The sequence below is a fragment of the Haliotis cracherodii genome, unplaced genomic scaffold (genome assembly GCF_022045235.1).
Source record: "Haliotis cracherodii isolate W230 unplaced genomic scaffold, xgHalCrac1.p SCAF_6, whole genome shotgun sequence".
Taxonomy (NCBI): Eukaryota; Metazoa; Mollusca; class Gastropoda; order Lepetellida; family Haliotidae; genus Haliotis; species Haliotis cracherodii.
In genome coordinates, this window is record NW_027266319.1 from 65,286,870 (window position 1) to 65,358,958 (window position 72,089).

At 41.6% G+C, this 72,089-nt stretch overlaps 1 protein-coding gene and 1 pseudogene across 1 annotated transcript; one reads left to right on the plus strand and one right to left on the minus strand.

Moving 5' to 3' along the window:
• The first annotated feature begins 1,372 nt into the window (after positions 1–1,372).
• On the plus strand, positions 1,373–3,127 carry LOC139446040 (potassium voltage-gated channel subfamily A member 1-like; annotated as a pseudogene).
• A 19,569-nt stretch (positions 3,128–22,696) lies between these two features.
• Positions 22,697–57,870, minus strand: LOC139445934 (uncharacterized). Its single transcript, XM_071227183.1, has 3 exons — positions 57,118–57,870; positions 26,240–26,366; positions 22,697–24,568 (listed from the first exon to the last, which is right to left on the minus strand). Exons 1-3 carry the CDS (start codon positions 57,166–57,168, stop codon positions 24,351–24,353), a joined length of 396 nt encoding a protein of 131 aa, XP_071083284.1. The 5' UTR covers positions 57,169–57,870; the 3' UTR covers positions 22,697–24,350.
• Between the last annotated feature and the right edge of the window lie 14,219 nt (positions 57,871–72,089).

Below are 72,089 nucleotides of genomic sequence, written 5' to 3' on the forward strand. Positions count from 1 at the left end.
GTTGTGGTCAAGTGTTTAAATAATTTTTGACTTATTAAAGTCTCGTCAATAAATGAGTGTGAACGCCTTGTAATTAATAGTACATAATTAAAATGCGTGATTTTATTTGAGTACGTATTATTGAGCATATCAAAAGGGTATCTGTTTTAAGTCTTTAAAAATGTCTTGGTGGTAACCAAGGATTTAACGGGGTAATTATATAATTTTCAGAAATTAACCCTATAAAATCATCCCCAACAGCAGATAAAACGCCCTCGTCATAAATGTTTTGGACTTGTCTAAAAGATCCGTCAAAAGATAGTTCACACTCTTTGATATATGTAGTCACATCGACGCCCAGTGAATCTTGTCATGACGTCTCCCTGTGTACAAACCTCTGTATCGTATATCTGGGTTCAACTAAGACACGCCGTTGTGAAAGAAAACCCAGGTGAAACCAGCGACAATTTTCTTTACGGCGTGGTCGCTACACACTTGAGTAACGCCGCTGATTGTTAATTCTCCCATTTTACACGAAGCAATAAGTGCCATACATTCTATGTCTATTTCTACAGTGTTTGTCCCATATGGATATCTGCCAAAAAGATTGAATGAATCCTATACCCATATTGTACCAGCGCTAGGCCGGGCAGTCTCAGTGTTGGGGGCTCGTGAGGGTGTCTGCGTGAACCACACAGCGAGTTGTGGGAAATAGGGTAGGCAGGATAGGTCTCCCTGTCGCACGGTGACTAGGTGCGGGCTGAATCAACGTAAAACATGCTGGGCCTTCATGGAGAAGTGTAATTATTCATTCTGGTGGATTTAGCAGATACAACATAATACTACGGCACTAGAATTTGGATAGGCGTATTGTATTATTGTGGCGGAGAGTCTTATTTTACTGCTTAACTGCCACAACCCCAGCATGAACACGCTGTGCCGTCGGTCAACATGGATAGCCCGGAACACTCATGCAGGAGAGCAAGGACCGATTGAACTATTTGCATGTCATGCATTTTTGGTCATGGTTGCTGCTCATCTCACTCGCTCACTCTTCAACATTAGGGACGACGGATTCAGATCTCTTCTATTGAGATATATGATATGTGTAGTATTCAGGTCCAATGGTCCTGTTAATGCAGCGTTATCGAGACATTTGAACGCTTGAGATAATTTGCAGCCTGGAATTGTATCTCCAGCTGAGTTAATGGACTTCTGGCTTGCAGCATGACATTGTGATTAAGGCGTCTTACGTTAATTACGGCAGTGTACTAATTGATATGAATGCGTAATGTTAGTAACCTTCTGATGATCTGCGCTACACGTTGGATACATTGCGGAAGGAAAATTATCGAGCAAAGGTCAAGGGAATTGGGATTTCCCAGATTGTGACATAGGTATTGATATAATTGATATCCAAGGATGATATTTATTTTATTTGTGAGCGTGGGGGTTGTGAATCAGACGCTGTGATATTCAATTATGCATTTTGTTCCCCACACTGCACCGGACAGGAACTATCCCCACAACCAGAACTATCATCTGAAACCTGGGAGACGGGTACTTGGAGTCACTGTCTCTTCCCAGTCGTCATGGCTCAATTTGCAGCAACGTCTTCCATCCCGTCAACCATGACGATATCAATATGGACGACTTCGGGTCATCTAATGAAGCCTTCAGTCGGTTGATGCCTCATGGACCCGAAGGCCGCGCTGAAAGTTACTGTTTCGCTCACACTGAGGAACTACCCGAGGACCACGACTGCAGGAGAGAGCTATGCACAAGGGTCACTATCAATGTCAGCGGGATGAAATTTGAAACCCCAGCTAAGGACTTTAAACCGTCTTCCTCACACCCTTTTGGGTGATCCAGAAAAAAGAGCCAAATTTTGGATAAGAAACGTCAGGAGTATTTCTTTGACCGCCATCGATTGTCATTCCCGGCCATTTTGTACTACTACCAGAGCGGTGGAAGGTTAAAACGACCCCTCGACGTGCCGTGGGATATATTCCGTAATGAGCTACATTTCTACGAGCTTGGTAACACAGCTATTGCCAACTTTGAACGAACGGAAGGAGTGAAAACAAAAAGAGGAGGTGGTCAAGAAACCTGCGAATAAAGTCCAGCTATGGATTTGGGAAGTGATGGAAGTTCCTCAGAGTTCCTATTACGCCAAGGTTGTCGCTGTCTTGTCTGTTGTGTTTATTCTCGTATCTGTTGTGACCTTTTGCATAGAAACGCTGCCTCAGTTCAAAGGAAGGGACTGTGTAAACCAGACCTTTCACATTGGAAATAATAGGACGGAGATCAGGAAAGTACCTAACTACTGGGACCCCTTGTTTATGATTGAGAGCTGCTGTATAACGTGGTTTGTCGCGGAGACCATTGTACGCTTCAGTGTGAGTTACTCGAAAACTGCCTTCCTCAAAAGTTTAAGCAACTGGATTGATATCATAGCGATATGTCCTTACTTTGTGTTCTTATTTATCACCTTGGCAACAAACGCTTGTATCGAAGGCGATCAAGCAAGCGGGTTGTCAGTTCTTCGTGTGTTGCGAGTGGTTCGAATACTAAAACTCAGTAAACATTCGCAAGGTTTACAAATATTAGGTATGACTCTGAAATGCAGCATGAAGGAATTAAGTATGTTCCTGTTGTTCTTAGGAATTGCGACCGTGATATTCGCTGGAGCGGTGTACTATGCGGAAATGGCAGGAAGAAAAACGGCCAGTTTACAAGTATTCCGGATGCGTTTTGGTGGGCAATTGTTTCGATGACTACCGTAGGGTACGGAGACTATGTCCCACAAGGTGTTATAGGCAAATGTCTCGGAGTGTTGTGTTTAGTGTCGGGTGTTCTAGCTATTGCTCTTCCCGCTCCCAGTGATTGTTGCCAACTTCAATCATTTCTATACCCAATATACTGGTCGTGGTTACGGATCTGTCTAGGGATTTCATCAATGTAAGAGAATCCATATTGGTTTATTAAAAATAGCATTGGCACATGGCAACGAAACGAAAAATATATATGAACTTTTTTTAGTGATTTAAATGTTTTAGTAAATTAAAAATGAAATCATTATTGCATGGAAACAAAAATAGAAATGAGTATTATTCCAACTGACGATTATGATCCACGTATATATTTATTTGGCGCTCAATTGTTAACCTACGTGCACTTCATGTCGACAATCATGTCATTTAAATTATCTTCCGTGGTTGAATTACGGTCACATGTACGATCGGTTATCAGTGATCATTTTGCTGACTGTGCCAGAAAAGTACATTTGTCAGACCTCTTTCAAATTGTATCGGTTGGTAGTCTCTCCGTTGATTTGGGTCAGTGATCAATCACGTCAACCCTTATATCAAAGCTATTCTAAACATGTCGATCGTATGTAACCCATCTCCATTGTTTCTTCAAACGCTACAACACAGCAAGGGGTCTTGACGTCTTTAGACGATAGCGATAATGCTTTTAACAGCTCTTAAATAAAAATAATCAGAGCACATCGTACATGATTACATAACTTGGTTGTTTATCAAACTGAATACTTACAATCTTATTATAATTTTATTTATTTTTTTTTTAGGGGGGGGGGGGGGGGGGGGGCGGGGGCAGTTGTTTTATACGCCGCAATTCGCTATGCAGAGGGATCCACCAAAGATGGAACATCTAAGACCTGCATCACTTTGGGCTTTCCTCCTGCATTTAAACTGGTACACCATGATATAAATGGAATACTGGTTGAAAGCAGTGTTAACTCAACTCGCTCACTTATGATATGGGATCACTGCCCTATCAATGTATGTTTGACTCAATGAATGTTTTCAATTTTGACTGTGGACTTTGTTTTACAAAATGAGTACGAAAATGTGGCTAATGATAACGGCTTCTACTTTGTGCAAGTGCCAATGCTATTATCAAGATGCTATACAAGTGTCTCAAACAGGGCCCTCCTCTATAACACCTATCTACTTTCAACATAACGTTGATTGGTATTATGTGGCAAAGCTGTTATAAACAAGCCAATGGAGATTTTCGTGAGAGAGGCGCCTTCATGTGATACGTCTTCCGACCATTCCCGGTGTTCCTAGCAGGATCACTTCCCCTCAAACAATTGTCCTCTGACGTGCAATACACACGAAGTACGCGCTTCCTCGCAGTCCAAGATGTTGATGACCTCAAGCAGGACTGCGCCAAACATATGCATTACAAGAATGCGCCTCTGAGCAATATATGTTTATTGACGAACACAGGTCGTATTGCGCCTCTGAGCAATAAATGTGTATTCGACGGACCACAGGCCACACTGCTCCTATATGCATAAATATGTATTCGACTGCTGATCGAATTGCGCCTCTGAGTAATAAGTGTGTATTGCATCAGCGCTCAGGGAAAACCAACAATGACTCAATCGGTAATAACCTGTCTGTGATATGTTTTCATTAGTAATTGTGTAATTGTGACCAGATAAATAGGATGTTGATACAATTAACGGGTAAAGTATGGCTGATGTAAATATGTGATCTTTGCAACTTACGCTTCCTGTGTTCAATCTTATGGTGGAGCGTTATTATCATGTATGGATCAGCGTGTAATATAGTAAATATGTCCTTCTTTCAAAGCACTGCATGCTTTAGCAACACGTTTAAAGCTCGTAATTCGTAGTGAGTCCAATGATTCGTCTGGCAGTGTTACATTCAAATATTTTCAATACACAATCGCTGCAGGATTACTGAATTATAGCAACTGGACTGTGATCAATTTAGGCAAATGGGTCCTACGCTACTATAGGATTGGTAGAATATCAGTTATTGATGAAACGTTGTCGATGATGTATTTTTGTATCGATTCCTCAACAAACCCTGTAATGTAATCTATACTCCAATTAATGTCTTGCAGTTAATTCAGTATTCAATGTATTACCCTCATTTTGTTAGAATGGAACTTACCATCAGGGCTGTTAAAGTCTACGGAGACATGTATGTTTTTATCTGTGTGATATCAAGGAGAATATGTAGAGACTGGTGCGAATGCCCAGTTAACCGTTCATTCTGTTTGCAAATAGTCCCGCGTGCCAAAGCAAAATGTAGGTGGTATTTCTACCGGCGTTGTACCTAGACGTGATGTTGATGAAATGAGCTCATCAATTTAATTGGGACTTAACATTGGACGTATTCATGCAATAATTTGTTCGTGTCCATTTCATTTTCTGTTCTTTTGTGCAACGAAGTTTACACTATAAGTATTTGGTTCAATGAAATGCTAGAATAACTATAATTTGTGTTGGGATGTTTAACAAGACTGATCTGGTTCCAAGTCATTTAGGGTAGACATGGATGTTAGTGATTGTCATAGCGATTAGTTTACACACATTGTGACTTAGATACTTAAATGCAAATATTGCCTTATTTTAGGAAAATTTAATTTCTTACAGTTAAAGGATTTATTTTAAATGTTTAGGCGGATCGGCTTCAAACATGATATAAACAGCTGCTACGGAGAAGACGAGCAACACCCATACATTGTATGACGTAGGTTATGTGGTTTATATTTATGTAGGTTTATGTAACTCCAATAAATCGGTACAGGATACAGTTTCATATGATGATGCACATAGTGAATATCAACAAAACAAATTTCATATCACTAAGACAAAATTGTTATGGATGAGCAACTTCTATATTACAATTGGGCGACGTTTCGGGGTAGATTCGTACACCGTTATTTAGCAAATGATGTACAAACTAGGTATGAGCATGATATATATACATAACAATAGACATATGTTTATAAAACAGATAAGGTTGATGTACACTGATTGATAGTAGTTATGATAAACAAGTTTATACAAGAGATATGGTTGATGTACAGTGATTGACGGGTATGGGATTAACACAAGGATTACTAAGAAGGAATGTATGGGAAGCCAGTGGGGAGATAATAGTTCAGTGTTGTTGTTCTGATGAGATCATGGTAAGCTGGAGGGATGTAGTATCCTTGATCTCTGTTTATGCCTTGCTGAATTCTTTTGATGTAAATGGCTTCTCTAAATTTCTTCTCGAAACGTCGCCAAATTGTAATAAAGAAGTTGCTCATCCATAACAATTTTGTCTTAGTTACCATTCCAACTTGTAAATGCCACTCAAAGAAATTTCATATGCTCTTCCGTTTTGTTTGAATTGTTGACAAGGTAATGCTTACAGTGTATAATTGTGTTCACCAAACTATCATTTGGTACAAAAGCACATACTGAATCTAGTTCCACTCTTCCCTTACAATCTGTCGTGATGTCTTGTTTGACAATGGTATAAGTAACTATACTGAAACGTCGCTTTTAAAGTATAATAAAGAAGTTGTTATCCATAATTTTTTGTCTACTCCGCCGTGCAATGATAGACACAATTGTGATACACTTCCCATGTCTTTTGTCCATGGACACAAAGAAACAAACTTGGTGTGGGGGTGTGTGCAAAAATTTGTATTACCGTGTCTAGTGTCGAGTATAATAATGTTCATTTCATAATGATGATTTCTTATACTTTCCAGTCACCTCAATGAAGCCATTCCAATGATAAAACTGTACGAATGTAATCTGGTCTTTGTGTTCTTTGTTGTGGGGAGGATGCACTGGTTGCCTGGACATGGTCAGTAGTGAGTGCGTTTTTTTGTTTTTTTACGCCGCACTCAGCAATATTCCAGCTATATGACAGCGGTCTCTAAATAATCGAGTCTGGACCAGAAAATCCAGTGATTGATATCATGAGCATCGACCCACGCAATTGGGGTCGATGACATGCTTCAACCATGTCAGCGAGCCTGACCACCCGATCCCGTTAGTCACCTCTTATGACAAGCAAAGTCGCCTTTTACGGCAAGAAAGGGTTGCTGAAGACCTATTCTATCCCGGAATCTTCACCGGTCAGTAGTGAGTGGTTGTTAATGGAATACAAGACATGTGGATGCTATCCCCATTCGTGGGTCCTGTCAGCCTTATCCAATTCATTCTGAATCTTAACCACGTGTTCAGAAGGGCATTTATTTCATTTTGTCTCACCAACAAAGCGTTAATAGTTTGAATGTGTCATGAACCTATCAATCATATAATGAACACATATTTTATAATGTTGAAGAGATTGAAAATCTCATTATTGTAGGACTGCTTTCATGATAAATTGGATCGGAGGAGGAAGGTCTATGGTTCGATCTCCAGCTGCGTCATACCAAAAGATGGTACTTGTTGTTACCCTGCCTGGCGATAAAACAAGGTCAGGTCGGATCGAAGTCAGTATACTGTAAACGTGGCATTAGTCCTTAATAGCGCCAACACACACACACACACACACACATACACACACACACACACCCACACACACACGCGCACACACACACACACACACACACACACACACACACACACACACACCAACACCACACACACACGCACGCACGCACGCACGCACGCACGCACACACGCACGCACGCACACACACACACACACACACACACACACACACACACACACACACACACACACACACGCACACACACACACGCACACACACCATGTAATACGCGCCCAGTAATAGAGTCACAACTATGGTTAGTTTTTATGAATATAACAAAATAGGCAAAATTAGGCTATAATCACTTGACGTTAACGTGCGTCACTGTAGTAGATTAGAGGACATGTGTTAGCGTAATTAGGAATGTTATTAATTAAGTCCATGGAATAATTTACTAGCGTGCTCTACTAACGAATGTTCCGAGTGTTTCTTTAATGTGGCGTTGTACCAGCGGTTTTGTAATCAGCATTATGTAATTCTCTTTATGTTTGTTTGTTTGATATGCACTTTCAGCGTACACTTCTCCAGTCATGGGTGATGATTGGTGTTTGTAATTACGTAAATGCGCCCACGTTTTCATTCAGATATGCTGGCATATATGGTCACAATGTCAAGGAATTAAATGCGTTAATCAGTGATGGAAATCACTATGAATAATTCATGTGTAAGTATCATTGCATAAGCGATAAATGATCTTTTGAATCGCAATAACATGATGTGATTTCATGTAATTAACTTTGATACTGTTTAATAACACAGTCGTTGAACACTTCCCAAAGAGGTTTGCGGTTACACATATGTTATACTGACGTGTCGAACAGTTCAATATGATCATTTGGAAAGAAAATAATGTCCAAGCGCACATGAAAATGGTGTGTGTATGTAGGATTGGTAAGGAGGGGGTAGGGAGGGTGCGTGTGTATGTGTGTGTGTGTGGTGTGTGTGTGTGGTATTTGTGTGTTTGTGTGTGTGGTGTTTGTGTGTGGTGTGTCTGCGTGTCTGTGTGTATGCGCGTGTGTGCGTGTATGTTTGTGTGGTGTGTGTGTGATGTGTGTATGTGTGGTGTGTGTGCGTGTCTGTGAGTATGCGCGCGCGCGCGCGTGTGTGTGTGTGTGTGTGAGAGAGAGAGATAGGGTGTGTATGTAGAAAGGGGTGTGCGTGTAAGGAGGGTGTGTGTCGGAAGGTTTTGTGTGTAGGGGGTGGGGTGGGGGATTGGGGGTGGGGAGTTGGAAGGTTGTGAGTTAGGGGGGGGGGGCAGGAGAAGGGAGCAGGAAGGTTGTGTGTGTGGGGGGGGGTAGGGGTAGGAGTAGGAAGGTTGTGTGTGGGGGGGTAGGGAGTCGGAAGGTTGTGTGTGTGGGGGGGGTGTAGGAAGGTTGTGTGTGTGTGTGTGGGTGGGGGGGGGGGTAGGGAGTCGGAAGGTTGTGTGTGTGTGGGGTGTAGGAAGGTTGTGTGTGTGTGTGTGGGGGGGGGGTAGGGAGTCGGAAGGTTGTGTGTGGGAGGGGTGTAGGAAGGTTGTGTGTGTGGGGGGGGGGGGGGGGTAGGGGAGTAGGAAGGTTGTGTGTGGGGGGGGGGGTAGGGAGTCGGAAGGTTGTGTGTGTGGGGGGGTGTAGGAAGGTTGTGTGTGTGTGTGGGGGGGGGGGGGGGAGTCGGAAGGTTGTGTGTGGGAGGGGGTAGGAAGGTTGTGTGTGTGTGTGGGGGGGGGGGGGGGGTAGGGGAGTCGGAAGGTTGTGGGGGGGAGGGTGTAGGAAGGTTGTGTGTGTGGGGGGGGGGGGGGGGAGTAGGAAGGTGTTGTATTCATAGGGAGGGTACATGCCTAGACAGAGTGTGAGGATAGAGTAGTTTGGGGGGAAAAGCGATGGGGTGGTGGTGATGGCGGTTCCGAGTTTCCCTCAATTTCAAATATATACATTTGCCTTTCACTTGATGTGCAATTATCAGCAAGAAAGATGGACCTTCAACACGACTTCTTTCAGGCTACATATCCCTATCCAGTCAATTGTTGAACCCATTACCTCTCATGAAGTTGCCTCATTTGAAACGTTACAAACACGTTTCAAACTTAATCCATGGTGGAAAAATATAACTTAGAGACTGGCATTGATCCAATTTAATTTCAATTATTTTAATTGATTATTACGCGAGCTGGTACGCGAGAAGTAGGCAGCAATTACCCGACCAAGAACCGTGACCAATGTCCACGGAGCTGTCTGACGTTCCCTCGCCTCCTGGGTCAGATCCCGAAGTGGACACTTGATCTGTGTAAGCATGCACTACTTAGCTCCTTATACAACCATACATTACATACGCCAATTACACGAATACAATCAGCTCCGTGGCGCTCATCCATGGCTAACTCAAATTATAGATATCGCGGAACCTTTGAGGCATGGTATCTGCGTTGCCAGCTGGTTACCTGTCCTTGATGCCTAGCACAGCGATTAATGGTATTTGTATGAAAGCTTGATGCTGTTACAACAGATTAATGGTATTTTATGAAAGATCGGGCCTAGATATCATATACCGTATATTAGAGTTTGCATATTTGTGTAATCGCCCAGATGACGTTAGGTATTGTTTTTTTGCAGAGCTGTCATTAGACAAGGTTACATTTCGGCATTGATAACGATACGCATGTCAATCTTCACTTCGTCGATGGAACCGTGTTACACGAATACATATGTTCTGTAGTAAATGACTAATTGGGAGTTTATTCGATGTGAAGAGATGTTGGTGCGATGTTTATTTTGATAAAAAAAACGAACTGAATTAAACATATTTGCCTTATTTTCACTCAAACGAATTTCAATTGCTGGTTTATGTATGGTCTCAGCGGTAATAATGGAATTGCGTTCTAACATTTTATGATGGAGAGTTCACCATCAAAATATAATCTTCGTCACGGGACATGTTTTACACCAGAGCTTGTTTTCAGCCACGTGCAGTTTTCATGGATATTAAGATGAATCCCATGTCACCTTGACGAGTGATTCGGCCAAGCGGGTTTATACTTACAATATCACCAAGTAACAGTGTACAATATCACTATCACCAAGTAACAATATCACCAAGTAACTGTGTACAGTATCCTGTTACTTGGTGATAGTGATATTGTACACTGTTACTTGGTGATATTGTCAACACTTGGTGATAGTGATATTGTACACTGTTACTTGGTGATATTGGCCAGTGTTACAGTTGTATACTATTACTCTGTGATACTGTTGTACATTATTACTCAGTGATACTGTTGTATACTATTACTCTGTGATACTGTTGTACATTATTACTCAGTGATACTGTTGTATACTATTACTCTGTGATACTGTTGTGCACCATGACTCAGAGATATTGTTGTGCACTATGACTCAGTGATACTATTAACTTAATAATACTATTAGACACTATTACTTAGTGATAGTTCTGTGCACTTGCTTGGTGATCCTTTCGTATACTATATATTATTATCTATTATTTGTTTCTATGTAGTACTGGTACAACTACATCTTTTTAAAGGCGGTGGTTAAAACAACGTTACCTTGTCAGTGAATACTTGCACAGCGTCATCAAAAACCACAACACAGAGTAGTTAATACTCCACACATACATGTACATTAACGCGTCATGTTTGACCTGCTGAGAGAAATAACTGTATACTACAGCCCGGCACCTCGAGAAAACGGTGGCACTTTTTAGGGCCGCCAAACACATGCGTGGTATGCATATTTCCATTGCCTTGTGGCATTGTTGTTTTTGGAGTGGATATGAAAAGCTCATCTTTTTGCGGACGAAAGAGAACTACAGTCAGCTGCCGCTAATTTAGGCGATATATATCAGGTTACATATAGCCCTGAGTATAGTACTGAGTGATCCACACACGCTGATATGTGCAGGAGGTGTGTGCTTCTGTTCACAATTAGGATATTACGGATGAACACCAAAACATCAGAGTTTACAGGATTGTTCTCGCGTGATGGGGTTCGTGTTAAAAGAAAGTAAGCCTAATGGGTCTGATAATATTCTGTTTTCTTAAGATTGAGTGATACACTTATGGCTTAATTTTAAATTGGTTTGGACGATGTGAGCACTTCTGTTGGGGTCATATATTACACTGTATCTTCTGTGGAATGGTAATGTATGTTGTATGGCGTATGTTGAACTTAATTTTAATCATTTAAAACTAATTTTCAAATGCTTAAATCCACGACAATAATGTTTTGATGAATTGTCGGTGGATGGCCACAAGGTTACACGAAGACTGGAGAAGTCTCTATTTTACTATGATAACATTTATTTAGAAAATGATGTTTCAAATAAACAAACAAACTTTAAAAAACAACAAAAACACAACAACAACATTGTTCCAAATAAGTTAAGAAAACAGATTATCAACGAACTGAAATACTATAATCTTAAATTTACATTGGAAACAGGAACTGCAGTCCAGAAAACGGACGGAGCCCAGAATTAAGTCCTTCTTGTTAAGCGTTGACAGTTAAGCTGACGGAGCGCGCTGTCCTGTCAACCCGCTAAAAACAATTCTTTTTTTACATGTTTGTTGTTCTGCTGATGCGGCTTAAAGCAATATTCACTCACTCATTCACTCTTAAAATGTATTTTACGGACTTACAGACTTGTAAAATTTCATACAAGTGTTAATTTTGAGATAAACGTACTTTGAAGGTTACCTGTTGATGCCACTGTGCTCAATTAATTAATATTGGAACCGAACGCGCTGTGTGAGGTATTAAATGTTCATTTATCGCAATTAACTTTCTACATTGAATACATTTTTCAAGGTTAAAAAATGTCGCGTTATCGTATTGTCGCCCTATCTAAAATATGAGGCAATAAAATGCACGTCAATGCGACATATTTTGACCTTGAAAAATGTCGTGTTTCAGCATTGTCGCCCTTCGGTAAATTCCCCCCCCAAAATTATTCAAAGCGCAACAATGTCGTGTTGTTGGATTGTCACTTTTTGGTTAATTTTAACACTTTTTACTAGTTTTTGTAAGGGCGACAATGCGATAATGTCCCTTTTAAGATTCCATAATTTATCTCATTTCTCTGTTGTTGCCAGCAAAGATATTGTAGGGGGGAGCGGCATTGGCTGAGTTAGTATATTGGGTTTTCGATTTGACTGAAGGAAACACAGACACTATCCCATAAACACAATACCCTTATACTGTATGCATTGATAGTGTGTGGCAGAGCTACTTCGTAAGCAGTCTGCCTCCGTGGTCTGTCTAGTGGTAGAGCGTCCGCCCGTAGAGCGGAAGGTCCGGGGTTCGATCCTCGGCCGCGTCATACCAAAAGATGGTACTTGTTCTTACCCTGTCTGGCGCTCGGCATTAAGGGGCTAAAACAAGGACTGGTCGGTTCGGAGTCAGTATACTGTGTCTGAGTGGGGTATTCATGTTAAACTGCGGCATGGTATCTCAGTGAGCTAGCACTATAAATCCGGACGAGTACAAGCAGCTACACACACACACACGTGCTTGCACGTCGCTATATAAATGCAATAATCTTGGACGCAACTTTAAACCCAATTTCACCTCACCTCACTTCGTAAGCTAACTCATACATGACATGACAGTCGGATATACAAAAGTCGCAAGAATCCAGGGTCAGGGTTGTCCCGAAACGTCAACTGAACTCTCTCGGTCGATTTATAGTGTGTTCTGTTCCAACATGATCAGTTGCAACAAATGCTTTAAATCTTGTCGAAACAGAAACTCTGCAATTTGTAACCTATAATTGTACAAATCAATATTTCAGAATTCGAACCTATAATGTTTGAAATGTGGTGATGCGATCGTCAAATTAACTGTTTCAATCAGAGGTGGTTATTGTGATTTGAAAGCTCTGACCATTCAGAATCGAGTATTTTCAAACTTCTTGGAAGTAATGTTATTTAATAATTGTAGACTTCATGAAATAACAACAGTGACCCACTTCCAGCTACAATGAGATCCAGAAGAAATTTCACACAAAATAGTTTGCTCAGCCAAATTCAGGTAAAAAAGAAACGAAAAGATATTATTTCTAAAAATAAATGGACATGAGATATACTAGTAAATATCATATAAGACAGGGGGTTAATAAAAGAGGTGAGGTGAAATGGGGTTTAACGTCGCGTCCATGATTATCCCATGATTATTGCACTTATATAGCGACGTCCATGCACGTGTATGTGTTTGTGTGGCTGCTTGTACTGGTCCGGACTGACGCCGATTTATAGTGCTAGCCCACTGAGATACCATGTTTAACATGAATACCCCACTCAGACACAGTATACTGACTCCGAGCCGACCAGTCCTTGTTTTAGCCCCCTTAATGCCGAGCGCCAGACAGGGTAACAACAAGTACTATCTTTTAACGTCTTTTGGTATGACGCGGCTGGGGATCAAACCCCGGACCTTCCGCTCCCCGGGCGGACGCTCTACCATTAGACCACGGAGGCGGTTATTAATATTAGGCATATTAATATAAGTCATCGTTCTGTGTACTCTTTGTCTCCGCTGGGAATGACGTAAAGCATGTCAATTCTTGCTGGAGAATCCAAGAGAAAATTATGTTCTCCTATACTTTCTAACCTTGACCCCAAGGTCAAAGCAATGACGTCATAAGTGACCTATTTTTACAAAAATGCATGCACGTTCAGAACACGTGTCAATTGATCTGATATAAAATCAAAGGGCGTATATGTTTCCTGGCAAAGTCATAACTCTGTGGATCCAAATCTTGGTGTATCCCTCCCAGTTATGTAATTAGGCCACAGGCCGGAATTCACATATGTCACACTACTTGTCGAAGACTATTTCTGCACAGACAGCGGTATATATAGATGCGTACTTCAATGCTAAGTGGGAATGTAAACATGTCTGTCGTTGTGCAATTTTAACGTTTTTTTCTTGGGAAAATATCAAGTTATGTTGATATCAAAGGTATTTTCCAAGAACAGAGCTAGGAGTAGGCAAATATAGTGAATCCCCGAGGATAAACATTCATAAATATACAGGTATTTATTAAATAATGCTATGCACATGTTGCAATCTGAGGCCACATACATGTATGACAAATATACGCAGGAACAATTTATTTATTTATTTATTTATTTATTTATTTATTCGAGCTGTACATGTAGGATCTTATCAACGTGAGGGATGGTATGTTCTGACCAAGGTTCGTCTAATAGCTAGCTGCGATTATTATGAAAATGCATCGGGGACTGCATGGGTTGTCTGGATGCACACTGCGCATGCACTTAAATTAGTCCAGGTTGCTGCATAACTTGCACACCTGCATGACAATGAGTGCCAGACTTTGGTGCACGTGGAGAGAAAGGCTTCATTAAGAACTGGGACACGAGGGTGGTATCTAGCCCACTGAGATACCATGCCGCAGTTTAACATGAATATCCCACTCAGACACAGTATACTGACTCCGAGCCGACCAGTCCTTGTTTTAAACCCTTAATGCCGAGCGCCAGACAGGGTAACAACAAGTACCATCTTTTAACGTCTTTTGGTTTGACGCGGCCGGGGATCGAACCCCGGACCTTCCGCTCTCCGAGCGGACGCTCTACCACTAGACCACGGAGGCGTTCTTATCGAAAAAGGGTTTAGCATTAAGTAATAATTGTTATTGCCACCGTATGGTATATAAAGACGATCCCCGCCTTGCTTCGAACTCCGGTGAACAAGGGAAATAATTCGACTCATCAAACAAACAAACAAACACACAAACATACGTGTACAGCTAAATTACGGCTAGTATGTTGTTCCAAAAAGTTTGTCAGCACCATACCAATGCTCGTGGGTTTCACCAAAGTGATAACTGTTTAAAGAAGAATTAACAGTCAGTCATTCTCTCACACGGGTGTTTGTTTGTTTGTTGTTTAACACCGCACTCAGCAATATTCCAGCTATATGACGGCGGTCTGTAAATAATCGAGTCTGGACCCCACAATCCAGTGATTGACATCATGAACATCGATCAACGCAATTGGGGACGATGACATGCATCAACCAAGTCAGCGAGCCTGACCACCCGATCTCGTTAGTCGCCTCTTACGACAAGCATTGTCGCCTTTTACGGCAAGCATTGGTTGCCGAAGACATATTCTACCCCGGATCTTCACGCGTGACACTCAGGTGTATTATCCTAAGAGTTGTTTGTGTTGAAATCGTTTAATCTATCACAGTTCACTGATACCCAGAATAACAAAACGCAACATGTCTCAGGTTTGGCCTATCCATGTCGACATCTATCGTTTTCTTCTCGCCAAGAGTACTCACTTACACTGTTTTGGGCGCGAAAGACGTCATTAAAACACGTGATACACACAAGACATATACAAGTTAATTATTTGTTTATTTACACAGGTGTGCATAAGCCTTGGAATCTTATAATTACCAGTTATTGCATAAGCTTGATGCAACAAGAACCTGTCCTGCCAGAACCGTCAGTGTAGCAGAGTCACTGCTGATAAACAGTTGGTTTAACGGAATGAAACTGAGCATCACTGCATGCACACTGACAGCGTGGAGTATCTTCCACACTACCGGCTGTGACCGTTGACTCTTGTACTTACTAATTTTGAATAATCCACTGAATAAATACCTGGCGGTGTGTGCGTGCGTGCGTGCGCGCGGCTGTTTGTACTCGTCCGAACTAATGCCGATTGGTAGTGCCAGCCATCTGATATACGATGCCGCAGTTTAACATGAATACCCCACTCAGACCTAGTATACTGGCTCCGAGCCAGTCCTTGTTTCGGCTCCTTAAAGCGAGCGCCAGGCAGAGTAGCAACAAGTACCATCTTTCTACGTGTATTGGTTGGACGCTGACGGTGACCGAACCAGCAACCTGCCCCTCTCCGGCTACGGAGGCGTTTTTTTTCATAATCTCAACAATCGCAGCCAAAACACATTTCTTATGAAGTCTCCGAGCATCGAGTTTAATAACGCCTACGATATCTTTATAAAGCAATGCAGTAAACTACGGTTATAACGAACACGCTTATAACGAACTGACGGATGTAACGAACTTACTTTTTTGGTCCCGACTATTTGCTGTAGTTTTGCTATATATATGCTTATAACGAACTACGGTTATAAGGAACTAAAATTATCAGTCCCTTTGAGTTCGTTATAACCGTAGTTTACTGTACCATTAAATAAGCATTTCATTGTTCTTCCACGTTTAGGGGTCACGGGTGGCCCAGTCGTCTATGGCGCCGCGTTTCTCTGTGCAGAGTTGCGTCCCTTGGACACGCCAGAAACCTATGATTGTGGGTTCGAATCCCGGTTCGCCCCGATTATGTTTCTAGGTTTGTCAGCACCATAGCCGTGTTCGTGTGTTTCACCAAAGAGGTAAACGTCAGAGACCAGCATCATTTCGGGCTTTCATCCCACATTAAGCTGACACGCCGTGATATAACTGTAATACTGTTAAAAGCGGCGTTAAACCCAACTCACTCACTCACTCTTCCACGTTTAGCCACCATGAAACAAACATGGCTGTATGGTTCCTTTTGCCCGGTAGTGTAAAAACTTGCACACTGCATATCACAACCCTTGTATGACTCAGACACTCAAGTCCTGTGACAGCGTCTGAAAAGAACATAAGATTGACAGTGTGTTCATACCTCCGACCTATCTATTTTTTAGAAGCTCGAACGCTCCCACCAGACCATGCTTGCTTTGAACATTAACTCGCCGAAGCATTCGTAAAATATCTCAATCAACGGCGCATGGCGAGGAAGTAATGAGAATTTTCCGGGTGTTTCGATTTGCCGACGACAAACTGCTTCTCGGTTAGGGAAACTATGAAACTATTCATTTGGGCGTTCGTCTCGGATTATTAACACTTAGCTGTTCGTGGATTCATCTATATTGCTTTGTGTATTATGGGGTTTCAACTCGTAGATGAACAATATCATCTCTTGAAGACTCCTAGTTTTAGACTGCAACTTGAGAATTTGACACGGGTGAGGAGAAATTGGGAACTTAAAAACTAGCTGTGACTGGGTGCCTGCATGAACAAAGGTATGCGAATAAGGAAAATTCCACGGAGATCTAGATCCAGTGATGACTGACGCGTCCTATTCAACTTCCGCTGTTAAATTGAAGTGCAACAAAAGTAGCCCATAAGATGCCATGTCTGATGGTTGTTTGTTTTTTTGTTGTTTAACGCCGCACTCAACAATATTCCAGCTGTATCATGTGTCAGCCGTGTTTCGGGTCATAAATATAGTAGTGACAGAGTTAGCTCCCTTACATCTTCACATCGCTACAATATGACGGCGGTCTGTGAATAATCGAGTCTGGACCAGACAATCCAGTGATTGACATCATGAGCATCGATCAACGTAACTGGGATACGATGACATGCATCAACCAAGTCAGCAACCGAGGAGAGTCGATTGAGGTGCACAGATTAATTCACTATTGATTTTCGGAATACAAATCTCATTAAAATCAGATATTAGTTCTCGCTACCGCTAAACAAAGACCTGAGGACATCCCATTACGGATCACGTCGGAACGACCTTTCATCCGACCAATCAAAGCGTGGCTTACCAGATCATGAAAGTGACTGTCGGAATGTGTTTTCTAATCATGCAACCTCGAATACTTTAACACGGGGTATTCCGAACGACAGTTACGGCCCGTACGGCTGATTCTGTCAAAATTATCGTCTATCTCGCTTCCGTGGGATAAACATTTGAACGGAGGCGGCGTTTCACAGTACGTGGGACGGACTGCCATACAATCGTAACAATATATTAGACATTCCGGAATGTTCGTTTGTTCAGTTTTACAAAATATTAATCGAGAACTGTGTCAACATATTTTTCAAGAGTAGTCTGAAATGGTAGTCGCCAGGTTGAAAAGAGTGCCGTAAAGCTCGTGAAAGCTTTCTAATTGGCTGATGTCGACTTCTTGTTAGTCGTTTCAGCGGTCGGTCAAAGTTCGCGAAAGGTCGTTCTAACGTGACCCGTAATGGGATGTCCTCAAATCTTTGTTTAGCGGCAGCAATAACTTAGATCTGATTTTAATGAGAGTGTATGAAAACCGGTCTTATTGAAATCGTAAAAAGCCATATTCATCCTTTTCTGAAAATATTGGGATATTGATGCACCAATTGTACATAGCCCTAACCCAGCTCCTGCGGGGAGATTCCGGTGTTATATAGACACCAATACCTCATACTTGGAAGAGGATCGGATGGTCAGACTCCACTGATTCCATGGCGGTGCTCATGCTTTCATCACTGGTTTGCAGACCGCCGAGAAATAGCTGGAATACTCTGACTGCGGCATAAAATGACACCCATTCACTTCGTCAAAAAACTAGAGACATCTCAGTTTACAATTCTTACGTATAATTGTTTTTTGGCATATGTATTTCTTCTACTTTGAAACGCCACGCCTCTAGACAAAGGAGCAAATAAGTCTCGGAATAACTCGGAATCTTGACCCATCTTGAATTTCGGAGGGACTAACATTAACGCAAGGCTGGGACTGCATAATAATTATTGCAAACATAATTCAAAACATCGTGTACTCAATTTCAACACCAATTACACTTTTGTGTAGTTGTTTTTCTACAGTTTATGCATTAATTATAACTGAGTCGTGAAAGTCGGGATAGCATGTGTTTTGAGGACATCAACGTATACATAACTGACCGCCTCCGTGGTCTAGTGGTAGAGCGTCCGCCCGGAGAGCGGATGGTCGGGTATTTGATCCCCGGCCGCGTCACACCAAAATACGTTAAAATATGGTACTTGTTGTTACCCTGCCTGGCGTGCGGACGAAAACAAGGACAATCGGCTTGAAGTCCGTTTATTGCGTATCCTTTGTAAACTGTGACATGATATAATCTCAATGGGCTGGCACTATAAAATCGGCAGTTTCGTGTGTGTGTGTGTGTGTGTGTGTGTGTGTGTGTGTGTGTGTGTGAATGAAAAATGGCACTCTTGTGAATACTTATTCGTGTTTTTGTTGTTTAACGCCGAACTCAGCTATATTTCAGATATATAAAGGCGGTTTGTAAATAATCGAGTCTGGACCACACAATCCAGGGAGTGATATCATGAACATCGATCCACGCAATTTGAATTCGATGACTTGCACCAACTAAGTCAGAGAGCCTGACCACCGAATAACGCTCCTGACAAATATAGTCTTCTTTTACGGCCTGAATGGGTTGGTGAAGACCTATTCTACCCCGGGCAGATCCTGTGTCTGTTTGATGTCGGTCGTATACATATGAGGGAAACAGTACCGTATGACCAGTGTTAAGACTCTATCACTTCTAACAACTTTAAATCGCGGATATAGATTTGGTAACTCGTGCGAACACAAATACACATACAACGTGACTGTCACCGTTTGTGTTGACTCATAGGAGACTCTCGCTGTGTCGCAAAGGAGGAATATTTCCAGATTTCCGCGTTCACCAGGTGAAAGAAGACTTGCGCAGGCTCGACAACATTAGCAATGATTCTACGAGATACTCCCTGATATCAGCTTGTGCACTTTGGAGGACAGGATGGACTATTGATGTCTAGCACAGTCAGTTATCATGACAGTTTGCGATAATAGGTTTAGTGCATGCACGATATTAAGTGCATCATTTTATACACAATAGCAATATAGGAGTACGGTCTCATTAACATGTTCGTGGATATTTGCACTTTATGTACTCACAAATCAATTGTTGGATTCATTGGAACGTTAACATTTGCGCTTGGAAATCCACAATTTTGAATACATCTCGTTCCCTAGCGAATATTCATGACCTGCAGCCTTTAAACATGTTTTTGTGTGACACATGCTGCAATTATTGTGAGAAGATCGATGGGTCTTTGCAATTCGATCAATCAAGTTATTCTTTACCCACATTGGGATTGTCTATCATTGTTTGAAATGTTTTAAGTCAATAGGACCTTTTCATGACCCTATTATAATGTAAAACGTTTCAGATTTTCAAGTGGTCTCTTGGGTCCCAAGATTCAAACGCTACTGAGATCAACTTCAAGGAGGCTTGGAACACCACACGCACGCCCGCACTCTTACGAATGAGGTTTTTTTAACATTTACGAACAAAATTTTAAAAAGTATATACTATTCTGCGCGAGAGCGAGATTACAATAGTGTGTGGCATAAGCGTGACACTGCATATTTATTTAGTATTTATCGAAATATATAGTTTTATTGAAGCTCTAAACTTAACCTCTTTTACGCTCAAAGGAGTTGGCCATCAGCGCCCTAACTAGCTGCAGAATTCAATGATCAAATGCTCGAAGATCCGGGGTAAAATAGGTCTTCAGCAACCCATGCTTACCGTACATGGCGACTATGCTAAGAGGCGAATATAGCCTCAGTTACACAGACAATGCGACCGCGATGCAACCTCTTGGCGACTGATTTCCTTTGCGATATGATCGCCGATCAATCAGCGATAGGTTTTGCAACTTGTCAGTGATTGATCGGCAACTGATCACCGCAGATACGCCGAAATTTTGCAACTGGTTGAGACCGATCGGTGACTAGTCGGCGAATCTTCGGTTACTTGTTTCAACTGACTAGTTGTCGATCAATCACCGATCAAAACATTATGCATATAAAAAGGGTGCTTTTCTGAATCAAATCATTTCTTTGCAAGTTATAAAGATGTTAACAGCAGAACAGTTGCAGTTGCTCCGCCTGCAAAGAATAAATCAAAATGCTGCAGTTGCTGCCATGATGGTGTACGGTAGAATTAGAAGGACAAGGCGAAGGCAGTATTGTCTTATACCTTGGATCGCAAGAATGTCACAGCTAGGAGACTATGAGAATCTGATGGCAGAGTGGGCTACTTCAGAATGGAGCCTGCAATTTTTCACGTATTTGTACAAAGACTCACGCCAAGATTGACCAAAGAAGACACTAATTGGAGAAGAATTTTGAGTCCTGGACTGAAGCTTGCTGCCATCCTTCGCTCCTGGCAACTGGAAACAGGTCTCACAGCTTGGCCTTCTCCTTCAGAGTGGCACAAAACACAATATCAGTTTTTGTTCGTGAAGTTTGTGAAACCATCATCGAAGAGTATGGTAGTGAATAAACCCTCAACACATGAAGAGTGGCGCCAATTGACTGACAAATTCGGGTCAAGATGGAACTTTCCACATGCAGTTGGGGGCCACAGATGGAAAGCAAATCGCCATTAGAGCACCCAGTAAATTTGGCTCCCTCTTCTCTTCCTTTGTTGAGATGTTGTTGGCTCTGATTCAGCAGTTGTCTCTATTGTATCTTCTACAATTTCTGGTTCTTTAGTTTTCCTGCTTTTATGGACCATAGTGATGAATGGAATTAATTGATGTGAACTCTCTGAGAACTTATGACCAAATGATGATGTAACGCACAGGCAGGTCTTTTTATAGACGTGACATGTTGCAAACCCAACGGCGAATGATCGACGCACCAGTTACCGATGAAGCGCCGGTCGATCACCGCCTCATCACTGATCAATCAACGATAGGTCGCCACTGGGTTGAAAAAGGGTCAACACCCTTGTGTAGACGAAACTGATCGCCGCACAGTGGAAACCAATCTGCGATTAAAATAACATCACATGGGGACCACTAGGAGACCAATGAAACCTCCAAGCGACCAAATCGGTCGCAGACAGTCTTTTGTGAATGTTCAAAAGACCGTTTTGCGACCGCTCTGAAACCTTGTAGCGACCTCAGTGAGACCTTTCAGAGACCCCTGAAACCTTATTGCGATTGTCAGTTATTCTGGTCGCCAGGAGGTTGCATCGCGGTCGCATTGTCTGTGTGACTGAGGCTTAAAGAGACCGGGTGGTCAGTTTCGCTGACTTGGTTGATGCATGTCATCGTATCCCAATTGCGCGGATCGATGCTCATGATGTCAATCACTAGATTGTGTGGTCCAGACTTGATTATTTACAGACCGCCGTCATACAGCTGGAATATTGCTGAGTGCAGCGTTAAACAACAAACAAAACAAACAAATCGATTTCCACATTCATCCCCATTTTAAGACTCGGCATGTCACCATACCCGTGCTCGTGGATCTCACAGAAATGGTTAAAGTCTAGATCATGCCCCTTCGGGATATCCCCGCGTCGTGACTACCGAATATACCGTTCAAAGCGACTCACTACTAATTCATTCACCATATAAAGAAGGGGGCGGTCGGGTAGCCTTGTGGATTCCCGACATGGGTACAATGTGTGAAGCCCATTTCTGGTGTCCCCCGCCGTGATATTGCTGGAATATTTCTAAAAGCGGCGTAAAACCATACTCACTCACTCATCATATAAAGAAGAACATAACCACAGAGGATCGTATAAAAGTTCAGTCGTTTATTTCAATAAAATAGTATAAAAACTCCCTCTATTTACAAACAAAGAACATTGTCATAGAAAATAAAACAGGGTGTATATGAATAAATAATGTTGGACTAACGTTTTCACACAGATAGTGCTATATAAGTCCTAAATATCTTTGATACGGAATCTTTTCGAATAACAAATCGCAATTTACATCGAATACTGACTTTAAAGGGTTAATTCCGCCGTCAGGCGCAACCCAACAAAGGTGCTCGTGTATATCAAACGCATGTGATGCTGTCAATTTCCAGTCTTGTATGCCGTCTGTGTATTCGAAATGTTGTCATAACCTGCTTCATCGATACACTTCGAGCTTGCAGACAAAGAAAGTCAATTTTGAATGACTTATATAAATTTGTAGGACTGTCAAATACCCAGAGCTGAGACCCCTGAACTAACGTCAGCTCATTCACCGTAGGTGCTATCATCATTGGTTTAGCTATGCTGAAATTATTAAAATATCTATGTGCGATTTGTGTCGTATATATGCATATTGTATACTAGTATTGTACTGTACGACACATACGAGGCAGGAAGTCATACATTTATGCGGAAATGTTTTCACAACAAATTATCACAAGAAATTAATTAATTAATTATGAATGTAATTACCCGTATGTAACGACATGACTGTATCTTCATCCGTGATAAAGACATTGAAAACATCGCATACTCCAGCCAGAGAAATACAACCTGTAGATTCACTCTTAACGTCAGTTGGATGTCATTTTCAAACGCTGGTAGATTTTGACAGAACATAATTTTGACAGTCGATCACAAAGTTCGTTGGTTCTTAGGACGTCATCAGTGATTTTTTTTCAAACCAAAGAGCCATGGAAAATCGCTGTTTATGTAAATACACTATATGACTGAGGGAGCGTGTCTATATTAATATAAATCAGTATATCACGAACGTCAATAACGCGAACCGGATAGGTGTCAAAAACGTTATCGTAAAATTTTGATTTAGCTTTTTGTAAATAATTTCTCAATAATATAGTCTGGTTAACTAACAAAGGATTAGTCAATATTTTGTCAAAGTTGTGTCTGTGTAAATATTAAGATGGTGAACAAATGTTTAGGATGATATATAGAGTGAATTTGAATAGTGCTCTGGTTAGCCAGGTTTTAAAGTGATTATATACATATCACTTAACAATGTTTGTGTTTTTAAGTTAGAACATTTTCTAACGCTTCTAGGCTTGTCAAAATGGCATCGGAACATTCAGATATGTCTGACTGTACAGCAACGAGTTCATACATCTCATGTAATCTATCTTACATTCAAAAGGCATATATACTGGAAAACAATGCATAGATCTAAACCGAAAAAATCACGGTGTTCGGTTGCTATGGTAACAAGACGCAGTAACTTCACACAACACGTGAGATCTGGCATGTCAATTCGTTTCAAGGCACAAACAGTTCATAGAATTTGCACATTATCAAAATAGAATATCAATCAACACCAGTTTCACAACAACAAAACAGATATATAAATCTATGCAACATTCACTCATAATCCAACACGCGCTTTAGGAAACGTATCAGTGTATTCCAATGCGCATGGGTGTTCTGGGTATCACATTTCCATTTTTTTAAATTAATGACATTATTCCCCTTTCAAGTGGCCATTCTTTGACTCCTTTTCCGCTTCCTCGGTAATTTCCTTTCCATCTTTTCGAGACACCCGGATGTATTTTGGCACATAGTTCCCGAACCAGTGGCAGTAGAGAGCCCCGCCCACTAACACCACCATGGCAATGGAACAGAGGATGCCAGCCAAGATGAACGCTCCTTTCTCCGTGTGGAGGATTGAATGTTCAATACCTGCAAATGAAAATATAAATATGAAATGAATGTGTTTGTACACAGAACAAAATTTTAATATATAATGCCACGAAGATAAATGAAATACTTGTCTTTTTCATATTTCTTTTTCGTAAGCTGAATCCGAATCCGGTTCCGGTTTCGGTTCCGGTTTCGCTTTCTACGAGTTACTATACCTAACTCCATAGTTAAGTTGTATTAATACATAGAACTCGTCTTACTTCATCACTCCAACTTCTAAATGCCACTGAAAGAAGTTATATTAATACAATTTAGCAGTGACGTCAAGCAGTGTCGTTTTTTGACGATATGCTGTCTTTGTTTATTTTACATCTTCTGTTGAAGGCCACAAAAATATGACCCAACTCATGTAAATATCGTCATTGAATACATGCGTGAATTAAGGTTGGGATCGAACCTGACTTTTCATGCTGTGCTATTGCACTGCCAGGAATCTGATAAAACTGTGCACATGGCAGAGAGAGTTATCTCCCTTAGATATAACGACAATGGGAATAAAAATATTTCCTTTAATATTTCATAGAACTAAAAATATCAGTGAGTGTTATTCGTGTGTACTATGTTGACATACACCTATATATTCAACAACAAAATGGACAAATACATTTACTGAAACGGATCGGAAATAATTCACAAAATTCGTGCGTAATTTATTGCAACAAAAGTTAATTTGTTTTCATCGGAAACAGGAAAATGACTGGCTTCCACGAACTTTTTCAGAATGCATAATCTGTATACATCTCATATTGAATGAACTCTCGAACTTCATCAACTTTCCCTAGGAATGCGGTCGGTTTTAAAATTGAGAAACAGTCCATATTATAAATACGTAAGAATCGATACAATTCAAAACAGTTTATAACGAAAATATATTGTAAGAATCGCACCATCTTCGATTTCGTATTCGGAATCTACTTACACTGACTCAAGATCCAGGCAAATGCTGACACACTAATAACACACATTCTAAATGATTGTAGCCAATGCTTGCTCGTATGAAGTTTCAATTCCACGGCGACAACAATACCGTGACGTCACAAAGGAGAACACGAAATGAATACTTGTGACGTCAGGCATGGTCACATGTTTATGACGTCACAACGCGCAATTCGCGATGTATCACACACCGGCACATTCTTGAGTAACTCGTGTTATTTCGAGACACCGAAATCGTGCCCCTTGCGTGGCCATTTTTTCGACTGGGTTCCGTCTAAGCGCAAACGGGCATAGCTAAAGAATTGTCATCACGTGTGTGTGTGTGTGTGTGTGTGTGTGTGTGTGTGTGTGGCTGTTTGTACTAGTCCCGACTATTGTCGATTTTGTAGTGCTAACCCACTATGATACCAGAGTGGCATTGTGTATTCATATTGATACCATGCCGCAGTTAAACATGAATACCCCACTCAAGACACAGTATACTGACTTCGAGCCGACCAATCTTTGTTTTAGCCCTTAAATGGCGAGCGCCAGGCAGGTTAACAACAAGAACTATCTTCTTACCCGGTTGGGGATCGAACCCTGAACCTTCCGCTCTCTGGGCAGACGCTCTACCACCAGATCAGCAGTGATAGAACTGAAATCCTCGCCATATTCTCACAGTACGACTTTGTTGGGTTACATGTATATGGGTACAAAATGTCATGTACATACGTTTCTGAAAGGCTTTGAGCTCATCCAGGACGTGAGAGAGGCCGGCTTGGGCGTCCTGGACATAGCTGTGTTCTGCCTCTCCCTCCGTCACCGCTCGGCCATAGCCGTTAAAGTCCTCGCCTGACCCCTGGAACGACACAGCACACACATGTACACTGGTGAACTAAATACTGCAAGTCATCGTGACAAGTTTAAGATACGATTTTTGACATCCTAAGTCGTTATCATAAACATATAAAATGTATATCATGATCATAAACACTTAGTTTTCATGTTGGGGGCACAGGTGTCCCAGTCGTCGAAGGCGCCGCAGTTCGTTGTGCAGAGTTGTGTCCCTTTGGCCCAGAGAAACCTATGATTATGAGATCGAACTCCGGTTCGACCCGATGTTTCTAGGATTTTCAGCATCATACCCATACTCGTGGGTTTCACTAAAATGGTAAACGTCTGAGAGCTGCATCACTTCGGGCATTCCACCCACATAAAATTGACACGCCGTGAAATAACTGGAATACTGTCTAAAGCGGCGTTAAACACAACTCACTTATTCACTCTTCGTGTTGAATGAGCTTTAAATTTGGGTTCCACGAGTGGAGGTAGTCTCTCTCAGGGTCCCTTGACCATATTATGTTCCCTTCCACCCAACCCTTACTGTAATGTTTGGACCAATTTGAAGCAAGTCTAGATTTTTCACAGGATCTGAGTGGCTCCTTTTCAATTTATGTAGTTGCTTGTTTCTATCAAAATAACATATTTTCAGACACTAAGGGTTAGTCTAGAGTGGAAACTTTCACCCCATAATACCGGGAGGGTCCTCCCGCACGAATACCAAGTTCTGATTAAATCATGAAATTATGTGCATGTGCACTTTTAGAAAAGTCAACATCCCTTCCCTCGCCATATGACAAATATCAGTCCTGAATGGAATAAGATCACAATAATGTTTGCACCCCACTCCAATCTGTCGTGTCTTTTTCAATGCAAACTTCAATGCATTTGGTAAATAAAAGGTCACACGATCTCAGTGTAAACGTGACTTGGCAACCACTACTTTAAATCCCACTCAACACCCCGTTTGTCTTTGTTGCACAGTGTTTTTCGCGATACTCGTACATTTTTTACATGTCCAATGCGAGGACCCATAATATGGTAACTTCACAAACTTACTAGAGTATGTAACCAAGGTAACGCACAATATCAGATACAGTTTGTTTGTTGTTTATGCCGCATTCTGCAATATTTCAGATGTATGACGGCGGTCTGTAAATAATCGAGTCTGAACCAGACAACCCAGTGATTGACATCAAGCGCATCAGTCCACGCAAAAGTCAGCGACCCTGACCACCCGATCCCATTAGTGGCCTCTTACGACAAGCATAGTCGCCTTTTACGGTTAGCATGGGTTGCTGAAGACCTATTATAACCCGGATCTTCACGGGTCATATATCCGATACAGAGAAACTCCGTTAATCCGAACGGTGCCGTTCCCAGTTAATTCACTTGGATTAAGACAAACGGATAAACGAAACACGACCACGTGTCCATTGGTAAACATATCGATGTTCTTTAAGCAATCGTCCAATAGAAAGGGGATGGGGGGTGGTGTGTCTGTGGTGTGTGTGTGTGTGTGTGTGTGTGGGGGGGGGGGTGATGAGAGACTACGAGAGTGTCGAGATTTCACTACATTATGAACAATTCTTCAGACTAAAGAGATTCATAAATGATTTCATTTCTTAAGCAAGTCGGAACTGAGTTGTTAGAGCTAAGCGCAATGTCTTCGATATATTTAACCCCTGAAAAAAATACATTGTATCAAGCATTTCCACACGTTAACTATAGTCAAGTGAGTTTCAGATTATTTTCTATTGAGTTTTACCATATGTTTGCAAAGAGCGTTTCACTAGAATACGGCGGTGTATAGGTACATTATAATTAATATATCAGCTTTAAACACATATATTCATTTGTAAATAACTCCAGCCTGTTACACTCTCCGGGATGTTATGGTTATTTGAAATGCGCATATTGGCTTTTGACTGGTGATACATGACATGTTATATATATTGGCTGGTGACATACGATATATTATATATAGTGAGAGTATTCACGTAGCTGTTACACATTAATTAACTCCTAACAGTGGCGACACGTGGTCCTGTGCACAGCGCACTGGTCACAAATCAGGGGAAGTTAAGCAACAAATTAAGACGAATGCGTAACCGCGTCCAGCAGCTGGACTCCTCTGAGAGTTTCTAGGGCTTCGGTCCTGCCCCACACTGAAGCACAAAAGCACATGTGGTGTCTCAGGCAACTGACTTTGTTCGAAATGTGCCTCTGTTCACCCAGCAGTGAGTGGGTACCCGGTAGAATGAGATGGTGGCTCTTAACCTTCTAGCGCCTCACAGGCTGCTGGGGGTGAATTCTCCCAAGGAAGCAGAGCATGAAAATCGAATGCACACTAATCCATTGACCGGAATAATAATGTAACGCTTTGAGCGCACTTTCGGACATGGATTTGGCGCATTATAAATATGCACATTATATTTTCCCTTCATTGTCAGAGTCTCTGAAATTGGTCCATCAAGATCGCAGGCATATCAAGGGTAGACACCAATGGCCTTATCTATCTAGTCCGCAGCTCAATTCGGACTTGAGGGGTTCTTGTGAAATAACTCGAGATGATAACAACTAGTCCGTCTAAATTTTCACTTGCCTCGGACTATCGGACAAGTCTATCATGTCTATCCCTGTATTTGGTAACTTGCCCAATTTGTACTCTATTGGCAATCTAGAGCTTCAACACTTGGTTTATTTGAGAGACGGTTGCTTATTCAAATTGCAACAAACATAAGAGAGTATAGTGAGAGGCAACAGAATGGGTGACCCATGGGTGTGAGACGAAGCAATTCGCTGCTAGGAGTTGCGCCCCTTGGCAGTGTCAGGATTCAATGACCGTAAGGTCGAAACCTATATTCGGCTTGAAGCTTTGTTTGTCCGCAGGAAGCTACACCCGTGCTCGTGGATTTCATCACAGTGGTTGATAACGCCGAAGACGTTTGCCTCCCACATATAACTGACACGCCATGATATTATAAAGTTGAAATATACTGTTTAAATCGGCGTTAAACCTGAATTAATCACTCACTCAAAAGAGTTGTGCTGTCTAAACGGTAATTACGTGCATCCCAGCTTTGAAGATCATATGACAATATAGCGAGACCCAACTCAAAACCTACACATCACAAGTCATTACATACCGAGGTTCAATGTAGAAATCATAGATTAAAGCAAGAGTGATATCAGATTGAAATCAATCAAAATAAAAACAATATTTCTTTCGAAGACGGGAATGATGCAAATACTTGCAGATCAAATATAAAAATATTTTTTCACTCGATATCCGGAATATTATCCAGACCCGCTCCAAGGCCAATATTTGGCCCCAATTTAATTCTGCAGCAAATGGAAGTAGAAATTCCTAAATTTGAATTTTACAAAATCTAGTTTATGCTAATATAGTTATAACTAATGTCATGGCTTTATGAGGGTAACTTGTATTTCACTGACCACAGAGCGACGAATGATTGAGGATTGTTTTACACCTTTTATTGCAATATTCCAGTAATGTCATGACGGGAGGCACCAGAAATGAGCTTCAAACATTGTACTCATGTGGGGAATCGAACCCGGGTCTTCATCGTGACGAGCGAACACTTTAACCACACGGCTACCCCACCGCCCATGAGGGCAATGAAAGTGGAAGAGGCATTGATGGTTAGTTTTACATCATCGCACTGAACACAATGTTAAAATACCTCAGAATTTAGGTTAATAATAACATGTACAAACACAGTCTGCAGTATTCTGTTAAATCACGGAGGTCTGTATAGCCACTGAACCCAGGCCAACTCATGTGTTTGAAAAATAGCATAGGCAACGACTCACGCCATCGGGGTACGATAAAACGATCAGCTAGGCCACACACTGCAATCACGCGATTAACATTAGTCAGCACTTACAACAAAACACGCACACGGTAGTGAGGCCGACCGCTGACCCCGACCCCGACGGAGTGGAACGAGTTTTAGTAGCAAAGCTGAGCAGGTTGGGGGAAGATGAGTGGGAGATGGTGATTATGATCATGCAATATGTTGCCAGTCATTTCGCACAAACTAGAAACGTCAGCGGCAACATGTCACCAGTTCCTGATGCCAAATAACAACCTAGAATTGGGGTAAAAGTGACTGGAAAACCAATTTTCTGTTTTCTTACAAATGAGAAAATATTTTATCAATCATATATATGTTATATACATATACAAATGAGAAAATATGTTATGAATTATATATATGTTATATACATAATTTGATATAAATTAGAAATACTGCATATTCCATAACATGTCGTAAACAGTAGACATGTTTTGTTAAACCAATCAGAGTCACTGTGTTATTTGCTGACCTAGTCAAATAATATATTAAGTACATATATACGAAAGATTAACATGGTCGACGCTCTTAAATAGCATGCCGCATTCACATGAGACACATTTGAGTATTCATGCATACAGACACGTCAACCTGCTCACGCCTTTAGATACCTCTATCACAACACACTGATAGCATATCCACAGTGCGCGTTTATGATGCTCTGAATTAACCATAGCATACTTAAAGTGCATGAATTACAATCAATAATTCGCCACCATCCACGATTGTCACGCTCGAAAGGGAACTTGACTCACGGAACAACGTGTGGATATTGCAGTGCACAATGGTCAGTCGTCATCTAAACTGTCAAAAAAAACCTACCATAGTTTCGCCACCCGCCATTGAAGTAAAGCCGCGTGCAGGAGGGTATATTTCAACGGCCCGGTTCAAATGAATGTACAAGCAGGCTGTTGCACGCACAGGCGAAAACTTACATCGGGCACAGCTGTATCCTGTATTGCTTAGGTCATATATTAAATCGCATCAGTATATCAAATATCAATTTCTACTCTTCTCAACAACATGTGGTTGATGTGATATTGTATGTTTTATGGACTACTGTCCTGCCATTTTTGTGCTGAAGCAATATTAAAGTAAAAATGAATATATACACCAATTACACATACATATGTATACACACATATAGATATGAAGAATATAATGTGTGCATTTAATTAGCATACGCTATAACATTAATAAACATAAGCTACACATATTGTTTCACTGAGGTTGACATGGCAAATACCAAACAGATAAATGAACTTAAAATATCATATTTTAGAACTTATTTTTATTTTTCATCAATTTCAAACTTCAACAATTATTGTAAATCATTGTCCATTTATTGATCATGTCATTTTCGATCCGGATGCCGCTACAGCGAACTCACGGTTTGGAAAAAGTCGCGAGAAAACGAAAAAGGTGATATTGTGTTTTGGCCTTAACGTGCAGGGTACATCGTGGGTTAAACAATCCCGGTGTTTAGTCCCGTCTAAAATGACGTAATTTGAAATATAAAGTATCGCTCATATTCTTCGCTTCTTCTGCGTACGGTTTGCATGTCATCGATACCAATTGCGTGGATTGATGCTCATGATGTCAATCACTGGATTGTCTGGTCCAGACATTTGGAACAAACCGAAGTGATGACGTATGTACGGTCGCAGTGCAACTGTGACTCGGGTTACAGTAGACTGTCCATAAGTGAATCGGTTACGTTTGAAATACACAAGAATATCTGTTATATCCCGCCCATGCAGGTCTCTGTGCGAGCATGACAGTGAAACACGTTGGATCGATACACGGCGCACAGGTCAAAGTCAATGAGTTATCAGCAACGGTTGGTTGGTTTGTTGTTTAACGCCGCACTCAGCAATATTCCAGCTATATGACGTCGGTCTGTAAATAATCGAGTCTGGGCTAGACAATCCAGTGATTAATATCATGAGCATCGATCCACGCAATTGGGATCAATGACATGCATCAACCAAGTCAGCGAGCCTGACCACCCGATCCCGTTAGTCGCCTTTTACACAAGCATAGTCGCCTTTTACGGCAAGCATGGGTTGCTGAAGACCTAATCTGCCCCGGATCTTCACGGGTCTATCAGCAACAGGGTGCGGTAGCACTCGGGTATACCATAGTTATAACGGTATATGACGATGATGACAGGGACAAGAATACTGTTACGCAAACATATTAACAACTGTCCGAATAGAAGTTATTATTTTACGAGTTGCTTTGATTTTCGAAATGCTCTCGTTTCCAAAATCGATATCATTATTCATTTTTTGCTTCGTCAACATTTGATTGAATATATGTACGCCTGACAATTCGGTGACGTGTACAGATGTGCTTAAATGAATGTACATCAGGTCATAGCACTGCATGTGCTTGAATGAACGTACGCTGAACCTTCCGTTTGAATTGCTGTTTTTGTTTAACGCCGGACTCAGCAATATTCCAGCTGTATGCATGCCGGTCTGTAAATAATCGACTTCGGACCAAACAATCCAGTGAATGACATCATGAGCATCGACCCATGCAATCGCAATACGATGATATACATTAACCAAGCCAACGATCCTGACGCCCGATCCACTTAATCGCCTCTTATGACAAGCACGGACTGCTGAAGACTAATTCTAACCTGGATCGTCAGGGCTACCACGACATGTAGGTGTATTTGAATGTACGTACGTCAATAACAGACAATAACAGCAGTAGCTTAAGCGACAGAACGTCTTTGCCACGGATTATCCCACGTGCGCCAAGAATGTACGTTAAAAAAAAGTTAAAAATCTGCCCGACACATATACTTCAAATCACGTCTTTGTTGACGGGACTAAAAAACAGCATCTGTTCAAACTAAGCTGTATCCGACACGTGAAGGTCAAAACACAAGACTCTTTTTTCGTTTTCTCGCGACTGTTTCTTAACCGTCAGACACCTGTATTTACAACTAGAAACGTACACAACTACAATGAACATCAGCATCTATTTTCGTCTATGTGCCAAACGCCACAAATACGCTACACAATCGCATCGAACAAAAAAAGTAACAAAAGCCTTTTATGGGCCTGACATGTGACTTCCTCGGATTTCGTGTTTTAACTCTCCATATCAACAACCCTTCTACCACTGGCCCCGGAGAAGTTACGAGAACTCTCCTTCAGCCGGTTCATGAAAAGGTGGTAGCAGTCACACATACTCCCAGACCCGTGAAGATTCAGGGTAGAATAGATCTTCAGCAACCCATGCTTACTGTAAATAGCGAATATGCTTGTCGTAAGAGGCGACTAACGGGATCGGGTGGTCAGGCTCACTGACTTGGTTGATGCATGTCGTATCCCAATTGCGTGGATCGATGCTCATGATGTCAATCACTGGATTGTCTGGTCCAGACTCGATTATTTACAGACCGCCGTGGAATATTGCTGAGCGCGGCGTTAAACAAAAAAAAACATATCAAAGGAACACTGTTTAAAGTGGCGTTAAGCACAACTGACTTAAATTACTATTGACTGAATTGACTATTTACAGACCCTGAATTCGGTCAAACAAACAAACCAACAAACACACACACCCTACCTATGTGGGGTCTTGGCTACTGGACTATTACCCCCTTTAAGATATCCCCTCATTTATAATTATCATTCTTTAAAAAGAGGTCACAAAGTAACGTCGCTGATAAACTGCACGCACTTGTGTTTTAACAAATACACCCCACATCAAACGCGGTTAACTCACAGGTGAGGCGCCCTCCTAGATACAGCCGTACAAACATGATGATTTAGCGTTTCTGATTTTCCTAGCGAAACAGTAAACAGGCGCTACCGCGTTCATGAATTTTAAAAATGTTGAACATTATTTTACAGCATAAAGACTTTGTATAATCATCGCTCGAGATTCAAACACCAGATTTCGTTTCCTAGTTAGTGTCTGATCCGTCATTATATCTCCCGGGCCGGGCCCCAGTCATCCTGTCTGTACAGTAGGTAATCACCGTTGGTAAAGCCCCTAGACCTTCATCAATAGATCAAAGACAAACAGAGATTTGCAATCCCAACTCCGGTGCTAGGGTGCCCGGTCATGTCTCAGGTCGGTACAGCGTCACTATGTATTGAGCTATTGATGCATCACCGTGCAAAGTGGGGAGTCATGTGAAATTAAGGCACGCACAAAGCCGAAATCGATTTCATTGTTTTGAACACCGTAAACACAGTCGCATTGTGCGTGGCTAATTCACTGCACCCATTTCTGGCGTTCCCCGCCGTTATAGTGCTAGCGGTAGAGCGTCCGCCCGGAGAGCGGAAGGTCCGGGGTTCGATCCCCGGCCGCGTCATACCAAAAGACGTTAAAAGATGGGACTTGTAGTTACCCTGTCTGGTGCTCGGCATTAAGGGGCTAAAACAAGGACTGGTCGGCTCGGAGTCAGTATGCTGTGTCTGAGTGGGGTATTCATGTTAAACTGCGGCATGGTATCTCAGTGGGCTGGCACTATAAATCGGCATCAGTCCGGACTAGTACAAGCAGCCACACACATACTCACAAGTGCATGCACGTCGCTATATAAGTGCAATAATTTTGGACGCAACGTAAACCCCATTTCACCTCACCCATACTCACTCACTCACCCCTCACTTATTTACTGCAGATTCGCGTCTTTTTAAAAAGTTGTTTTTGCACCGGTGATGTATGGAAAACACATGTCAGTAAAGGTTTCCATTATTTTAGTTCGATGAACAGTGAAACGATAATAAATTATGTCCGTCTAAATGGACCGTCTTATGACCCGTATAACCAAATATGCATCTCGAAGGTGAGATCGTATTTCGTTTCAAATAATTATTCCTGTCATTATGGAATAACATAATTCGGGAAAGTCTTTATCAATACTCGTTATGGAATCTCACTATCTGATTGGGAGTCGCTGTCTTGTGAAGAAACCTATACAAGTCGCTTGACCAGCCTGTGATATCATGACGTCATAACGTTTGGTGTGACGTCGCTTTCTTATGACGTCACAATTGATCCACTTCGTAATTCGAGTCAGCCTGAGAGTCCGACAGCAAACACAAGACGTAATTGTCACACACAAACATTTCCAAAATGTTTCCTTGTAATATATTACGATGAATTCGCTAAATGTGTCAATAACGATGTGAATGGGATTTTATGAGACTAACGTTCGCGTACTCCCTCAATCGTAGTGTACAAGCCTTTCATCTCGTAAAATACTGTACATTCCGCTACTGACGCATGTGACTCATATTGCCTGATGATACATCATTGCAACTAATGCAAATCACAATAAGTTAAGTACACTTTCCAAGTATACATTACCGCACCCAAACACCCCACGCAACAATGTGTACAGAACGGATGGCCCCCAGTATTGACATGGTCGCACAAACGGAACCTAGGATTCCTTGTGTGTTGTATTCACTCCTACCTCTACATGCCACTCCTTACCAACGCATTGTGAAATCGGTATCATGAATGAAAATTGCTTTGACCTGCTTTGATATAATTACGCTTAATAAAATATATACGTGGGCGGTACAACACAACATGAATATGACAGTGAATGGGTAAACGTTGTCACGTTCAAGCCGGACGTAAATCACAACGACCTAGAACGTCATGTTTGGGAAGGGCAAATACACTATGATGATCAACGACCCATGAAACAATGCAGTCTGAATGGTGAGTGAGTGAGTGAGTATGGTTTTACGCCGCTTTTAGCAATATTCCAGCAATATCACGGCGGAGGATACCAGAAATGGGCTTCACACACTGTACCCATGTCGGGAATCGAACCAGGGTCTTCGGCGTGACGAGCGAACGCTTTAACCACTAGGCTACCCGACCGCCCCAAGTCTGAATGGAGATGAATATACATGTATATCCAAATATGATATAATAACCCTCCCTTTTGTTATAATAACATATCAAATATACAATCTAACGAAAATGTCAAAAACTATGCCAACATGTCAAGTCTATTCAAAAAGATCAGATTGTCCTTTTCTGTAAATGTATGTAAATATGTATATATGTACCACTGTCAACCGTGAAGATCCGGGGTAGAATAGGTCTTCAGCAACCCATGCTTGCCTTAAGAGACGACTAACGGGATCGGGGGATTGGGCAGGTGGCACGCAAGAGTTGGTTTGTCCATTTCTCCGGTAGATAATTTTACATATCGACTTGCTGTAAAAGGCGACTAACGGGATCGGGTGATCAGGCTCGCTGACTTGGTTGATGCATATCATTGTATCCTAATTGCGTGGATTGATGTTCATGATATCAATCACTGGGTTGTCTGGTCCAGACTCGATTAATTACAGACCGCTGTCATTTAGCTGGAATATTGCTGAGCGCGGCGTAAAACAAACAAACAAACAAACAAACGTACCTCTGTTTGCGCTCTAGGCGTGAAAACGTTTACTTCAGTTGGATACAATGTCCCATAATTCACACAGCAGGTCCCTCCTGTGCAAACAGCCTAACCTGACTAATCACCCTTGTGTCTACCATACAGCTAATTACATAGTAAGTAGACCGCCTGTTTAAACTGCACTTTAGTGGGATTACCGGTCCGGGCAGACCGAATACTAGCATAGGGATCAGGCGGTCCGGCCCTTTGTGTCACAGTGACCTGATGACGATCGCTGCTCATGATTTCAGGCACTGTTTCGCTTTGCACAGATTCGATTAATCTACAGACCGCGTGAAGTAGAACAGTAGGTGTGAATCGCGCACTCGCTCAATTCACGGGTGGCCCAGTCGTCTAAGGCACCGCGATTCGCTGTGTAGAGTTGCGTCCCTTAGGCACGCCTGTAACCTATGATTGTGGGTTCGAATCCCGGTTCGCCCCGATTATGTTTCTAGGTTTGTCAGCACCATACCCGTCCCCGTGGGTTTCACCGAAGTGGTAAGCGACCTGCCCCACTTCGGGCTTTCCTCCCACATTAAGCTGACACGCCGTGATATGAATTGAATACTGTTAAAAGCGGCGTTAAACCCAACTCACTCACTGTTATTCAGATTGAAAGATCGTGCGTTTACGCGAGATGGATCTTGGTTATAGTTGGCCGTAGCTATGCCTGATCAAAGCTTCCGTCATACGGAAGTAACCGCGTGTTGATAGAGGGTAGGCGTTGGCTCCGAACTGTACCGAACTGAACTTCCGAAACTCAAGTTTGGTATTTTCTAAGCTGATGTATATGGTTATCTGATCTCCAACAGAGTCATCCTTCCAAAGATGCTACTCACAATATACCAATATCGTCAGTTTCTTCACGTCCCTTGTGCGCACTTATGAATACACTTGACGTTGGTGCACAAGGGGGAATTAGTGTGGATTCCGCGGTAAGGAATTGACACCGAGCGGCTGCAGTAACCAGCAGATGGGGAAGGGGATGCCGTCGACGGGATGCTGTGTACATGTGCGTGGGTCTGCAGCAACATAAACATCGCCTTGTTTCACAACATCTATGCATAACTATATACACCAGCCCCGCATTGGGTAATGCTTTGGTTGGCGCTGATCCGATTTAGGATATAGCTCTACAGCTTTCCTAATTAAGGTTAGTTAGACAAACGTTTCAAAGGTATGTAGAAATCGCTCTCGTGTCGTGATGGTTATTTCCATCTCATGTAAAATTAATCTTACCTCACTGAATAATTCCTGGGCTAATCTTGGTTAGACTAAATCTTCACGCCACAGACGTTAGTATTACAGCCAAGAAACCATCTTAGCTAGTCCCCTCAAATTGAAACAAACAATGTGAGTTCTTACTCATCCGCGATATAATTAATGCTTCACGAGATCCCCATGCCACTGCTATAAAGTATAAACAACAAACAGTTTCTCAGCCTTTCAGACGTTCGAAGCGTTCATAGATGCGATACTATTCATAGTCATGGAATCGTATCCCAATTGCGTGGATCGATGCTCATGATGTCAATCACTAGATTGTCTGGTTCAGACTCGATTATTTACAGACCGCCGTCATATAGCTGGAATATTGCTGAGTGCGGCGTTAAAAAACAAACAAACAAACAAACAAACATACTCAAGTATAATAGAGTAACAGTGAGTGGGTATAACGCTACTTTGAACAGTATTTCAGATTATATCACGGCGCATCAGCTTGATGTGGGAGGAAAGCCCGAAGTGATGCAGGTATCAGACGTTTACCACTTCGGTGAAACCCACGAACACGGGTATAATCGGGGCGAACTGGGATTCGAGTGTTATTTCACAAGTTATATTACGCCAATGAGATATTAATGGAATATCTTCAGACAGAGTATTCCATCACAAAATTCACAATAGGACTGAGAGAGAGAGAGAGAGAGAGAGAGAGAGAGAGAGAGAGAGAGAGAGAGAGAGAGAGAGAGAGAGAGCGCTACACTGCGGGGGCTTGTTTATAATGGAGTCGGTACCAGACTAATGATTGATAATATGAGCAAAACGCCGCCGGGGTATCACGACACGTTATCAACCAAGTCACCGATCCTACAACCCGATCGGTCGCCTCTCACGAGAACAATAGACTATTTAGCCGCCACAAAATAAATAGGGCAACTGCAGATCCGGGCTCACTCAATAATTACTGTGCCCAAAATACGGCACTTTTATGACTACAAAACACGTGTCGGATATAGGACAAGAACGTTTCTTGTACATATTTCCTTCATTGACAAGTGTACGGAGACGAAGACTTTGAACTGACCCCCGATGGTGACACATTCAGGGACTGGTCATGTTTTATGGAGGAGGCCGTGGTCAAGAAATGTATCGGCAAAATACGATGCAGTCCTAAGTCCAATTGCGCCGGCGCAGCGAATGTGGGTGGACCAAGAAATGAGTGTAGTATGCAACTGCATCCAGATGCCATCAGTGGGCGAGATGTACACCGTATCCCTGTGTAATCCCTAACAGCTGGCATAACATATAGGTTTATTTATAACACATACACGTCGCTTCATCACGACCGCCCCATTTTCTCGTCACACGAGAGAAATGGATTTTTGGAATGTATCTGGAATATAGACAACGCGTTGACGTCTTTGTTTTCATGTTTTGCAATAAGTTCCTGTCGAGACACATGTGCCACATTCATAACATAGCGACAATTACGGGAGACGAGGCAACGATCGAGTGCTCTGCCACGGATGTGAGAATCTGCGCAGAATGCAAACATGAACGACGAGAAGTATTGAAAAGATGAGGCCAATTTCAATGCTGTGTTGGTTAAACAACAGCTGAAGTTTTTAGAAGAATTAATTTTGTCTAAAACAGCGAAGCTTATTTCCGTTACGACCTAACGTAGACTGTACATCGTGTCACAGGGGGGCATGGGTGGCCCAGTCGTTTAAGGCGCCGCGGCTCGCTGTTCAGAGTTGCGTCCCTTGGGCACGTCAGAAACCTATGATTGTGGGTTCGAATCCCGGTTCGCCCCGATTATGTTTCTAGGTTTGTCCGCACCATACCCGTGCTCGTTGGTTTCACCAAAGTGGTAAACGTCTGAGACCTGCATCACTTCGGGCTTTCCTCTCACATTTAGCTGACACGCCGTGATATAACTGTAATAATGTTAAAAGCGGCGCTAAACCCAACTCACTCACTCACTCCTGCCACAGCGTACAGAGGCCTCACTTATGACTCGATCAGTATTGTCATAAGACAATCGGGGATTTGACCGGGTCAATATGTTTGTTGTGAGTCCTTGGAACTATTGGTAATATATTTTGAGGGTCCGTGGAGTTAAAATAGGGATATCAGAGGGACCACTGTCCCAACAACACACCCGTGAAGATCCGGGGTAAAATAGGTCTTCAGCAACCGATGCTTGACGTACGGGGAGACTAACGCGATCGGGTCATCGTATCCCAATTGCGTGGATCGATGCTAATAATGTCAATCACTGGATTGTCTGGTCCAGACTCGATATTTACAGACCGCCATCATATAGCTGGAATATATTGCTGAGTTCGGCGTTAAACAACAAACAAACAAATCAAAGGAACACTGTTAAAAGTGGCGTTAAGCACAACTGACTGAAATTACTCCCGATGATTGAATTGACTATTTATAGACCCTGAACTCGGTCAATGTTAAGGTCATGTTTTGAGAAAAGGTAAACAAAAAAGTTCTCTTTGACCCATCCTAAGAAGCAAGCCAATGACTTATTCATAGCAAGCAGTGTAGCCATCCATCACTCAACGCGCGACAAGGTGTCTATCTCAGCCTATTTAAGTGTTCGTGCCCTGGACACAATGACCTTGATAAACAACATTTACATGTTATTTACATGATGGAAGTGGACCAAGCCCATCCCAAAACAGCGGCGGTCAGCGCACATTTGGTAGAGAGGTTACGGAATAAAGTAGTCGTTCATGTTCGTCTCTTCCCGTCAATTGCCCTAGGCTTGTCCCGGAATAACCTTCCAGATGTCGGTCACGCACTGAGCAACGTAATTGGTGTACATATTACATAAAACGATAACATGTCGCGAAAGATTGGCGCACAACAAATGAATTTATGAAAATATGGATAAACATAATTATATGAAGAAACTCGAAATAAAACCCGGTGTTACTCCTAAATTATGAATACGAACATGCGTTTAGGCAAGTATAGTTGCTTACTTATGTAGGTCAAACCAACAGTTATCAGGTCAACACGTACACAGCGACGAATTACACACAGCTGCGCATGAAGCCACATTTATCGCTTGGTTCGGAACGCTGTGGGCCAGAATAACATCATGATGAAACTATTTCATTTTTTAAATTGAAAGCTCTAATATAAATTATTTCTATTGTTGACCCATCGACATGTGTGTGAAATGTATATTTGGTCAAAATAAATTATTAATTTCTATCATAGGAAGATTAAGTTCAGGTTTCGAATTTCGCTTTCAAAATTGTCGGATCAGCTGATCTTGTGAACCAGTTCGCAAAAACCCGTATGACTAACAACGCAATAAAACATATTATATATAGATATTATATATATACAACTTTCGTAATTTCGGCTTGACTTTTGTCCGTTTAAAACAGACTTCAAGATCAGAGTAAGTAATTGTATGATGGCTTAATTGCTCCACAATCGGCAATATTCAGTTATTTATTCCAGCTGATAGACAGCCTTCCATAACTAATATTTCAACACAAATAACTACAGACAACTAAGAATGTACGCTGACACATCGGCCATGAAGCCAGTCGATTCTATTTTGCAAGCATTACCGGTTAAACAACGTTTATAACGAACACGCTTATACCGAACTGACCGATATAACGAACTTATTCTTTAGACCAGACCATTTGTTGTATATATGCTGTATATATGCTTATAACGAAGTACGGTTATTACGAACTAAAATTAGTTGTCCCTTCGAGTTCGTTATAACCGTAGTTTACTTTTCCTGTCCTTTCTCCGCTGGTTGGTTGGTTGGTTTGTTGTTTAACGCCGCCCTAAGCAATATTCCAGCTAAATGACGACGGTCTGTAAATAATCGAATATGGACCAGACAATCCAGTGATTGATATCATGAGCATCGATCCCCTCAATTGGTATCGATGACATGCATCAACCAAGTCGGCGAGCCTGACCACCCGATCCCATTAGTCGCCTCTTACGGCAAGCATAGTCGCCTTTTACGGCAAGGGTTGCCGAAGACCTATTCCACCACGGATCTTCACGGGTCTTTTCGCTGGTCATAACACTAACACGCTACCTGGCGCCGACACAGACGTTTTTTACCCCGCTCGATAATTTTGAAGTGTAAGGGTCCCCAGTGAGTCCCAAGAGAAACGAGATCTTTAGACCCGAACTGCACACAATCATCAGTTCTTGTTGTGGAGGGATCATATTCCTTCTTGTATATATAATTAGTGATCTGAATTCAAATCAATAATGTCAAGGGTCTTTCACAAACTCGGTCGGAAAAGGGCCAAAGAACAAGGTTGTACCAAGAGCACCTAACTCATGCCACATCACCACATCAGCGGCCCCCCCAAGCAATAAATCGCCCTTGCCGCTCTGTAAACTGTACTGCAATAACTACCATTCAACTTTAAAAGCGACACAACTATTCTGTGTCAAATAAAGCGAAAGCACCACATTCAAGGATTATTGATTAAGCGCAGCTTCCAGTGTAACAATGGTTTGAGGAAATTTGAAATCTTCCAACACACTGCAGTATACAATGTTTTTTAGTGGTAAATTCCGGATCAATAAACACAGCTCACATACAGCAAGGCAGTTGTTTGACGTATGCTGCACTCGCAAACGAGACGGAACTGTCTATCTAGCACAAGGTGAAACTGACATCAGACTGACTTCATCAAGGATCACAGAAGGGTCATATGAATAATTGAGAAAGACTCGCGTCGTTTCTAATGAGCGAGATGTACTGTTTGTGTAACATGTATCTATCCCGTCCGCTCCGTAACAACGGCTCGAAAAGTGCATAGCGGATATGTTGCTACACGTATTTTATGTTATTTTGTTTTCGAACTGGATTCGGTCCACTAAACTATCGACTCCTTAAACCCCGTGGATCACCACTCCTTTAACTCAGTAACCACGTGGATCACCACTCCTTTAACTCAATAACCGCGTGGATCACCACGCCTTTAACTCATTCACCACGTGGATCACCACTCCTTTAACTCATTCACCACGTGGATCACCACTCCTTTAACTCTTTAACCCCGTGGATCACCACCCCTTTAACTATTTAACCACGTGGATCACCACCCCTTTAACTCTTTAACCCCGTGGATCACAACTCCTTTAACTTATTCACCACGTGGATCACCACTCCTTTAACTCTTTAACCCCGTGGATCACCACTCCTTTAACTTATTCACCACGTGGATCACCACTCCTTTAACTCTTTAACCCCGTGGACCTGCTTAAACGAGACTTGTATAGTTTTATTTAGTTCCAATCTGTAGCAAAATTGAGGCATTCAGAACTGGTTCGGAATAAATGCTTCTTCAATGAGGATGTGAATTAGCGCCCCACAAAAAATATGTGTCGTTTTTAGACCGCCCTTAATTTGGAAGCCCTTACATTAAACTTTTTTTCTCGAGCTACACCACAGCTTTAAAATAGCCTTAAAACTTCTTTTAAGTGTAGGCGCGGTCGGGTAGTCTAGTGGTTAAAGCGTTGGCTCGTCACGCCGACGACCCGGGTTCGATTCCCAACATGGGTACAATGTGTGAAGCCCATTTCTGGTGTCCCCCTGCAAGTGATATTGCTGGAATATTGCTAAAAGCGGCGTAAAACCATACTCACTCACTCTTTCAAGTGTAAGTGTACACGGTAAACTACGTTTATAACGAACACGTTTATACCGAACTAACGGATATAATGAACTGTTTTGGGGTCCCGTCGATTTGCTGTATTTACGGTGTATATATGTGCTTATAACGAACTACGGTTATAACGAACTAAAAATAGTGGTCTCCTTTTAGTTCGTTATAACCGTAGTTTACTGTACTTTATTTCACTAATTCTCAACGTTTATGGATCGTCCTGATTGAACGAAACAACAATGTTTACTATGATTACATTTTCTGTCAGTAGTTTTTTAGTTCCAATCTGTAGCAAAATTGAGGCATTCAGAACTGATTCAGAATTATAGACCTCAAATGCTTCTAGTCAATGAGGACGACCATAATTGGATTTTTATTTGCCCTCAGCACAATTTAGTAGTCCTGGGCTAGCGGACTAGCGGGATTTTCGAATGTGATAATAAGTAAAAACAAGCATAGCGCCATATCATTATCTGTATTTCATATGTAAACGCACTAACAAACATTCGACACAAATCCTAATCATAAATAATAACAAATGGCTTAACGCATCTACATGGAAGTAAACATCTTTGGCGGACTCACATTCGTAGCCAGATGAATCATTTTATATAGCACAGCATGATCCAAGCATCCTGTTTCTATTATCCCATTGTCCTGGTCGCGAATCACCTCCATCCGCATCTGCTACTTTCAGCTTGCGTTCATGAGAAAAGAGAAAACTACCTCCTAAGTTGGTGTAAATTATCAACCCTGATTAAAATACTCATAGACGCATTAGCATCGTAATAATAAATCAGAACTCCCTGTCGTGGACAGAAGTGAATAATTAATTCGGTCTTATTCCATATGACTCACGATAACACCACATTCATCAAAGCAATTAGGTCATCACGTGGCTAATTAGGTCATCACGTGGCTAATTAGGTCATGATTACTTCCTCTACTTTAATCACGGCACCATGATAAATTGAGCAACATATTAATATACATCATCGTTAGCAGCGACGGCTGATTAACTTACACAGCAGTGTATGTTTAGAGATTACACGGGTTTTTTCGTCCTTAGAAACCACCAAAAATACTGCATGTAAATGTCTATTCAATTATTCGTTTTTCAAAATATTAGCATTCAGATATTTGCTTGATATTCTTTCTGAATCATTCTTCCATTTAATATTTATTGGTGGATAAAACATATTTGCGTTAGTTTGACGTGTTTACCGGATCTATATATCAGTCATGAACGCGCTGAAGGTGTTACAAATTTCCTACTTTTACGGTAATGCTATACGCCCGTGTAGAGTTGGTCACACACAAATAAAATATGTGTGCTTCCTATTTCAGTACATTAAGACCGCGTGGTTATAGTGAATGAGTATGGTTTTACGCCGCTTTTAGCAATATTCCAGCAATATCACGGCCGGGGACACCATAAATGGGCTTAACACATTGTACCCATGTCGGGAATCGAACCCGGGTCTTCGGCGTGACGAGCCAACGCTTTCACCACTAGGCTACCCGACCGCCCCTTGCGTGGTTATAAAACAGGCTCCTAAATCACGCTTGTCCGCAGGCCCGGACCACTAACTTGAGCCGATGACACGGGAAAATCCAACGATGGTAGGCCTCACTGACTGTAGCACTTGGGGGCGATAGTTCTGAACAAGTTCTCAATGCTAACAATTTTGCTACAGTTTGAAAGTGATTAAAACTGACAGATAATGTAAACATAAACTTCGAGCACTAGTGAAATAAGGTATATGTACACTTACACTTAAGAGAGTGAGTGAGTATGGTTTTACGCTGCTTTTAGCAATATTCCTGCAATATCACGGTGGGGGGCACCAGAAATGGGCTTCACACATTGAACCCATGTTGGGAATCGAACCCGGATCTTCAGCGTGACGAGCGAACGCTTTAACCACTATGCTACCCGACCGCCCCTACACTTAAAAGAATATTGATGTTGTAAAAGCTATGGTGTAGCTCGAGAAAAAGATAAAATGTCGGGGGTTCCAAATTAAGGTGAGGTAAAATGGGGTTTTACGTCGCGACCAAGATTATTGCACTTATATAGCGACGTGCATGCACATGTGTGTGTGTGTGTGCTTGTACTGGTCCGGACGTCTTTTGGTATGACGCGGCCGGGAATAGAACCCGGAACCTTCCGCTCTCCGGGCGGACGCTCTACCACTAGACCACAGAGGCGGTCGGTTCCAAATTAAGGACGGTCGGGAAACCGGACACATAGTTTTAATGTGGCGCTAATCTACATGCATGTAAGAGGTGAAAATAGCAAATGATAGGTGCTTGTCGACTGCACGTCATCGCTCCCCCACGTCGTTGTTCATATCACAACCACTAATCTGTTTGACCCACTCGACTGTACATAGCAACGTTAGGTGGCTGGAATTAATATGGGGACTGCGGCGTCAAGACCAAACTATACATAGTCAATTCAATGCGGCATTGCTCCAATATTATTAAAAGTGGCGTAAAAACCATACCCTCTCACACAGTAATGCCATAGAGTGTTTTTTTTAGTGTAAAAAAGCCTGCTTGTTTCCCTTCTTTTGAATCTATGTGGCTAGAATTGAAAACGAAACGAAATTCGAAACAAATTAAACATGTTTGTACCAGTTTCAAATTTCAAAATACAACCTGTTTTCAGTTGAGTGAGTGAGTTGGGCCTAACGCCGCTTTAAAAAGTATTCCATTCCCGTTATATCACGACGTGTCAGCTTAATGTGGGAGGAAAGCCCGAAGTCATGCACACTACTTCGGTGAAACCCACGAGCACGGGTATGGTGCTGACAAACCTCGAAACATAATCGGGGCGAACCGGAATTCGAACCCACAATCATAGGATTCTGGCGTAGCCAAGGGTCGCAACTCTGCCTCCCGCTTTCATTTGAGAGGCATCATATGGTCACACCGTACAAAAAGACCTGTAATCAGTGTTGCTTTTACACGTGGTGGAAATCATAAAGCACTACCATTTCCATTTGTTCCCAGACCAAACAGCTGAACCCATTTTCTTTTTTATAATATCTTAATAATTGAAAAGGAGAAAATCCACGAATAGCTTAGAGCGGACAAGGAAATATTTCAGACAGGGTTTGCTGTAAGGAACGGAAATAGAAAATCAAAGTTCATCAGATAATGTTCTCAAAGGTTTGACAACATTCTGCGTTGAGAAGCTAAAGCGCTCGTGAAATGATAACGCAACACATTGGATAACGTTGGCTGTCGACGCGCGCCATGACTTATTTGATTTCCGATTATTCGAGCAATAATACATTACATAAGCGGTTCAACTTCCCTCTGAGAATAGAATCAATTCTACAACACGAAGAAAGTAAATATTCCGACATTCCAATACTTTCAAACAGAACATGATATTGGAATGACAGAGAGCTCTCATCAGTACATAAACAACGACGTTCAACGAGATACGACTATATTGAATTTGAACTTCTTGTATTTGTGGACGCAGAGAAGTCCTTGACAACCACAAAGATAAAGCATCTCACATACGAAAATCCAATTATCGACTGCCTACGCTATACACCACATACGCCCAGTTGGACTTTTACACAGGTCACAAATCGAACTGAATAAAATGGCCTCTCAACGTGGATCTTATGAAATGTTTTGTCTCATTGTGCGGGATCGGGGCGGGGCGAGTGTGTGTGGCGCGTGCTTGTTCTAAGTCCCAACTAATGCCGGTTTTAAAGTGCTAGTCCACCTTACCGCAAATTTCACATGTATATCCCACTCAGGCACCGACTCTGAGCCGAACAGTCCTTGTTTTATCATCCCAAGGAAACAATAAGTACCATCCTTTCGTATGACGCAGCCGGGGATCGAACCACCGACCTTCCGATTTCCGGGCAGACGCTCTATCCCCCAGACCACGGAGGCGGTCTATACACTTGCAGAACGGTTTAGGATCATCCCTTCGTTAATTCCATGCATCGTTTAGAAACATTTACACAGGCCAACTTGCTAATGTTGGTACAACAACCCTCTAGATGGCCGCAAGGACTTACGGCCGCAAGGTCATATATTATACATATGCAAAGTGAGTGAATGAGAATAGTTTGACGCCGCTTTTAGCAATATTCCAGTAATATCACGGCAAGGGACACCAGAAACGGGCTTCACACATTGTACCCATGTGGGGAATCGAACCCGGGTCTTCAGAGTGACGAGCCAACGCTTTAACCACTAGGCTACCCGACCGCCTCGTGGCATGGTCATGTTTGTTGAACTTAAATTAAATCATTTAAAAACTAATACTCAAATGCTTAAATCCATGAAAATAATGTTTTGATGAATTGTCGGAGGGTGGCCACAAGGTTACAATGATAACAATAATTAAAAAAATAATGTTTCAAATAACCTTAAACAAGCAAACAAACAAACTTTAAAAAAACAAAACCAAAAAAACCCATTGTTATCAATAAAAAAGATAATCAACGAACAGGATTTTAATATTTTTTTTAGATATATATTGGAAACAGCAACTGCAGTCTAGCAAACGGACGGAGCCCAGTATTAAATTCTTTTTGTTAAGCATACAGAGTTCGGTTGTTGGAGTGTCCTGTCCTGTCAATCCTCTGAACCGTTTCTCCTTTACATGTTAGCCGTCCTGCTGACGGCGTGACGACCGATGGCTTTAACCACTTGGCTACTGTCCCGCCCCTTGCAGTGCAAAGAATCCATAAATTTGACATTCAAGTGTTCGTTGCATTTACAATACTTTAAATAGCATCTGCTGTATATGGAACGGTCAATACGAAGCACTGAAGAAGCACAAACAGAATACAAGCCTACACTTCAACCTGAAACTCGATACATAACGTGCGACACTCGTGATCACTCTCATGTGATCAAGATGTTATGAATACCTGACAACTTTGACCTACTTTATATATTATATACGATATATGTTTATACTGTTGCAGTGTTATATAACTATCACAGATTATTGATTGATAACTTATTCTACTTCTATCCTTGAATACCCTGGGAATGGGGATTTGGTGTTGCCTTCTGCTTTTGGTGAGAGGCGACAAAAGGAACATCGAAACGAAATTCGAAACAAATTAAACATGTTTGTACCAGTTTCAAATTTCAAAATACAACCTGTTTTCAGTTGAGTGAGTGAGTTGGGCCTAACGCCGCTTTAAAAAGTATTCCATTCCCGTTATATCACGACGTGTCAGCTTAATGTGGGAGGAAAGCCCGAAGTCATGCACACTACTTCGGTGAAACCCACGAGCACGGGTATGGTGCTGACAAACCTCGAAACATAATCGGGGCGAACCGGAATTCGAACCCACAATCATAGGATTCTGGCGTAGCCAAGGGTCGCAACTCTGCCTCCCGCTTTCATTTGAGAGGCATCATATGGTCACACCGTACAAAAAGACCTGTAATCAGTGTTGCTTTTACACGTGGTGGAAATCATAAAGCACTACCATTTCCATTTGTTCCCAGACCAAACAGCTGAACCCATTTTCTTTTTTATAATATCTTAATAATTGAAAAGGAGAAAATCCACGAATAGCTTAGAGCGGACAAGGAAATATTTCAGACAGGGTTTGCTGTAAGGAACGGAAATAGAAAATCAAAGTTCATCAGATAATGTTCTCAAAGGTTTGACAACATTCTGCGTTGAGAAGCTAAAGCGCTCGTGAAATGATAACGCAACACATTGGATAACGTTGGCTGTCGACGCGCGCCATGACTTATTTGATTTCCGATTATTCGAGCAATAATACATTACATAAGCGGTTCAACTTCCCTCTGAGAATAGAATCAATTCTACAACACGAAGAAAGTAAATATTCCGACATTCCAATACTTTCAAACAGAACATGATATTGGAATGACAGAGAGCTCTCATCAGTACATAAACAACGACGTTCAACGAGATACGACTATATTGAATTTGAACTTCTTGTATTTGTGGACGCAGAGAAGTCCTTGACAACCACAAAGATAAAGCATCTCACATACGAAAATCCAATTATCGACTGCCTACGCTATACACCACATACGCCCAGTTGGACTTTTACACAGGTCACAAATCGAACTGAATAAAATGGCCTCTCAACGTGGATCTTATGAAATGTTTTGTCTCATTGTGCGGGATCGGGGCGGGGCGAGTGTGTGTGGCGCGTGCTTGTTCTAAGTCCCAACTAATGCCGGTTTTAAAGTGCTAGTCCACCTTACCGCAAATTTCACATGTATATCCCACTCAGGCACCGACTCTGAGCCGAACAGTCCTTGTTTTATCATCCCAAGGAAACAATAAGTACCATCCTTTCGTATGACGCAGCCGGGGATCGAACCACCGACCTTCCGATTTCCGGGCAGACGCTCTATCCCCCAGACCACGGAGGCGGTCTATACACTTGCAGAACGGTTTAGGATCATCCCTTCGTTAATTCCATGCATCGTTTAGAAACATTTACACAGGCCAACTTGCTAATGTTGGTACAACAACCCTCTAGATGGCCGCAAGGACTTACGGCCGCAAGGTCATATATTATACATATGCAAAGTGAGTGAATGAGAATAGTTTGACGCCGCTTTTAGCAATATTCCAGTAATATCACGGCAAGGGACACCAGAAACGGGCTTCACACATTGTACCCATGTGGGGAATCGAACCCGGGTCTTCAGAGTGACGAGCCAACGCTTTAACCACTAGGCTACCCGACCGCCTCGTGGCATGGTCATGTTTGTTGAACTTAAATTAAATCATTTAAAAACTAATACTCAAATGCTTAAATCCATGAAAATAATGTTTTGATGAATTGTCGGAGGGTGGCCACAAGGTTACAATGATAACAATAATTAAAAAAATAATGTTTCAAATAACCTTAAACAAGCAAACAAACAAACTTTAAAAAAACAAAACCAAAAAAACCCATTGTTATCAATAAAAAAGATAATCAACGAACAGGATTTTAATATTTTTTTTAGATATATATTGGAAACAGCAACTGCAGTCTAGCAAACGGACGGAGCCCAGTATTAAATTCTTTTTGTTAAGCATACAGAGTTCGGTTGTTGGAGTGTCCTGTCCTGTCAATCCTCTGAACCGTTTCTCCTTTACATGTTAGCCGTCCTGCTGACGGCGTGACGACCGATGGCTTTAACCACTTGGCTACTGTCCCGCCCCTTGCAGTGCAAAGAATCCATAAATTTGACATTCAAGTGTTCGTTGCATTTACAATACTTTAAATAGCATCTGCTGTATATGGAACGGTCAATACGAAGCACTGAAGAAGCACAAACAGAATACAAGCCTACACTTCAACCTGAAACTCGATACATAACGTGCGACACTCGTGATCACTCTCATGTGATCAAGATGTTATGAATACCTGACAACTTTGACCTACTTTATATATTATATACGATATATGTTTATACTGTTGCAGTGTTATATAACTATCACAGATTATTGATTGATAACTTATTCTACTTCTATCCTTGAATACCCTGGGAATGGGGATTTGGTGTTGCCTTCTGCTTTTGGTGAGAGGCGACAAAAGGAACATCGGTTGATACGGTTCCGTGGTTGCTCGAACCCGTGCCCAGACAGAGTGTTTGTTTGTTTGTTTGTTTGTTGTTGTTTAACGCCGAACTCAGCAATATTCCAGCTATATGACGGCGGTCTGTAAATAATCGAGTCTGGACCAGACAATCCAGTGATTGACATCATGAACATCAATCCACGCAATTGGGATACGATGACATGCATCAACCAAGTCAGCAACCGAGGAGAGTCGATTGAGGTGCACAGATTAATTCACTATTGATTTTCGGAATACTTAAAATAGTTCATGAGATATGAGAACTAATCTCATTAAAATCAGATCTTAGTTCTCGCTACCGCTAAACAAAGATCTGAGGACATCCCATTACGGGTCACGTCGGAACGACCTTTCATCCGACCAATCAAAGCGTGGCTTACCAGATCATGAAAGTGACTGTCGGAATGTGTTTTCTAATCATGCAACCTCGAATACTTTAACACGGGGTATTCCGAACGACAGTTACGGCCCGTACGACTGATACGACTGGGATATGATGACATGCATCAACCAAGTCAACCTGACCACCCGAACCTGTTAGTCGCCTTTTACGACAAGCATGGGTTGCTGAAGACCTATTCTACCCCAGTTCTTCACGGGTCGCCCAGACGGAGTGAACTTTGATCATACAATACTCATTTGTGTGGTTCAGGCGCTAATTGTTCAGTCTGAAGTGATATACGGCAGGGGGAAAAGCCCATTGCGGCGCCGAACATTATTCACTCATTCAGCCCAGATCTAGGCAATAAAATAACCAGTAACGATAATCATTTTTCTGACAAGTTTTAGTAATTTTATGACAATTACATAAACACTAATGCATCTGGAAATATTAATATACCTAATATAGGTCCCTTTCTCAGACCAACCCTGTGTGGACTAATGGTACGAAGGTCCAACAACCTATCTTATCGCAAGAGGAAACTTCCTGTGTTGATACCGGGTACCCCGTCCCGTAAGCATGCAAGTCCCTAACAACCTGTGCTTGTCCTAATCTTTATTTCTTGAGGAAACTAAATGGATTGTCAGGCTCGGTGACTGGGTGAATCCCAACTGCGTGGATCGATGCCCATGGTGTCCATCGGGCACATGGTTGTCTGGTCCAGACTCGATTATTAACAGACCGCCGTCATATTGCTGGAATTTTGCCGAGTGCGGCGTAAAACAACAAACAAACAAAGCTAAAATACTGTGTTGGGACTAACCTATCTTACCCTGTGATTTCCGTATTGCTAAGAACGTGTAATGGTCTGTTTGTTGTTTAACGCCGCACTCAGCAATATTCAAGCTATATGACGGCTGTCTGTAAAAGATCGAGTCTGATCAGACAATCTAGTGATTGATAACATGGACGTCGATCCATGCAATTGGGATATGAGACCCGCGCTATTCAAGTGTCCGGGAAACAACACAATGTCACGTATTAGACTAAGTTATTTAAGGTACAAGTTTAAAGGTTTAACGGGAATTACTTATATATGGCATATTATTTGTTCATATCTTGGTAAATATATGTTGTATTAAATTACCACAAGGATATGGTTTTTTCTACTCCATATACTGACGAATGTCAATATGTTGTGAAGAGTAGGAGATAAATGTGTGAATTTACGACCGAAAAGAATGACATGACATTCTTTCCGAATTTCCATCTGTCCGATTGATCTGTCAGAGCTCCAGATAAGCTGCTTATCTGCGTAAAATACGCATCAGAAATACTCAATAAAATAAAATCCAAGCGTATCAAATACGCAACGAACATTACAGATACGCTACAAAAATAAAACTTGTGCAGATCATCAAAATATTGCGGAGTAACCCTGCGTATTCGATTAGCAAATCAGCAACTTATTATGAAATTATCAATGGGCATTCCGTCAACCTTGCCGAACTCCACGATGACAGTTACATCATGATCATTTGCCATCACACTTTCTTGTGGAAGTATCGTGATATTTTTGAGTCCTATAAAGCTCTCAAACGCCCACGACACCAGTTAGCAGGGCCTAGATGAATAGTGTTTTTAAATATTTAACTTAAATACCCACATGTGTAAAAACTAGTGGGTAACAGAAATTTGAATACCCAGATAGAATTACTGATACCCAATGATTTTTAATTGCATGGGTAAAATACCCACAACACCAAAAGCTTATCGGCAGCTCTGTCTGTTTAACATGCGCCTTATTTGACGAAATATCTTTGCACTGTTCCGGGTTAAATGTAGTGTCTATTTCAGACTCCTGAGCATTATACTAGTATTTAAAACACCATCACCATTCTATCTTGTCAGCTCTAGCAGCCAAAATTCATCCCTTTCAGCTCTTTTCCTTTACATAACTATTTCTATTGATATAAACCGTGTACATATCCATATTTCGGGGAAATATCATAATCAATAATTAGTTTGTTTCCAACAGCATGATAAATTTAGTAAATTAAATCAAAATAGTTTTTGTAGTAATGTAGCGTGGCAGTGTATCAGATATCGCACGGTACTGCAGAGCAGGAATTCTAAAGGGACAATATGCTTGTTCGTGATGTTATCCGACAGAAACGCTCTACTGTACTGTACGACCCGAGCGTGGGATCTATTTCTACACCTTTAAATCGCGGAAACATATTTGACGTAAGGCTACTGGCGAACACACATGCACACACACACAACGTGTCTGTTACCATTTTGTATAGGCTCTTCCGCTGTATCGAATAGGAAGAAAGTTTCCGCGTTCACTCTGGTGAAAGAAGACTTGCACAGGCTCTTCAAAAACAACCGGTGGACTGATGGATCACGCCAACAGTTGGCATGACAATGGGACACGTGACTTGCACTTCATTAAGTTATGACGTATGACTTGAATTCGTTTAATTTGAAATTGCTATAACTACGAGACGTGGCTCGTTGTGAACACGTGTGCATTTAACAAATGATCTGACTACTGCATATTGCTATACCCATTACCATTTAATGTACCTTCATTTCTGAACGTCACACATGCCAACGAGTTCGCAAAACCACCAGTACTCCAATTATAGGAAGTATCAGTGCTCGCATCATGTATAATCAGTAAGCATATATTATACACATGTCCCATGTAGTGCGTTGTACGCCGTTGTGTCAGCAATATCCTAGTTGTATCACCGCTAGATCCAGGTAAACTAGTGTTTAATGTTATGAGCACCGCTCCACGCCGTCGTTTAATGATGACATGTGAGTTGTAACGCCGCAATATTCTGGCAACACTAAAGGCGGGGCGACGCTTGTAATTAATTGAGTCCAGACAATCCAATGATTGATAATATGAAAAACGCCCCACGCTGTTGGAGTGCGATAACCAGTCTGACCAACCAATCCACTTACGACAAGCATATTAATTAGATAATGGACACCAATTCTAACGCGGGATCCCCACGTGAAGAGGGGGTTGGTACACACGTAACTATTCAGGTCACACGTAACAATTCAGGTCACTCGTAACTATTCAGGTCACTCGTAACTATTCAGGTCACTCCTTGAAGCCACTCAACCCCACCCCAACCCCCCTACTCCACCCTCCTTTTAATCGGTTGGTAGTTCAAGCACGACTGAGGACCAACCACCACATTGGGATCAGCTCATAGTAGTGTTCGTCAGATTGAATCGTTGTATACCCGTTGTCAAGGTATACAACTGACAGGTGAAGATCCCGGGTAGAATAGGTCTTCAGCAACCCACGCTTACCATAAAAGGCGACTGTGCTTGTCGTACGAGGCGACTAACGGTATTGGGTGGTCAGGCTCGCTGACTTGGTAGACATGTTCATGAGAATTCTCCCCCTATAGGTCGGTCATAGTGGTGGTTTTAAGAGAAGATTACAACATGCTTCAAACAGTTCAGACACACCTGTATTGACAATCTACTGTTATCAATTTCCTATGTAGAAACACCACACGACAACGACCTACAAGATTTATTACGGACTAATGTCAACATACGATAAGACATGAATCGCTGCACTAGTATGAGATGTTTGTACTGATACAAGTGAGAAAATATATATCACGTGACCACGAGTCCTGTTCGACTCACTAACCGTTTATTACGATCCAGATCCTAGCAACTCCGACATTTCGATTGTCGTGGTGTTACCATGTTTCGTAATATATTCTAAAAGGTGACAATCAAAGCTTGAGCTGGTCTTAATAGCCTTAGTGCATTATGCATGTGTATGTGGTAGATAGCCATTCGTGCCTATGTGCTGAACACCACGTACGCGTTTACCAGTTCTTTTGTCGATGTTAATTAAATAGATTTTGATGAAACTTTTGATGACGTTTTGATACACTGGACAGAGGGGTAGCCTAGTGGTTAACGCTCGCTCGTCACGCCGAAGACCCGATTCGAATCTAAAAATGGGAAAAATGTGTGAAGCCCAATTCTGGTGTACCCCGCTGTGACAGTGCTGGAATATTGCTAAAAGTGGTGGAAAACCATCCTCACGCACTATATCTACTGATGACGTGACAGTAATTATATGCCGTTTCGGATCAAAATCATCATCATCATTATTATTATTCTCATCATCATTATTATTATTATTTCAATGACATGCTGATCATATCAGATTGTGATAACATGACAATACTTATGTGCCGTTTCACATTATAATGATGAGGATTATATTTTTCGGTGCATGATGGCGATGTTAGATTTTGACGACATCGTAACATGTCCCGGGGATGACGATGATGACGGAGCATCAGGATGAATGTAGATAACAAACCTTCTGTATATCTGTCGCTGAGATAATGACACTGTGATTATGATAATATTATCAAATCGTCACACGGCAGTACCTATTTCTCTATACAAGCCTGTTAAAGCAGACACTGGCTTTTATAGAGACGAATTACATTACAATATTTTTGAGATTTGTCAACTTTTGACAGGATATATCTTCTATATGATTACCATATTTAATAAAAATATCTTGCACATTTTTGATGACTCATCTGAAACCGTGGCTTAGACATAGAATGTCACTTCCCCCGACCGACATTAAATATGTCGATGATGCCGTAAAAGGTGACTATGCCTGTCGTAAGAGACGACAAACGGGATCGGGTGGTCAGGCTCGCTGACTTGGTTGATGCAAGTGATTGATCCCAATTGCGTGGATCGATGCTCATGATGTCAATCACTGGATTGTCTCGTTCAGACTCGATTATTTACAGACAACCGTCATATAGCTGGAATACTGCTGAGTGCGGCGTTAAACAACAAAAAAACTTGAATCGGACAATGGGCCACGGACGTAACTATAGAATACGGCTCCCAGCTGGAGTACGTGTGGAGAGTGGGAGGTCGGTGGTTCGATCCCCTGGGTGTCATAAGATGTTTTTTCATATTACCCTGCCTGGCGCTCGGCATTAAGGAGATAAAACAAGGCCTGGTCGGCTCGGAGTCAGTATACTGTGCACGAGTGGGGTATCTATGTCAAGCGGGAAGGTATCTCAATGGGCTATCACGATAATCAGGACTAGTACAAACAGCCACAACACATGCATGTCGGTATATATATATATATATATACGTGCTATAATCTTTAAGCTGATATTAATTAAGCCCCATTCACCCCACCTACAATAAATTTGTCACTGAACAGAATAACCAACAATATCCCGTCATGCAACACTAACTCGGCCAACATATTAATATATCACATACCATGGACAAAGCGTAAGGAGAAAAACATGATATTGTGATTGCACAAACTATTTACGACAGTGTCTAGAATGGGCACCATAAACAGTTACCCAAAATACGCGTGCTGTTTCGTCGTATCATTCCTATCCAAAGGTGGCAACAAAACAACTAATTGCATTGATCGACTATTGATTCAACGTGAGCATTAGGAGATTAATAAAAACAGTGGTTACTCACCGTGACAGTCTCGAGAAGGATTGTAAACAGGAACGCACTTGTGACAACCATGAGAGACGGTGGAAATGGAGAACCTGTATCCTAATCGCGTGACGAGATGTCAACTGGAAACTTCTCGTGTCCTAAATGTTCACTGGTAATGTCCTCGACGATGACTACTGAAAAAACGAGTTTTGTAGCCCCGCTCTATTTACTCTGATCCCACGCTGAGCTTGTCGTCTGCTCTGAATGACGAAAACAAAGTGTCGTCTGCTCGTCAGCTGCGATGAAAGGTCCTTCGTTAGCGTGGTAAACCTGCCTTGACTGACACTGGCAAGATAAACGTGTTCTACATACACAAAAATAGTTGTCAACGACGTGGAGCTTCGTTTTACACCATTGTCGTCTGCCAGTGACACTTTCGCTGTTCACACAATATAATTACAACCTTATCGGGGCACCATTTCTGTTGGAATTCCGGTCTGTGTCTGGCGTAAAGGATCTGCTAGTCAGATGGATCGCACATGGACTGTTACTGTAGCAGCACAGCACAATATTTATGTTCACAGGTACACGACTGCCCGACATTAAACGTACACCTCGTTATACGGCGCTCTTCAGGATATACGCCCAGCTTGAAGAGTCGCAGGATACCTTGACTATACACGTGTTAGTCACGAGGTTATTTTATAGAAGATGGACGAAAACAGTGGTCGTTCCCCGTCCTTTTGATTGTGGTCTTGATAGCCGCGGTTCAAAGGTTGATCAACGAGTGTGTTGTGAGCTGACGAGAGGTTCATTAGGTTTGAGGCTACTGCGGAACGCGGAGAGCTTCTCGTTCAAACTCGGTACTTCGTCAAATGAGCCGCTTTCAGGCCAGGAATTCAGTGCAATTATGAGAGGCATTCAGACAACAATACTGCGTTAATTGTGGTCTTTGTTTGGCGACAGTACAGGGGTGTAATCACGGAACTCGATCAGTAGAGGAATTCAATGTCTAATTAATAACAAGCTCCTTAAAATCAATACTGCTCACAATCATTTTGTTTACTTTACTGCATTGCATGCCAGCAGCACGCCCCCCAACCCCCTCCACCCAACCATCATTATTGTAAAAGGAAAAAATATACTTATATTGCTAGACACGTGGTGTCATTTTCTAATTTAAGTCACGGAACTGTTCTAGCTTTTATAGCCATCAATAATTAATTATAATTCTATACACGAGTTAAATTACATTCACGCCAGAAGACCAGATGGTTGTGCTTTGTTTGAGTTGAATGACGTCGATATGTGTTATTCATTACGTTATTGCTGACTTCTGCCTCTGTAATGAACTTTTCCTCAGTGACAATATGCCTTCAGTAATGATATGTCTACAGTGATGATATACGCCCGCAGTGACAATAGTGTTTAGTGACAATATATCTACAGTTACAATTTAATGTGGCTTCAGTGACAATATGTCTACAGTTACACTGTCTTCAGTGACAATATGTCTACAGTTGCAAAGTGTCTTCAGTGACGATATGTCTACAGTGACAATATGTCTACAGTGACAATATGTCTGCAGTGGCAATATGTCTACAGTGACAATATGTCTACAGTAACAATATGTCTACAGTGGATATGTCTACAGTGACAATATGTCTTCAGTGACAATCTGTCTACAGTGACAATATGTTCACAGTGACAATACGTCTACAGTGACAATATGCCTTCAGTGACATTATGTTTACAGTTACACTGTCTTCAGTGACAATATGTCTACAGTGGCAATATGTGTACAGTGACAATATGTCTTCAGTGACAATATGTCAACAGTGACAATATGTATACAGTGACAATATGTCTACAGTGACAATATGTCTTCAGTGACAATATGTCTTCAGTGACAATATGTTTACAGTGACAATATGTTTACAGTGACAATACGTCTACAGTAACAATATGTTTACAGTGACAATACGTCTACAGTGACAATATGCCTTCAGTGACAATATGTTTACAGTTACACTGTCTTCAGTGACAATATGTCTACAGTGGCAATATGTCTACAGTGACAATATGTCTACAGTGACAATATGTTTACAGTGACAATACGTCTACAGTGACAATATGTTTACAGTTACACTGTCTTCATTGACAATATGTCTACAGTGGCAATAACTCTACAGTGACAATATGTCTACAGTGGCAATATATCTACAGTGACAATATGTCTACAGTGACAATATGTCTACAGTGACAATATGTCTTCAGTAACAATATGTCTACAGTGACAATATGTCTTCAGTGACAATATGTCTTCAGTGACAATATGTTTACAGTGACAATATGTTTACAGTGACAATACGTCTACAGTGACAATATGTTTACAGTGACAATACGTCTACAGTGACAACATGCCTTCAGTGACAATATGTTTACAGTTACACTGTCTTCAGTGACAATATGTATACAGTGAAAGATGTCTACAGTGACACTATGTCTACAGTGGCAATATGTCTACAGGGACAATATGTCTACAGTGACAATATGCCTGAATGTATATAGATAGATGATAGACAGATAGATAGATAGATAGATAGATAGATAGATAGATAGATACTTTTTGGGTTTGATTCCAATCCGTAACATTTGTTACATTTGACCACTTTCTAAATGGTATTTAGTATTCATCGCTTTCGGCCATGGGAGTCGTGCCAATTTAGACTTGTCAGAGAGGTACACAAAGTACGTGATCTAGACTACCAGTTGTTGGACTTTCATTTTGTGGAAGCCATGGTTGACCCATTTCAGTGTAGCGAGTTCTGCCTGTCGAGTTGGTCGGGAATAGGCCTATAGCATATCGCTTTGAGGGAAACGTTGACCCAGGCTCAGTGTAGCGACATATTAGCACTTTTGGACTGTGTAAATAATTGACGTGGCTACAGGAGTAATCATATTACCTTTAGAGAAGTAACTCTCATAGAGAAGTATGGTTCATGTTTAAAAATACCATATGTTCCCTAAAAACAATAACAAATGTTTCAGAAAGTCTTTGTTGTGTAAACATATTACAAGTTATGTTTTCATAATATCTTCTTTTATATTACATAAATATTTAAACTGAAATTTGCGATATTCTCATTCCTGATTCTGAAAGTACCACAGGCAAACTTCATTTGTTTAACCTTCTGGGTTACACGTGCGCATTGTGACGGTGTAGGTACTTACATCAATATGTAGATATGTCGGTAAAAATTCGCACGCCTAAGGTTTACACCTTGGTGGTATGATAAACAAATGCTCCTTTTGTTCGTGAGCCTCTACTCATTTCAATCTGAGCAAATGCATCCATTATCACTAATAACTTCTGGAATTCGGCTCAACCCGCAATACCATCAGACCTCGGGGCAGGGAATAACTCCGAAAGGCCCAGGAGCCGAATCGAAACTGCCCCGAACCACCATCACGAGGATATGAATAGCACATCTTATGTAATACGGCGGTTTTCCCAACACCGCAGGAACTCGAACACGCCACGTTTCTCCATCGTCATACGGGGGAAATACCAAAAGACGCACTGTCTCTTGCTAGAGTTTAACCATTGTACTCTAACCGCCAATAAACCTCGCGATTGGTGCATCTGCAACTCGTAATGGAGACCATGGTTTGAAATATAAATACACAAAACATACGTGCGGTGTCATGTTTTCATTTCTCCATTGTCTATCTGAATATCGTTAACACGAAGTATTCGTTCACTTGATCCTGTTTTGACACATATCTGTTTCAGAGTATTGCGTGAATAATAGACTTGCACAAGTCTCTAAGGCTATTATTATTAGTTTAAATCTATTTTTAGATTATGTAAATAATAAGAACAAGTTGTCGCTATAAGAGACTGGAGTCCTTAATGTCCACAGATCTCGACTTGCCATTAGGAGGATAGAATTACTACGCATCCATGGACCTTTCTTTCAGTACAGCCTTGGAGCAAGGCTATGTGAATATGTATGTATCGTCAATTTTTAGGAAGAGCAACATTAATATTAGACGTGCGGTGCCCTGGCATCTGTCGCTGGATGGAGATAGGTGTCTGTTAAACATTGGCTCGTGCCATGTGTTCGTGGCAGTTGGAAAGTTATTACATGTAGCGTATTCAGAAAACGATCTTTCTTATTTTATGTATTTTTTTGTGTTTCCACCTTTTTTGCTCAGGGTTTCATAGTGGTAGAGTACATATACACTCTTCCAAAAAAGAAACGCACAGGTAGTATGTAGTTCATTGAACCTGACTACACAAAAAATCCGGTATATAAATTGGATATACATGTATATGTAATTTGCGTATTTCGTAATTTATGTACTTCAAATATGCCCCATTGAAACTTTGAAAATTGACAAATAATGACATCACCCCTTTTAAAGAATGGGTTAATCCGTTTATTTATTTATTTATTTAATTATTTATTTATTTATTTATTTCGTTATTCATTCATTCATTCATTCATTCATTCATTCATTCATTTATTTATTTATTTATTTATTTATTTATTTATTCATTTATTTATTTATTTATTTATTTATACCCTGTATGACAACACGACACGGAGAAATAACATCGAACATACCTAGGATAACGAGTGAGTGAGTTGGGTTTAACGCCGCTTTTAACATTATTCCAGTTATATCACGGCGTGTCAGCTTAATGTGGGAGGAAAGCCCGAGGTGATGCAGGTCTCAGACGTTTACCACTTCCGTGAAACCCACGAGCACGGGTATGCTGACAAATCTAGAAACATAATTGGGGCCAATTCGAACCCACAACCATTTTTCTCATATGCCCAAGGGACCTAGGATAATAAATTTAAGCGTGACCTACATGTGCACATGCCTATATATAATTAATGACTGAGGCTATAACTCTCGTAATGTCATGCTATTTGACACAACAGAGATATTACTTCAGCTACCTAGTATAATCACTTCCTGATTCACTATGTACATCAGGAAAGAACATCATACGATCATGCCTTGCCCCGAAATCAGGATATGCCTGTGTGTGTCGAAAAGTCACGTACGTCTGGACATGACACTGTGTGAAAACAATGTTGTTGTTTTTTTATTCTGTTGGAATTATTGCCTATCGAAATCTGTGCGTGACTAACGTCATTATTCAATGAAATAAAACTTTTTTTTGTGACAGTGTGCGTTCCCGGTAGTTATTAGTATCGGTTTGTTGAATTAATCCATTTGGAGGGTCATTTTGCAACGTGTGTTTATGAAATTTAAAGAGGTAATGCCATCGAAATCTTAAATAGCAAAGGCGCAAAGGTCTTTTGATTTTGACATATGCATTTGAGCAATAATGCATTTATATTTAACACAGGAGGTGTGAGTGAGTGTCTGAGTGAGTATGGTTTTACTCCGCTTTTAGAAATATTCCAGCAATATCACGGCGGGGACACCAGAAATGGGCTTCACACATTGTACCCATGTCGGGAATCGAACCCGGGTATTCGGCGTGACGAGCGAACGCTTTAACCACTGGGCTACCCGACCGCCCCGAACACAGGAGGAACAAATATCTTCTATAAAGACCACGTAGGTCCATTTCAGGTAGCTACAGTATAAACCATTGTCGTAAGGGTTGCCTAAACTGGGATCGGATGGTCAGACGGTGGGATAGATGGTTGCTCATGCTATCAGTCACTAGAAAATCGTTAAGTTTTACTATGGGGATCCGGTGGTCAGACAGTGGCTAAGTGCGCGTCACGGTGTTCCGGTGGGTTGGATGGTTGCTCCTGTTTAGATTTACTGTGGGGATCGGGTGGTCAGACTGTGGATAAATGTGTCAAGGTGCCCCGGTGGGATGGATGGTTGCTCATGCTATCAGTCACTGGACTATCGTACAGTTATGCTACTGGGGATCGGGTGGTCAGGCTGTGGATAAATGTGTCAAGGTGCCCCGGTGGGATGGATGGTTGCTCATGCTATCAGTCACTGGACTATTGTATGGTTGTGATACTGGGGATCGGTTGGGCAAGCACTGCAACAATGGTAAATGCGTGTCAAAGTGCCCCGGCGGGATAGGTCAGGCTTTGAGTCACTGGACAATTGTTAAGTAATAGATGGCTTCTATGGATGGTTAGGTAACATAATGAATATAATATACACGTGGCTACACCTACATCTACAACCCTTTAGGTACTAGAATATGGACTCCTGTTCTCCAACGTGAAGTCGGTGGAACTGTCAACCTACGTTCTCGACAACTTGGCCTTGGAAATAAAATAATGTTTTTCCAGACTAACATTTTAAGTGAATAATGATTCGACTCTATTTCCTCATATGGTAATGTGGTAGAGTCCAATTTCGTCAGTCATTCACCAGCTATCGATGCTTTCAGTAATATTCGCTTATTTTTTCCATTTCACACAGCATTATGTATTTATAAAGATTAATCAGACTTTTAACAAATGGTAACAGTGGCTCTATTACAATAATGATGTGATCACTGACGACGGTAATGACGATTATGCCTTTGTAAATAGCTGATCAGTCGACGAGTTTGTGAAACTAACCTATAGAAAATCAATTTACAGATCTCTCCCGTTGTTAAAAATAAACAGTCGCTCCACGGTCGTGGTCGACCACACAGTGCGGTATAGTGATTGCGGTATAGGTAGATCGGTATAGTGATTGCGGTATAGGTAGATCGGTATAGTGATTGCGGTATAGGTAGATCGGGATAGTGATTGCGGTATAGGTAGATCGGTAAAGTGATTGCGGTATAGGTAGATCGGTATAGTGATTGCGGTATAGGTAGATCGGTATACTGATTGCGGTATAGGTGGATCGGTATAGTGATTGCGGTATAGGTAGATCGGTATAGTGATTGCGGTATAGGTAGATCGGTATACTGATTGCGGTATAGGTGGATCGGTATAGTGATTGCGGTATAGGTAGATCGGTATAGTGATTGTGGTATAGGTAGATCGGTATAGTGATTGTGGTATAGGTAGATCGGTATAGTGATTGCGGTATAGGTAGATCGGTATACTGATTGCGGTATAGGTAGATCGGTATACTGATTGCGGTATAGGTGGATCGGTATAGTGATTGCGGTATAGGTAGATCGGTATAGTGATTGTGGTATAGGTAGATCGGTATAGTGATCGTGGTATAGGTAGATCGGTATAGTGATTGCGGTATAGGTAGATCGGTATAGTGATTGCGGTATAGGTAGATCGGTATAGTGATTGGACCGAGGTTATGTTGTCTAACTTTAAATATGCCCAATGTAACGAATGACTTAATTCTGACATCACACATTTCATTAAAGACTAAACCAGCCATAAATAAATGTAAAATGTAAAATGTTACAATAAAATTCTGACAGCGCAGCCATGTTTCAAAATGGGCAACAAAAATATTTTTCAAATATTGTCAGACAGACTGACATTTCATTTAATATAAGGTAGGCCTCAGGCCTACATTACATTCGGTGCAGATGAATTAATGGGCGCAGTTTACAGTAATGGCTTCTGCAGTTCAACATATTTTTACAAGATGTAAATATGGGGCAACATTATATATAACACGCTTGTTGTTCTGTAAGTGATTAATACGTGTATGAAAAGTGTACTGGTCATTAATATGGGGTGAGGTGAGGTGAAATGGGGTTTAACGTTGCGTCCAAGATTATTGCACGTATTTATATGTGTGTGTGTGTGGCTGCTTGTACTAGTCCGGACTGATGCCGATCTATAGTGCTAGCACACTGAGATACCATGCCGCAGTTTAACATGAATACCCCACTCAGACAAAGTATACTGACTCCGAGCCGACCAGTCCTTTTTTGAGCCCCTTAATGCCGAGCGCCAGACAGGGTAACAAGTACCATCTTTTAACGTCTTTTGGCTGGGGATCGAATCCCGGACGTTCCGCTCTCCGGGCGGACGCTCTACCATTAGACCACGGAGGCGGTCTCATTAATATAACGATTTTAGAGATATACTTTGTCCTAATGTCAGAGAAATGGGCCCAGACAAGTAAACACGGGAACACAATGTGACCCTGCAGATTTACAAGGTATACACATATGTATTATACTCCATCTTGTCATAACGACCCGTTTTTAAAAAAAACCACATTTACCGCATCTGAATCGAGAGGGAACTACTTTCATATGCCTGGGGCCGTCAGAATATTTTTTTTCTATTACGAGTGTTTTAAAGTGTTTTATAATAGTAGCACTTTGATGAATCGTTATGAGAGGATTGTTATGACTGCTATCAATATATCCGACAGTCTTTGTTTTAACAAATTACGAAACGTATTTATATTACCAATTTCTTGACTTAACCCCACATGTCCATGTACAGACATGTTAACCCTTTCGGTGTCCATGTTCCACTATTATGTAAGGATTTTAGCATATATAACTTTGATGTGGTTAGCAATCATATATTAAATATTGTATCCACAAGAAAGGTTATTCATGCATTTAGAACTCACAGACTTCAGACTTTATTGTTTTATGATATATTTAATAATCATAAACTTATCTCGGTCTACGCTCATAAGTATAAGTGCAATCATCATATATTCCCGCTTCATCGCAGCGGCTTGTAAAAATTAATCAACTCCGGACCAGACAAACCTATGACTAACGGCATCAGTAATAATCCACTCATCTGAAAAACTGACCACCCGGATTTCTTTTGTAGGCACTTGTGACGAATATAGGGCACTGGACAAACACGAGTGAGTATGGTTTTACGCCGCTTTTGGCAACATTCCAGCAATATCACGTCGGGGGAAACCAGAAATGGGCTTTACACATTGTACCCATGTCGGGAATCGAACCCGGGTCTTCGGTGTGACGAGCGAACACTTAAACCACTAGGCTACCCGACCGCCCCCTGAAACCTAGAGCAGCACATTGGCCTGTCCATGTATTTGCCACAATCATGGTTTGTTATTGGTTATGAAAGTTACTTTTTGCACTTTATAACAGTTTTGTACGACCTTGTGTTTCATTTTGATTTGTCTTTGTATATAGGTCTAAATCCTTCTTCTGTTGATTATGAGGTTCTTGTGTCCCTGCTGACCCCGTGGGCGGGGAAAAGTCACCGGGATTTCATATGTGAGGACCAGGGTTTAAATGGGTCCCCAGCACTGTAAACGGTATCGGCTGGCCAAGCTGTAAGTTGGTTTGTTTGTTTGATGTTTAACGCCGCACTCAGCAATATTCCAGCTATATGACGGCGGTCTGTAAATAATCGAGTGTGGACCCCACCACTCAGTGATTAATATCATGAGCATCGATCCACACAATTGGGATCGATGACATGCATCAACCAAGTCAGCGAGTCTGACCACCCGCCTCTTACGACAAGCATAGTCGCCTTTTACAGCAAGCATGGGTTGCTGAAGACCTATTCTACCCCGGATCTTCACGGGCCTGGTCAAGCTATAGAGCTGGGTGACTTGGCTGTATTTTTGCCATAATACCCAGACGGCGTGGGACGTTGCTCATAATATCAACCATCGGTTTGTCTGACCCCCACTCTAAACTGAATAGGTTTATATATTATTCAATGAATAAGCAGCTTTAGAAAATAACTACACATGAACAACCATTTGTTTGCCTGGCCCAGTGTTGGAATGTTATAATTGACTGTGACTCAAAACAACATTCACTCATTCAATCACCCTTTTATATCAGCTGTACATTGTCTAACGTCACGAGCTGACTGTCAGACTGGTTCTTGGGTTAGTTTAATTACACACCCAGCAAAGTATTTACGCCTGCATTGTTTCAGCTTTTCGTAGGGAGGAACAACGCTGTGATTATTGGGATATCAGGCGTGGTCGGTCTGGGGGTCAATCACGGTTGTTAAGAATCATCGGATAAAAAACACACGGTTTCACGTAGGGAAGGCAAGCAGTTCAAACGATCGTTCGTGACACAGAATACCTGGTTCGATTTCCGATATGGGGGCGATGGTAAAGTCAAATTATGAAGTCCCTCGTCCTATTATTACGTGAATATTTATCTACGTTAAAATGTACTGTTCACTCATACGGAACTGAATTATTAAACATCATAATCGACTTTTCTACAGAGGGACCAGGGAAGCAACCTTGTTGTTAAATCATGGGCTTGTCACGATAACGACCCGAATTGTATTCCTGTCATGGATACATACTCTGAAGCCTTTTCTTGGTGTCCTTTTCCGTTATATAGCGGGATTATGGTAACTGCGGCGTAAAATCTTACTCACTCACTCAACCACTCACTCACTCATACAACCTCTCACCCAACAACCCACTCACTCACTTCAGAGGGACGTGTAAACTGAAATGCTAGGATGACTCCGTACCCCAGTGTGTGCTCGAATCTCAGAGTCCCTTAGTTACCTCCCTTAGTCGTGCCAGGATCTTCTGATTATGGGTTCGAAACCAGAATAACTCTATGTTTGAGCACCGTATCTGTTCTCGTTGGGCAAACATCTACGATCTGCCATTTCAGTGTTTCCTTCCAAGCCGACACGCCGTACTGTAACACAAACACTCTTAAAAAAGGCGTTAAACTCAGTACCGTTATTTTCTCTGCATCACAGCCGATGTTGCATGCTTCGCATTCCGTATCATTAAGATTCAGGTGGCGTATTGTAAATGATACCATAAAGCATTATTCATTCTATAATTTAAATGGAGAACTGATACTTCACAATACGAACGTGATCGAAATAGGCAACGGACCGATCTCAGTCATCTGCCACAGTTTACATCGACATGCAGGGAGCTAGCCTTGCTCCAGTCTGTACTGAATGATTGGTCCATGGACGTACAATATATAATATATACACCCTTGTAAAAGGGGGCACGGGTGGCCCAGTCGTCTGGGGCGCTGCGATTCGCTGTGCAGAGTTGCGTCCCTTAGGCACGCCAGAAACATATGATAGTGGGTTCGAATCCCGGTTCGCCCTGATTATGTTTCTAGGTTTGTCAGCACCATACCCGTTCTCGTGGGTTTCACCGAAGTGGTAAACGTCTAAGACCTGCAGCACTTTGGGCTTTCCTCCCACATTAAGCTGACACGCCGTGTAACTGGAATAATGTTAAAAGCGGCGTTAAACCCAACTCACTCACTCACTCACTGTAATAAACAAGTCTAGATAAACGGACAGTACAACGCCAGCCTTTCATAGTGACTTGTTAATATTATAAATAGGATGCTATGTTATTTCAAAATTATTTAAAATTACTATTTAAACTAATAATCATTGCCCCAGAGACTTGTGCAAGTCTAGCAGCTACTGTCCAGAGCTAGATCCAAACTAAGTCAATACTAGCTAGATGCAACGTTCACGCTAAAATCGATCACAAATGTGTTGATATGAACTTCCCTAGCACACGTTGTGCGCACTGCCTCACCTTCCATATGCAAGCAATCAGAGAAATTAGCCGTTCAAATTTACCCTTTGTCTGCCATTGATTACCCCACCTTCTTTCGCCGTGCACAAATACTTCATGAGCAGGCCTTTACTCGTTGTCAGAGGGAGGGTTAATATTTGGAGAGACACATACTTGAGTGAGTTACGCTTTACATTCAAATTGGGTTCGGTGATGGAGGGGGAAGGGGGTGCGGGGTGGCTGTGGGAAGCTAGGGAGGGGTGGGGTCGTGGGGTGGCGAGGGGGATATTATGGTTGGATTCGGTGCGTAGGGTCTCGGGGTCGGGGGATGGGGAGGGGGAGGTGGTTAGGGGAGGGGTTGGGGGTGGGGTGGGGTTTGGGGGGGGGGGGGGGGGGGCATATATGATCATCCTTTGGATGACTAATGAATAGAGATATGCATTTGTCGTCATAAATACGTGGGTGGGTGGGTGTGGTGGGTGTGGTGGGGGAACTTTGGTACATAGGGAAGGGTCGGTACGAGATGGGGAGTGGCCAGGGTAGGTGGATTGGAAAGCATGTAATTAACATTGTTTTACAGGTTGAACATACAGGATCATCTCGAGCTCGCGCTTTGTCTCCAAACCCATCTCGAGCTCGCGCTTTGTCTCCAAACCCACCCCAACAAAGTTTTTTTGTATGTTGTTTAACGACGCACTCAGTTATATTAAAGCTATATGACGGCGGTCTGTGAATAATCGAATCTGGACCACACAATCCAGTGATTGACATCATGAGCATCGATCCACGCAATTGGGATCGATGACATGCATCAAACAAGTCAGCGAGCTTGACCACCCGATCCCGTTAGTCGCCTCTTACGACAAGCATAGTCGCCTTTTACGGCAAGCATGGGTTGCTGAAGACCTATTCTCCCCGGTTCTTCACGGGTTCCTAAGGACATCAATTAAGATATGACCCCAATGAGCCTCTTGAATAATATGTATGTGATTTACTAATTCGGAACGAAGAAATGACGTAAAAAACGAACCGCATAGACTGTTGATTTAGTTATTTGTTTGGAGAGAGTTAACCCTGAACGAACAATTCACAAGAACAGCGGTACCATTTTCAAAGTAAACGCAAATAAGGTCCATGAATCGGTTTAATTACGCACAAACCAGGTGTGCTCTGCCAAGTGTGCGAAAGCAGTAATCTTTGCAAGTTATGTATGTTTAGCAAGTACCCACGCAGAGGACTTTACAGGATGTGTTTAATTTTCTTGAAAGGGCGAAAATAGAAAATCAATATGAGCAAATACGATGGTTAAACCAAATATTCTTTGGAGTTCTAATTTTTGTTAAGGTCGAGCAAAATTTGCGTAGGCAGAGTGCGAATCAACATGAATATCACTCGAGGATAGATTAGATCGCGTTTGAAAGGCGCTTGATTTGTTCACAAGCTCAGCGTCGAACAGTCCACAAAGAGTTACCTCCCATGCATGACGCTGGTACACGATTATTCGAAATGTTAAGCTCGCTTGCAACGAAAACCGAAAACCGACAACCGATCAGTTGTTCGTGGTGAACAACAATTTCTGGTTTTGTTCTTATACGTGAAACAACAGTGTCATAACAACAACATCTTGAATCTTCTCCCACGTGAACGATGTGTGACAGTAACTGATAAACATTTATGTTTATTGATGGACATTGTGAAGGTCAGAAAACATGAAGCATGATCTCGCCCGCTTTAGAGATTATTAAACCCCTGGAAAAAGTGTATCTAAATAAAGAAATTATTTACATTAAACAGTAGAGAGATTAAAAAAAACAACGTTCATCATAGACTTTTGTGTCTTTCAATTTGTCAAAGTGATTAAGGGACTGCATTTCGCTGTACAGAGTTGCCGCCCTTAGACGTACCAGGAACCTATGAACCTGATTTCGAAACTCGGTTCGTCTAAACATACCTTTTTTATTAACACCATGACGAAACATATAAGATCATGAGTGAGTGAGGGTGACTTTTAGCAATATGCCAGCAATATGACGACCATAGACCAGAAATGGGGTTCACACATTGTACACATGTGCGGAATCGAACCAGGGCCTTCGTTGTGACGAGCGAACGCTTTAACCACAAAGCTAACCCACCGCCCCATTACATCAGGACACAAACTGTAACGATTGTGCCATTTTTTCACCCTGATTCGTATTTTGTTGTTTTTGTTTGCAAAAGCCATTTTACAAAATCTGAAAAAAAAATCAAACAAGAAAGGTCATCCCTTGAGCGCATAAATTATGCGGGTTGTAAGTATTTTTTATACGACTTTAATCGGTGTTCTTTAAATTTCGTATTGTTTGATATTGATGTTCTGACCGGAAAGATGTTCTTGTACACGTGGCATGAGATTCATGTTGATAAGACAAGCAGCTACTTCTAAATCTGACATCTGTTTTTATCTTTACGCTGTGAAACACACCAATGGCGTGTTGACAGTTTACCTTCTCAGCGCGTGACACCTTCGTTACACTTTTGGTAACATATCGCTGCAACCAGTGTGGGCGCGGCCATTACAAGAATATTGAAACTTGCCCTCTAACCGAAATGTAGTAATGTTTATACATTTGTTTATGTCTTTGGGAATGCAATCACAGTAATTTTGAAAAGGTTTACGACTGACCATATTTCCCAGATGAATTTAGTAATACCCTTTTGTTTGTTTGATCAGATTGGTTCGAGATTGCAGACGAACGGAAAATCAACCAACTTCCCCCTTACATTCTTACTATACCGCTTACATGATAGCTGTTATGAAACAGAAATTCAAATTGACAAACAAAGAAAATAATTTTGCATCGTTAGATTGTTCGGCGTCACGGCAGTAAACATAACGGTTAGTCGGTTCAACTCCAAGCATGGTTGTAGCTACCTATCACAGTGGGGAGCTTTGACTGGTGGCCGCGATAGTGTAGATAGCTCCGCGAGCAGGATATATCGCGAGTAGTTTTCTTGTCACTTTCCTGCTACAAAATAAATTTCTATACGCGTGTTATGTCTCAAATGGTGAATATGCACATACGGGATGTGTGATCAATAATGACCTGGGATAAAATCAATATTAAACGACCCGCTGCTATATATCTCGTTTCGACTTCAAATACATAGCAACGATATCGATGTGTTCACAGCGTACATGAATCAGATCTTTAACATGCGTACCTATGTCTGACTTTGTTGTTCAAATAGGGAAAATATACGTGTCGAGTTCGCCACATGAATCATATCCACCTTTATATAGCCGAAAGCTTAGGCGCTTTACCGTATGGAATCTCATGGTACCCATCATTCGGATCTTCTCGACTTATTCTTCCATCGACATAACACCTCGCATTCGTCACCACTCGCCCATTTCCGTAACCTGCAAGAAGACTCGTCCCCCAATCGATGAATGTTATGTGCGAAAATACGACAAACCAATCAGAAGGCGCGTATGATTTTAAGTTGTTCGTCAAAGAATCCCTCAGAAATAATTTTTGATTTTACATATGTCTTACATCTAAAAATACACACAAGACACTGTTAAATGTGTTCAA

Excerpts from the sequence above, each read along its gene's own strand:
- LOC139445934 (XM_071227183.1), bottom strand. The coding sequence starts at position 57,168 with ATGGTTGTCACAAGTGCGTTCCTGTTTACAATCCTTCTCGAGACTGTC. Across the intron at positions 26,367-57,117 it reads TCCTTCTCGAGACTGTCACG|GGGTCAGGCGAGGACTTTAA; the intron begins GTGAGTAACCAC and ends GTGTCGTTCCAG. Across the intron at positions 24,569-26,239 it reads GCTCAAAGCCTTTCAGAAAC|GTATTGAACATTCAATCCTC; the intron begins GTATGTACATGA and ends TTTCATTTGCAG.